General features: G+C 49.0%; 1 long non-coding RNA gene across 1 annotated transcript; it reads left to right on the forward strand.

Annotated features, from left to right (window-relative positions):
- The first annotated feature begins 31651 nt into the window (after positions 1 to 31651).
- LOC138420639 (uncharacterized) lies at positions 31652 to 56849 on the forward strand. Its single transcript, XR_011249260.1, has 2 exons — positions 31652 to 31733; positions 55414 to 56849. It is a non-coding gene; the product is annotated as an uncharacterized lncRNA (long non-coding RNA).
- Positions 56850 to 64049: the final 7200 nt, after the last annotated feature.

The raw sequence follows: 64049 nt of genomic DNA on the forward strand, positions 1-64049 counted from the left end.
ACTGTCAGTGAGATCCTCAGTGAAGTATGGTGGGGAGGGTCCTCTCCATATTCTTAGCTCCTTGAGTGTAAAGGGTTCTCCCATCCCTGAGTCCTGATATTTTAGGGCTTAGCTGTCTTTCCCATGGCATCAGCTGCAGCCACCTCTGGCCATTTCCCTTGCTTCCAAATTCTGTTGTTCCTCCCTATAGTCCTTCACTGAGTCTGACACAGGAAGCCTAAAGCCCACTTGGGAGCTGTCCCAAGAGTTTTCTCTCCTTCCAGACCCTCCAGGGTGGTGCCAAGTGGGAGGAGGTGGGGCACAACTCTTCGCCTTCCTGCAACTCAGCAAATTGAAATTTATGAGTTTCAACCCACATGAAAGAGCCCCCAACCAAGTCTCTCCGGATTCATTTGGAATGCTGAATTAATTTGGAAAATAAAGGGAAAAACAACTTGGTTTCAGCCCAGCAAGGGATCATGACATTTTACCAAGTCCTGTTACCCCCTTTAAATTTTCTTCACCTCCTACTCGAGTACCTCCTTCCAGTCTGACCACAGGTAAAGTGGGGATGGTGGCAAAAGTCTATCCTGTTGTGAGGGTCATGATTCACTCAAGACAGGGTGCACACTGAGGAGTCTGGACCATCACACATCTCTGCAGAGAGCAAGTGAGACTTCAGGGAAAGGACTCTCTCTAAGGGGAGTGTTCTCAGTGTTAGGTAAGCATGAGCCTTGAACTTTGAGGCTGAAAGACCAAGGTTCCAAATCTTCCTCTGCAGGAAATACATTTTTTGACTGTTGCCTTTCCAAATAGCCTTGAGGGGAGGGCTAGGGGGAGGACAACAGAAGGGACAACCTCCAAAGTCCATCCTGTATCAGCGCATTTCTCTCCTGCAGTGATCTCACCTGAATTCACTGTAATCTTGCTACTTTCCTGTTGCAGTTACCACTGGTCATCCACTCCCACTTTTGCTAACCCTTCTCCCCATCCCTCAAATCAGTTTTTCAGGCAGCAGCCAGAATAATCATTCGAAGACATAAATCAGATCACATCTCCTCTCTATAAGCCTTCCACTGCTTGTCATCACACTTGGATACAAACCAAACTTCTCACGGGACCTGAACTGAAGTGAACTGAAAGTCACTCTATCATGTCCGACTCTCTGTGGCCCCGTGGACTATACAGTCTGTGGAAATCTCCAGGCCAGAATATTGGAGTGGGTAGCCTTTCCCTTCTCCAGGGGATCTTCCCAACCAACCCAGGGATCAAACCCAGGTCTCCTGCATTGCAGGCAGATTCTTTACCAGTTGAGCCACAAGGAAGGCTCACCGGACCGACTAGGTAATAAAACCCGGCCCCTGTCTTCCCTTCTACCTCATTCCCGCTCCCTGTGCCCCACACTAACCAATCTCCTTCCTTCTTCACTGCTCCTCCAATCTCCAGGCTCATTTGCCATCGTCTGTTCCCTCTGCCTGCAACCTCTGCCCCCTCCACCCGTCTGGCTCCCTCTGGTCCTCCACATGCCCTCCAAATGCCCCTCTTAAGAGAGGCCCTCACTGAACCATCAGTGTAAAGAAGTGCCCCTGACCCCCTGTTTTATTTTCACGGTTATTACCAGTTGAAAAGCCATCCCCTCTGTTTTGTTGCTATTGTTTTGCTTATAGTCTGCCTTCCCCACAGAAATGTCAGGTCCATAATCATAAGAACCTTTCAGGTCTTGTATCCCCAGTGGCCAGAATGGTGTCTGGTCCATAGTGGCTGTTCAGTCAATATTTGTGGAATGAATGAATGGTCAGAGGAGTGCTGGCAGGCAATGAGACCTCCTTGTCATTATCTGTTACGTAATCTAGAACAGGGGGATAATAGTGCCGTGCTCATTAGGTTCTTTGAGGGTTAGATGAGTTCATAATGTAAAGTTCTTAGAACAGTGCCTGCGTGCGTGCTTAGTTGCTCAGTCATATCCGAGTCTTTGTGATCCCGTGGACGGTAGCCCCCCAGGCTCCTCTGTCCATGGGATTTCCCAGGCAAGAATACTGGAGGGGGTTGTCATTTCCTCTTCCAGGGGACCATCCTGACCCAGGGGTTGAACCCATGTCTGCTGCATCTTTGGGCATTGGCAGGTGACTTCTTTACCACTGAGCCACCTAGGAAGCCCCAGAACAGTACCTAGTGCAGAGCAGGCACCAGTAAGTGATAACTGCCCATTTTGTTATTTTAATATTATTACAATTAGGGTTATGGATGTATTTCCTGGCACTGTCTTTGAAGATTTAGTGTCTCACAGGGTGCCACAATATCCAGGGGCGCTCTTCTCTCTGAGGAATGTCCTCGAGGGCCCTTTGGTGGTGGGAGGCCCCATTGCATCTCCTGACCTTTGGGAGACCGTGGTAGAGGGTTGGGAAGAGTGTGAGCTGTAGTCAGATGGGGACAAGTACAGGTCCCAACTCTGTCGTTGAATCACCATTTGATTTTGAGCAACAAATAAGACCTCTCTGAGTCTCAGTCTCCTCAACAAGGAGATGCCAAGAATTCCTCATTTCTGGAAGGGTTAATGAAATGAGCAGGTCCTCAGTAAATTTCCAGGCCCACGGAGTCCAACTCTGCCCCTGCTGGAAAAAGCATTGATCGGAGGATGCTGGTCTCCCTGGGATGCGGGACACCTTGGCCCGCTGCCCCTCTGTGTCAGCTCCAGAACTTGCCATCTTGGAAGAAATCAAACATTCCAGGAAAAATGACTCTGGCCATGTTGTTAATGTTCGACTGCTGTCAGAATGCGGCAGGGCCTCCCCATCTCCTGACTGGAGCTGGTTTCCTTCCCATGTCTCTACCTCTCCCAGCCCTGGTACAGGCAGGAGAGGTGGGAATCACATAATAAAGGCTTGCAAATAGCTACTTGCCTGTGGTGAGAACTGGTTTATGCGTCACTGTGGACCACTGGGGCTTTCCTGGGGGCTCAGAGGGTCAAGAACCTTTCTGCAACAGAAGACCTGGGTTCAATCCCTGGGTCACGAAGATCCCCTGGAGAAGGGCGTGGCAACCCACTCCAGTATTCTTGCCTGCAGAATCCCATGGACAGAGGAACCTGGGGGGCTACAGTCCATGGGGTCGTCACCACTTGGTTGATATCAGTGGAGGGTGGAGAATAAATTCTCTGAGGCTGAGCCAGGTATCAGGTTCAGATCCTAACACTACCATGTAATTGCACAAGCTCAGAGGGCTCCAGTCACATCAAATTCTACATCAAAGGAATCTGTGAAGCAGTGGTAGCTCCGTTACTGAGGTGTTATATCCCTGGGCTTGTATGACCAAACTTTAGTTTCCTCGTCCGTAAAATCGGTGGAGAGATTAAAGCAGGCAACATGCAGAAGGAGCTGGGCATTATAGTGGCTCAATAAAGAGCAACCATGCTGATTAGTTCTGCTTCTTTCCCTCACTGGGTGTTCTTGGGATGTTTAGCTTGTGTGAGAGCCCCGAGGGCTCATTTGTGCCTGCCTAGAATCACTCGCGTCTGTCCCCACTTTGGGGCCCTGTTCTTGAGATCTTCATGAGTAAAAACCCACCAATATATCTTCCCAGGAGAAGATACTCAGGGAGGCTTCCAGATCTTTCTCTCTATCTTCTCTCCCTCAATTCCTCTGACCGTGAGGGGCAGAATGTCTCCAGTGGGGACCAATGGTTCTGAACGCCTGGGGACGTTTGTTGCCCAGGGAGTTGGGGCAGCAGGGCTCCACCGGGAGGCAGCAGTGGTTGTGCGGTGATGGGGTGGGCCTGATGGAGGCGGGAAGTGTGGTCCGTTTCCATTCCTTGACTCTGGCGACCCCCTCCCTTGCGCCTCTGTGAAAGGTGAAGGGTTGGGGTGAGGGGAGGGCATGACTTCCCTCCCTCTGTTTCTGGAAATGAATCCTTGGAAAATCTGGAGCCATTGGGACACCACAGCCCTCAGGCTGGGGACTGGCTGTGGGAACACCGCAGAGCTGACGGGATCAAACTGACTTTTTGACACATTTCTGTGGGAAGGCGTCACCGAGTGGGAAGCTAGCTCCCAGAGCCGAGGCGGAGCTTTCATGTGGCTCCAGGGCTGACACTGGCCCCCTTCACAGGAACAGCAGGCTCTGCCTGGGCCGAGAGGCAGAGGCCCGACATGAACACGGGGTGATCCAGGCTCAGGCCATGAGGAAAAGGCTCAATCCCAACTTCTTTCTATCCCCAGTCCCGCGGCATCTGCCTCATCGAAGGCTGGGGCAGCAGCCTGCCTCCTGGGTTCAAATCTCTTCTATTCACCAGCTTGTGTGACCTTGGAACAAGCTCTTTAACCTTCTGGGTTTTCATTTTCTCATCTGCAAATGAGTCAGAAATGAAGCCAACCAGTGGGAAAAAGTAGTGTGGGTTACTGATTATGGCAATGTTCCAGATACTTACAGGGGCTACTATTTCATTAAAATATATTATTTTATTGATATAGGTTACGTATATTTTTATTTCATTGAATCAGGACAATCCTGCAAGGGAGAGATTATTAAGCCCATTTTACAGATGAGGAAACTGAGGCGGGGGCTTAAGGAACAAACACTCGGATGGTGGGGGGCACCGCCCAGGTAGAAACCAGAGCTGTTGGCCTCCAAAGCCTGTGTTCTTTTTACTACATTCAGAAACCACTCTGCCTCATGCTATTAACAAAAATATAGTTTGCATTTTGTAAATGAAGCTGATCGTGACCACCTGGACCTGACAGCATCCTCATGGCCCTGTCCTTGGAGCCTCTGGGCATCCCATGTGGTGGAGACAAATGTCCTCCTTTCATGGGGTGGTGGGGACACTGAGGCTCGTAAGACCAGAGAAAAGACCCAGCAAGGGAAGTGTATGGGCAGCAGGCCTCCCATTGATGGTGAGATGTCCAGTCTACTCTTCTTCCCTTGGAGCCATGCCAAGCCTGGGAACCAAGGGGCCTTTGGAGAATGCCACCTGGAATTAGGGTGGCCAGGCAGGAGGGATCTGGCCCTTGGCCTTCCTGCAGCCTCCACACACAGGTGGGGGATGACTCACATCCTGTGGGGCACTTCTCTAATCGTCCACAGGTATGGAGGACCTTGCTGGTGAGCCTCCCAGGGACTTGATGGGGTCCAGGCCCAAATGCAAGGAGCTGGGAAGCCATGTGGCCCAGAGGAGGTCAGGGAGGGTGGCTGTCTTTGTGCCACTTGCCTGGGATCCCCAGGATTCTGTTCGTCTGGGCAGGGTTGGATCAGCTGAGGCTCAGGCCAGGCCAGTGTCCTGGGGGCACATGGTAGAATGCTGGGCTGGGGAGACAGAATCAACCTTGAATTCCAGTTCTGCCGCAAACCAGCTGGGAGATCTTGCCTAGCTGACTGTCCCTCACTGAACCTCAGCTGCTGCTCCTGAGAAAAGGGGCAATAATGGTACACCCTCCACAGGGGTGCCAGAGGACCCCAAATTGATACTGCTTATTTGACAGTAAAGAGGTTTCCACATGGATGCACTCAATATTTGTCAGCTATTATTATCACCCTTTGTCCAGTTTCCGGAACCTTCTGCCAGCTTAGAGCCACACAGAAGAGTGGTTCCCTGGGCTGCTTTGATGGACAGCCCCACGTAGGGGGCCCTGAGGGTCTCTTTCCACCAGCATCAGCTCTTATTTGGGGACCTGAAGGACTTCTGGTCTTCAGAGTATCCCTTGTGGAGACGTCAGAACCTGTGAAGGGGCTTTTCATCAGTGAAGTTTTCACTGGGTGATCAAGGGATGCAGTGATGGCCTTCTGGTGAGGTGGAGTGGGAATGCTAACTGGCAAGACTCCTTTCTTCTCTGAGGCCCTTCCTGCCAGCCAGAATCTGGATGGACTGAGGCCTCTACGTGGTGAGGTTTGGGGCCTGGGATTCAAATGACCCAAGCTGTGAGGTCCTCTCCCTGGTGGGTCCCTGGGGGGCCCCTCTCAGGACACGGCTGTCCTTGCTGCGGAGGTGGGGTACCCTCCACATTGGGGCTGATTCACAATGCAGCTTGGGCAAGATGAGGCCCCTCTCTAAGCTTCAGTGTTTTCCTCCGAGCAGCGGGTAGAGCCTCCTTGGCTTCCTCTGCCTTCCTGGGAGAAGCTGAGGATGCAGAAGCTGGAGACCATGCCGAGAGGGATCCAGGACAAGCTCCTGATTTGACTGGGAGACTTGATGGATCTTCAGGCTTCCCAGTGGGCAGGTTCACCTGCACAACTGAGGGTGGTCAGTGCACACTCCAGGCCTCTGCCTGAGCTCTGTGTTGCCGGTGGCAGCTCCTGCTCCCTGGGCAAGGAGTGAAGATTAATTAAAGTTGTCAGAGCTTAAGTAAAATCACTGATGTCAATTTCCTCCCTCTGGTTCTTGCTGTCAGAATAAATTGGATGGTCATTACCTAATACTTGGCCCTATTTTCCCAATACTTCATGGACACTGAAGTGCTGATGGGAAACAGGGAAGCTGAGGCCCTTCAGAACAGGGCAGAGAGCAGCTGCATGGGGCTGTGCTGTCTTGGCACAGGGTCCCATCTCAGGCCTCTCTCTGGGACTGTGGCCTCAGGAGTGGGCTCAGAGGACAGTCCCAGGGGCCAGGGATTGGGCTCTGTCCATAGCGGTCACTGTTCTGATCCAAATGAGACCCCTCTGTTTGCTGATCTGTAGAACGGGGATGCTGTGCTTTAGGTCTGCCTATCTCCCCAGAGTGTTCATGGGCTTCATTACACCAGGGCTTGGGGTCATTCGCCTCTAATCCCCAGGGCCTAGGACACCATGAAAAGCGGGGATTTACTATGTATTTTTTGAACTAACATATGCAATAAAATCAAGCATGGGGGGAGGGGTCCAGAAATAGCCAAAGTAATCCTGAGAAAGAAGAACAAATTTGGAAGACATACTCTTCCTGGTTTCAAAACCTGCTACAAAGCTACAGTAATCAAAACAGCTTGGTGTTGGCATAAAGACAAACATATAGACCAATGGAATAGAGCAAAGAACCTAGAAATAAAGGTTCAAACACACTGTTAAATTATTTTTGACAAGGGTATAAGACCATTCACTGGAGAAAGGACAGTCTTTTCAACAAATATGCTGGGAAAATGGAATATTCATCTGCAAAAATGAAGTTGGACTCTTACCTAACACCATATACAAAAATTAACTCAAAACAGATTAAGGACATAACTGTTAAATGTAAAACTCTTGGAAGAAACCATAGGACAAAAATCTTCATGACACTGGATTTGGCAATGATTTCTTGGATGTGACTCCAAAGGCATAGGCAACAATAGGAGAAAAATAGACAAATTTAACTTCGTGAGAACTTAAGTTTTTTGCACTAAATGTTACCATCCACAGAGCAAAAAGACAGCCCACGAAGTGGGAGAAAATATTTGCAAGTAGTATATTTGATAAGGGGTTAATATCCAGAATATATAGAGAACTCTTAAAATTCAGCAACAGCAAAACAAGCAGCTTGATTCAAAATGGGCAAAGAACTTGAACTGACAAGTTCAAGTTCTTATCTCCAAAGAGATAAACTTATCTCCAAAGAAGATAAACCAATGGCCAAGGAGCACATGTGAAAAGATGTCTTCTTTTCATCACTGATTATTTAATAATCTTTTTATCACTAATCATTAGGGAAATGCAAATCAAAACTACAATGAGAGTTTGTACAGCTACACCTCACATTAGGAGCTCATGTTAGAGACCACATCCATTAGGACGGCTACTGTATAAAAGGCAAATGAACAAACAGAAATCAAGTGTCGGAGAGGAGCAGAGAACTTGGAACACTTGTGCACCGTTGGTGAGAATGTAAGGTGGTACAGCTCTGCGGAAAACTGTGGCGATTCCTCAAAACCTTAAAAATGGAACTGCCATGACCCAGAAATTCCTTTTCTCAGTATATTCTCAGAAGAATTGAATGTAGAGTCTCAAAGAGATATCTGCACACCCGTGCTCATAGCAGCATTATTCACAACAGCTAAAACTGTGGAAGCAACCCAAGTGACCATCAGCTCATGACCGATTACCAAAATGTGGTCTATACCTACATCACTCAGCCCTAAAAAGGACAGAAATTCTGACACTGCATGGGTGAATATTGAGGACATTATGCTCTGTGAAATGTCAGTCACAAAAAGACAAACACTGTAAGATTCCACCTACAGGAGGTACTTGGGAGTGGTGGCGGTTTAGTTGCTAAATCTTTTGCGATCCCATGGACTGTGGCCCACCAGGCTCTTCTCTCCATGGGATTTCCCAGACAAGAATACTAGAATGGCTTGCCATTTCTTTCTTTAGGGGAACTTCGTCAAAATCAGAGACAGAAAGGATAATGGTGGTTGCCAAGGACTGAGGCAGGTGGAGGGGCATGGACGGGGAGTGTTAAATTGATGCAGAGTTTCAGATTTACAGGATGAAGAGTTCTAGGGATGGATGGTGGCAATGGCTGCAGAACAATGTATTTGTGCCACTGAACTGTACGCTTGACATGAATTTGAGCAAACTCTGGGAGATAGTGGAGGACCGGGAAGCCTGATGGCCTGCAGTGGGTGGCATAAAAAATGTCCAACACGACTTAGCAACTGACCAGCAGCAAAGCACACTTAAATGGTTAAGAAGGTAAACTTTATGCTACATGTATTTTAACACAATTTTTAAAAAGGAAAAAAAAAAATCAAGCATGGAAAGTGCTTTGTAAACTCTGAGACTAGGCCTATCTTGGACATTTCCTCCTGGGTTGGACCTTGAAGATAAATATTGGGACCAGCTCTCAGTTCGCGGTGTAGACCGTGGGGCAGGCACCTCCGAGGCAGCGCGAACATCTTAGGCAAAGATAAGAAGCAGGAAAGGGGAGGCCCTTCCCTCAGGCCCGCCGTGAGGGAAGTTTGTGTTTTTTCTTTCTAAACAGTTTGTGGCTCTAGAGCAGACACAGTGTCATCCTAGTTCCTGGGTCCAGCGGCACCACCCAGAGGGTCCCGCCTACGAGGGACAAGGACACGCCCCCTGGCTGCCTCTGGGAGGCCCAACTGGCTGCTCTCTCTGAAGTCCGAATCGTTCCCAGGGCTTCACAGTATTGCTTAATCCACCCCCCTCCCCAATACAAGCAGCTTTTAATTTACGGGGACTCAATCGTGGCCCTGGGGCCTGAGCTAGAAATCAAAGCAAACAGGCATCATTTACCATAAACAGGCCTTTCCCCAGCGGAGTGTGCAGCCTGGGGACAAGGAAACCCCGAGATCCTCGGGCACTCACAATAAAAGCCACCAGCACACAGGGCTGCCAGCCAAAGCTCTGATTGAGAGGTTCATCAGCTACTTCGAGAAGCCTCGGAGGAGCTGGGAGGGGCCGTGGACAATGGGGGGTGGAGCCCACCGACTGGCTGGAGAACAATGGGTCTTGATCCATTCTAGAGACTCCCCAGTTGTTCTAAGTACGCCCCTGGAGATGGGGGCGGGGAGGTGGAAGGGGTTTGGTGAGGGGGGGCCGGGGGGGGCGCGCGCGGGGTGGGGGGCACCTCTTCCCCATCCCCTCCTTCCCCCTGCAGCTGGTCAGCGTCCTGCGGGCCAGTGGCCCGCTTTCAAGCAGCTAGCAACCATTTCTGGAGGGGGTAACTCTGATTTGCAGTGTTTCCTGATTTCCATATTGTAAAGACTCCCTTTTGGTGGTATCGCAGATCACAGAACTGGGAGGAGGGGTGCAGACAGGGCATCACTGTATGGGGCTCCTGCCACGCCCTAAGCATAGATGTAAATAACCTCGTGGGCACTGATAATAGTACTACCAAAAAAGGTACTAAAGTGCTTTAGAAAATAAATGAGCTTTGAGTATTTATTACCTTTGTTTTTAGTATAATGTGTTTATTTAGCTAGGATCCTATTGTCTGGTAAGTCATGTCCCATTCTTTGTGACCCTATGGACTGTAGCTCACCAGGCTCCTCTGTCCATGGGATTTTCCAGGCAAGAATGCTGGAGTGGGTTGCCATTTCCTCCTCCAGGGCATCTTCCCAACTCAGGGTTTGAACCCAGGACACGTTCATTGCAGGTTGTCTCCTGCACTGCAGGCAGATTCTTTACCAACTGAGCATCACTAACTGCTTCAGAAAGCCCTGCTCTCAGAAGTCCCCACAACGTGACAGTGAGTCTCGTGAGCTGAAACAGCTTTGTATGAGTCAGTGTGGCTCCTGCGTATCGCCAAGGATGGGAGACCTGGGCCAGGCCTGTCCCAGCCTCCTCTCCAGCCTCGGCACAACACTGAGCAGCACCTGACCCTCCGGGAGGTGAGAGACTGCCCTTGGGTGAAGTCTGGACGCTGATGGGGGTGGGGAGGGGAGAAGCCAGAGTGGCCGCTGCTTGGGCTCCAGCCCTGACACCCCTTGGCCTGGGCAACCTGCTCCTTTTCCAGAGTCCTGCTAAGGTGGGGCTTTGCACAACCCCAGCCTCCTTTGAGGGGTTCAGCTCCCCCTGCAAGCCCCCCATTGGCAGCGGGGTATCCGACAGAGTTGACCACAAGCCCAGCCATTTGGCCGTGGGTAGTTCTGACAGAAGCATGATTCCACAGCTTCATCACAGTGGGAAACCTTTTTATTAAAAAACCCCACACATTTATTTATTTATTTGGTTGCACCAGGTCTTGGTTGTGGCATGCGGGGTCTTCAGCTGCAGCAAGTGAACCCTTAGTTGCAGCATGTGGGACCTAGTTCCCTGACCAGGGATCGAACATAGACCCCCTGCATTGGAAGCATGAAGTCTTAGCCACTGGACCACGGGGGATGTCCCGGAAAACTTTGGGCTCCGCGGGTTCTTCTGGTATCGCATTCTGCCCACACCACCACTTGCCTGCTTACTGCTAACAAAATAACTCAGTTATATTGATGTTTACTAAGCTCCGTGCTTTGGGCTACCACAATGCAGCCTTAGGCGGAAGAGGCCTCTCCTATCCCCGTTTTTGTAGAGGGACAGAATGGGGAAGCCTCTTCCCCAAGGGCACACAAAGACTATGCTAATACAAGCCGAAGTCTGTTGTTGAAAGCAATAACAGACAAATTCTACTTATGTTTCCTAAAAATGGTTAGTCGTCTTTTCGTGTGTTTGCATAATTGATCTTCCATTTGTCCATAGAAATCTTGGTTGGTGATAGAGTCCTGGGTTGGGGGACAGAGGAAAGCTCTGGGGATGGGCAGAGGGCCACGTATACCAGGAACAGAAATTAGCACGTTGACAAAAAAAAAAAAAAAAAAAAAACAAGGAAGGTATTTCGGTCTTTCTTCCTCTGCCTGCTCCCCACTCAGGACACCCTTTCCCACTGGGGAAATGGGAGTGTTTTCCAAGAGACCTCGACCAGTGCTAGGTTTGAGTCCTAGCTCCCCCCACTTCCCAGCTGTATACCCTTGAGCATGTCAGTTTTCCTGTCTGAGCCTCAGTTTCTTTATCTGTGGAAGGGGAGAGCTTAATTCCAGGCAGTGAGGGTGGTGATGAGAGTTAAAGCAATGCTCACTCAACACAGTGATGGCAGGCGCCTGTCCATCGCTTATTTATTAACATCAATAGTTCTAGGGTCCAGATGACCTGGGCTTTAGTCACTGTGGCCTGACTGCACCCCTACCCTGAGCCTCTAGTCTCTGTGGCCACCATTTCACTGGCACCACTAGCAGACTCTTTTTCTGGTCTTTTGACAGCAAGATTTAAAGCCCCATCTGGGTGCATTTGTTTAAACGATGAATGAAATTCTAGGGGAGCAGTGGCCCACCTCTCCCCTGCTCTGGAACTGCCTGGTATTGACGGAATAAATGCTCACGTTTCCTGTGCTCTCCGTGAGCTGTGGACTCTGTATCTGATCACTTTAAAAGGACCTGACGTAGACGATCCAGGTTCAGAGGCTGACAGGGGAAGGAACACAGAAGATCACGCACCAGGTGAGATTGTCCTGGGGCCCAACCAGGCCTTGGAGCAGGGCAAGCAACATACTGGCCTGGGGCATCTCGGCAGATGCAAACCAGGCCTGGAAATGGGTGAAGGCGGCCAGGAAGCCAGCCTGGTCAGGTGCCAAGGAGGCCTGGGGGCCCCTGGGGGCTGCCCCGGGTCTCTCTCCTCCACAGCTGCCACTCTGCCCTCTGGGTGTGAAGCCACACCCGTCACCCATGGGGCCGGAGCCGTGATGGGAACAGAAGCCATGAGCACAGTCTCTCCCCAAAACTGTGCCAAACAGACACCCTCACCGCAGATTTGCAACGTCAAAGGCTGAGCTCGAGTCACCCTCTCAGCCACCTTTGGGAGGTGCGTGAAAGGCCCACTTCACAGATGGAAAAGGAGAGGCCCAGAGAAGGCCACTGGCTGGGTGGGTGGCAGCTCAGCTGTGAACTGTAGTCTCTCCACGTGTTCCAGGCCTCTTGATTCACAGGCTAGTGCTCCTGCAGCCAGGCCGCCACGGTTCCCACGAAGGTGACTGGGTGTGTGGCACTGGGCAGAGGGTGAATAACTCTGTCCTGCAGTGGCTCTGACCACCCCAAGTCTGGCAGATTTACAAGAACAGGCTTGTAAACTCAGCAACACCCCATAATCCTTTTTATGGGGACTGCTGCGGTAATGGACATTCATCAGCTCTCCCAGGCTAAGCATGGTGGGCCTTGGAGGGTGAGGGGCAGAGGAGAGACATGCCGGCCCTCTACCACCCCCATCACTGGATCAATCATCCCGGGAAACCGCAGGACCAACAGGTTTCTGATCAATGCCAAGACCTTCAGCCAGGGGGCGCTGTGCAGCCAAGGTCGGAGAGAAAGCTACAGAGGTCAACACAGGGTGGAAAACACCTGGACGCCGGCACTGGCTTCATCTTTACGTCCCCCAGGAGCTCGGGTGGGCCAGGAAGAGGGGAAGTGCTGTCTAACGTGCCAATTCCCAGGCTTCTCTCCAAACCTCCTGAATCAAAATCTCCGACGGTGGCCCGAGGAACGTGCCTTTAATAAGAGCTCCCAATGTAGCTACCATCTCATATTCACAGGTTTAGAAGAGGCAGAGAATAATGGCAGAAAAGTGCGAGGTAGGTCAGATTTCTCATTTACTCGCTCAACAAACATTCTTCCAAACCTGGCCCTGGTCTCGGACGGGTGAGGCCGCCCTCTGCCTCCTCGTGTGTGGGATCTGCCTTCACCTTCACCTGTACAGTGAACTTGGACCCTGCCCTGCCCCCTCTGGCCACTGTGCCATCCTCCGTCAAATGGGAGGAGTGTCTGCGGTCCTTTTCAGCTCGGGCACTGTTAGATGGTTCAGTCGGGCTGTAAATAATTAACCAGGATGGCCTTGTTATCAGTTAGCATCTGGGCTATTTAGGGGACTGAGGACAGATCCTGGTAATATGCTGGGACTCCAGGCCGAGGGCCTTTCACATCCCTTTTCTGCCTGCCCACTCTCCCTGAGGGTGTGAGCTGTGCCCTTCAAGCCAGGGAAGAGCATGGTGGTGCCTCCCTCTGTCCATGTGAGCTCAGAAGGCCAAGCACTGGGGATCTGTAAGGCCTGAGGTAGACTTGACCATGTCTTGAGGCCCCCTAAACAGCAGTATTGCTTATTGGGTCTTAGACTGGGTTCTGTTTAGTTAGATTTGGGTTTTAACAGGTTGCTGAATGAGAAGTCATACCTGAGAACTGTCTGTATCATTATTTGCTTCATACCTTTCCTTGAATCCATTGATTTTCTTTTACTTAGGGAAATTTATTTAAAAGGGAAATGTTATGAATATTACTGTAAGTGTAAAAGTAAAATTAATTTTATGAAGAGAATAGAGCAATGAAAGTTAATACAAGGAAAGCAAAACAAGGTGATTAGAACCTAGGCAAATCTGGAGTGCAGTGGCAGCCACAGGATCTACACCTGACAGGGTGCCGCACAGCTCTGCACGGTGGTGGCCCAGGTGCTCGGTCATGTCCGGCTCTTGCGACCCCATGGACTGTAGGCTATCAGGCTGCTCTGTCCATGGGATTTCCCAGGCGAGAATACTGGAGCGGGCAGCCATTCCCTTCTCCAGGGGATCTTCCCAACCCAGGGATCCAACCTGGGTCTCCTGCATTGCAGGTAGATTTTTTTATCCTCTGAGCCACCAGGGAAGCCTGTACATTGTACCAATGTTGCTTTCCTGGGTTTGGCATTGTACTTTAGTTGCGTAAGCTGTAATCACTGGGGAGAACTGGGTGAAGGGTTCACAAGACCTCTCTCAATCATCTTTGCAACTTTTTCTGAATCTATAATTATTTAAAAATAAAAAGTAAAAACAAACAAACAAACTCTATAGATACTTTCTTTTAGCCTGAGGCTGGCTCTCTCTCCTTTTAAAGAGGGATGGGTAAGAATTGATGTCAGACATCTTAACTCCATACCAAGATTTTTCTCCTAGACTAACCAGAAGGTTCGAGAGAGCTTCTGAAAAGAAGCAACCTTTCTCACTGTGGGACTCAAGATCACTGAACACTAAACCATCTCACATGCTGAGTGGTGCGTGTATCTACTTTGGGAAACCCTGTCCCCAGTTTTGCCTCTGCTGGCCGACCTGGGATAAACAGCTCACAGCCTCGCTGCCTGGCTGAGAGAGAAGCTGCTTGTAGAGTATCACAGAGCTGCAGGCCCCAGCCTCACCCAGTGAGTATTTTTCACGTCCAGGAACCCAGAGACATGGGCCATGCTGTTGCCAGGTGCCTCCCATGAGCTGGCACAGAGCTTCCTGAGATCAGGATACCCGGGTCTCAGTAGCAGCTCTAATCAAAAAATTACTCTGTGGTCCTGGGCAAGCCCCTCTCCTTTCTGGATCGCTTTTTTTTTTGTATCTGTTATATGGGATCCGGGTTTCCCCAGCTAAGAATCTTGAGAGGGCACCAAACCTCTTCAAGTTATAAGGTAACTACTGTCTGTGCATCGTTCCAAGGGGATGGTCTAGGGTTACGCTATCCAATCTAAGGCAACCAACCATCCAGGTTTGCCAAGGACCCAGGGGTTTCCCAGGGCAAGGGACCATCACTGCTAAAATCAGGAGAATCCTGGGCAAACTGGGATAGTTGGTTACCATAAAAATAACGGCCAGTAGACACGTGTGACTACTGAGCACTTGAAATGTGGCTAGTCCAAATTAGATGAGCTCTAAGTGTAAAACACACAGCATATGTAGAAAAAGAATATAAAATATTTCAATAGTTTTTAATTGGTTATATGTTGAGATGATAGCATTTTGGATATATTTGGTTAAATAAAATATAATGCTAAAGTATTATTAAACTAAGTCTGTTTCTTTTGATTTTTTAAAAAATATGGCTACTTAGAGAATTCCCTGGTGGCCCAGTGGTTAGGACTCACGCTTCCATTGCAGGGTTCAATGCCTGGTCAGGGAACTAAGATCCCACAAGACACAGCATGATCAAAAAAAAATGTGGCCACTTAAAATTTTCACATTCTATATGGGTCTCACATCTATGTCTCACATTGCATTTCTATTGGACGTCACTGTTCTAGAGCCTTCTGGTTTGTGACTCTCAAAATGCTCCAGCCCTTCTTGATCGAAAATGTCAAGGTTCCTTCCAAGTTAGTGATGGCACTTTGTGCTTTTTTGAGTAGCTGCCAGGCCCTTTTCTCCTGGAAAGCCCTTGTGGGAAGGCACGCACTTGCACACACACACACACACACACACACGCGCGTGCGCACACCCATGGGCCACCACCCACCCCTCCCCTTTCCCGATGGCCCCCTTACCCTGGTCCTTTTGTTGAAAGGTGCTCCTCCTAGCTCAGGCTGCCTCTCCGCCCACTCCATGTGATTTTCATTTGTCTAATTAAAACTAATCTGATAAAGGCAGGAATGGCAGAGATGCGTAAAAGCTCCAGTGAGCACAGGTCATGGCCTGATCTAAAGAGGGGGTCTTTGTCTCCCCACCCCCAGGCAGCAGCCAGCTGGGCAGCGGGTTACCCGGGGGAGCCAGCAGAGGGGCCGAGACCAGGGAGGGGGCTCTTCTGGGACAAACTGCACTGACATCACTGGATTGACCATTTGCAAACACAACGAGAAAGAAGCTAAAAAAGGAGAAAAAGTCTTGTGAAAGAGGGGTGCTCAGGAGTTAACTGTGGGCTAGGACCCTGGCTTCTCACGCCTTCGTCTTTCCCACCTGGTCAGTGGCAGCATCTATGAGAGGGGAGGGCGGTTAGCCATTACTCTGGGCAAAAAGAGGAGAGTCTGGTATGGGTGACATGGGTCTGGTATCATATATCCAGGGACACCAAGCTTCCTCAGAGCCTTGAGATCTCGCCAGATCCACCCCTGGAGCCATCCTCCAAGGGCTCCCCTCAAAGACACTTCTTCCAGAGTTCGGACCTGGAGTAGCCCCTCTGACAACACAGGACATTGTGACACCCACCTACCCTCTCTCTCAGGTCATTGGGAATCCAGAGATGAACTAGATAGGGTCTGGAATATCTGAGATGTTCTGTGTTTGTTGTGGCGCTTCAGTTTAAAACTCTCTACTTCTTCTTTGGCTGGTGAAGGTAGTCCAGTAGGGGAAAACCAAAGATGCTGCTGATGAGTGAATTAACCAAGCTAGAAGCACTGATTGAACAGTTGGTGGGTAACCGGGCCTCTGATGGAAGTTTTTGATGGAGACAAGAGATGGAACAAGGAGGTCACACTTGCACTGGGGAGGCTGCCCTCATGTACAAGAATAACCAGGGAAGAAGACAGACCCACTCAATGGTCAGGATGAGCAGAGCCAAGCAGGGGTCTTGGGGGTGAGAGTGGGGAGACAGCCAAGGAACCTTGGGTGTCGGGTGGGCATGAGATGAGGAAAGAGGCCTGTGCTCTAGTTAGGCGTTCTTACACCAACCCTTTGAACCTGGGCAACCCAACCTACTCCCTGGACCTCACCTTCCCCATCTGTAAAATGGGGGTGATCCCCGGGTCTGTCTCTTTACTGAACATAAAATTGTAGGACTGGAAGCACCAGAGAGGATTGGGTGAGAATTCCAGGTGGGAAGAAGGGTTGGGGCGCTCCTGGTAGGACCGAGACAGCTGTCAGTAGGGAGGACCCGTGGTCAGCAATGCTGGGAGGAGCAGCTCTCCAACGCTGGGGGAAAGCGACCCAGCCCTCCTGCTCATTCCAGTCCATCTCAGGGCGAGGAAGGCCCATGGCCTCGCTGGGGTCTCAAACAAGCAGCTGTATTGTGTGTGCCCAGCTGGGGTGCGGGCCAGGGCGCGTGTCATGGGAATGGCCCCTCTGCTTCTGAAGAGAGGAGTGAGACGTGGCCTCAGAGGCCTTGCCCGGCGCCTCTGTTCTTTGCTGACAGACGCAAGGCCACTTCCCTAGAGCCCCCTTCCGGCCTTCTTTGTCATCTTCCCAAGGCGAGCAGAGCCCTGAGTCAGAGCTGACTGTGCGGGGAGGACTGGCAGGGAGGTCAGATCTGGGTTCTAGCAAAGCGTTAAAGATGACTTCTGCCATGTCTAGTTCTTCCTACTGGAGCTCAGTCATGCTATAGACCCTGTCACACCAGTGTGGATTCCACTAACGAAAATCAGGAAGTTCACCGATGCAAACAATGGTGGGCTTTACTCCTTGCCTTGTTCTTTCAACCGACCAATCTGTAAGTGGCTGTGAAAGGCTGTTGTGCACCCAGAATTGTGCCACAGTGTTTGCAGATGTGCATAGCTTGCTCTTCTAACGTTGGAAGATACTCTGTATGGACTGCACCCCAGATATGGGTCTTCTCTGCAAGGTGTCTGGGGTCAGGTGTCTCCCTCCCATTGCATGGCCTTGCTTTCTCTTCCTTACAGACTCACTGCTATCCAGCGCTATCTCACACATTGACTTGTGTATCTGTGTCTGTTACCCAAGCGCATGGCTTCATGAAGAGCAGCGCTGAGCTTGTCCTGTTTCCCTGCTGGATCCCTGACCCCTAGAAGAGGACAGTCACCCGGCAGGCAGTAAAGAGACATTTGGTGAATAAATGAATGTGGAGACAGGCGCACTGCTCTCTTGTGGGACATTCTAGAATGGTAGGAAGGCGCGATTAAGCAGAGCTATTATTTGGCCTGGCATCAGCCATCGGTCAGGGATCCGATGGGAAATAAGGGACAGACTTGGACAGGTTAGTTGAGGCCAGTTGACCCAAGGGCTGGTAAAAGACCCGGTCAGTGTCAAGGGCATGGAAAAGCGACTGAAACACAGGGATGAGAGAGAAAGGTGTGACCCCGGGGACACCAAGGGCAAGGCGGGATGGGTGCGGTTAGTAGAATCCCAGCAAGGGTAGCCTGGTGGGAGCTGTAGCCTTTGGTTGAGAGTTAAAGATGACCCTTGGTGACCTCGCAGGGTGGGAGTCAGGGAAGAAATGCCCAGCGTCCGCTCTTCCTGTTCTTCCTCCCACACCTGTGGGCTGAGCCCAATCAGAAGCCAGAAGCCAGCAGAGCCGTTCATACAGGAGATGGGGTCAGAGGGAGAGTCAGCCTCATGGGGCCCAGACAGGGTAAAGGGGATCTGGAGGGATAAACAGAGAATGTCCAGCTCAGCTGGTAGAGGGGACACGGCTGTGCCTGTGACTATTGCTACAGAACAAGTCTCCCCAAAACTCTGGCTGGAAACAACCACCATTAGGTTAGTATCTTTCGTGGTTTCTGTGGGGCAGGGATCCAGGAAATGCTTTGCAGGATGGTTTCAGCTTGCAGTGGGCGGTGTGGGTAGGGCAGGCAGGCCTCTCACAGTTACAGATGGACAATGACTGCAGCCAGGGTGGCGAGGGGCTAGAGCAACTGGGAGGGAGCAGCTATCTCGGATTCTTCTAGAAACCTGTGGCCTCTCTGTGTGGTCTGTCCGTGGGAGCTAGATTGGGCTTCCTTGCAGCATGGCAGCCTCTTTGTGGAGCAAGTCTGGCCCGGGACTCAGGGCTTCAGCTGGAGCCTGTTTAGTGAAGCCAGCATAAGCACCGTCACCTTCATGACCTGCCCCTGAGTCAGAAGGTGTCGTGTAGCCTGACTTCTGCCATAGTCTGGTGGTGACAAGTCTCTAAGACTGGCCCAAAAGCAAACAGGGGAGGCCATAGACCCCACTGCTCAGTGGGAGGAATATCGAAGTATTTGAAGAAATGTTTCCAAAGGTTAGAGAGTGTGAGGGCACTTGAGTTATAATTGAGTATCATTTGTTTGCCAAAGAAGGCTATGAAACAGTGCTTGGTGGAGACAGAGATGGGCGGAAAGTTCCAACATGGTTAGGAAGTTGGATCTGTTGAATTTCTCCTTTTCAGGTGCTAAAGGACAGGTGAAAGAGCATCCAATCTGGGGAGGCAGAACCCTTCCCTTAGTCTCTGGAGATTCTGGGCTCCCTGAAAAGGGAAGTTGGGTGGTATGGGCAGAACCGGCCCTTGTAGGTCTCTGGGGCTGCTCATCCAATGCTAGAGAACCAAAGCCCAGTTGCTTTTGGCTCATTTTCCTCCCACATTCCCCTCCCAGACACCAGTAGCCTCCCTCCCTGGAAGGAAGGGGGAGAGAAAGGCAATTTGGAGACTATCAAAGCGAGTAGCTTTCACTTTCAGGGAGCAGGCTGGGGAAGATTGCTTCCAGGTGCCTCTCGGGGCCCCTCCCAGCCCAGCGGGAGCCGACGGCGGGCCTGGAGGCAGGGGCAGCAGGCCTGGGGGCTGGGTGAGCTGCTCCCTGGCCTGGGTGTCTTTTTCCAGAGCTGTCAGGGCGGCCTGCTTCTTAACCAGGTCTCAGCTCAAAGGCCCCCTCCTCTTGGAGGCCTTCTCTCATCCCCTCAAATAAATCAGCACCTCTGCCTCCATGGCTTCCTAGAGGAGGGAGCAGCCCTCAAACCCAGTTCAGATGGCCCCGCTCGGGCCTGACTTCTGGGGTGAGGAGTCCATGGCCGAGGTGGTGTGCCTATCTGGAGAACACGCCTGCCCATCTGGACAACACTCAGCATCCTGGGAATTCCCCATCCAAACTTCCTGAGCCTGCTTCGCCGGGTCTGTCCTCCGAGGGCCAGCTCTCCTCCTTGTGTGGGCTACCTGTGGGGTAGCCCAGGGGTGGCCCTGTGGTGTGTATGGCGTGGGTGCTGGAGGGCAGGGACAGAGCTTTGACGGGTGCATACACACGCACATGAGGGCCCTCAGGATTTGGAGCAGAGACAGGGTAGGAGAGAGGGCGCATGGACGAGGACCTTCCTTTGTACTAGTGCTGGGCCCACAAATACCAGGGGTGCTCCTGGATTTCTGTCTCGTCACTCTGTTTCATTTATTCCTAGTGCCTTCCACTGTCTGACATCCATCACTCCTTGTCATTTTTTCTATTCCCTTCCCCAACTGGAATACATACCCAGCAGGAGCTGGGGCCTTAGGTTGCACGCCTGCTTGGGAACTGGGGTCCCTTCTTCTCCTTCGCATGAGGTAGGTGTTAGTCTATAAGAAGGTCCCAGCAGGAAGGAGTTCAGTTCAGTTCAGTTCAATCCAGTTCAGTCACTCAGTTGTGTCCGACTCTTTGCAACCCCATGGACTGCAGCCAGGCCTCCCTGTCCATCACTAACTCCTGGAGTTTACCCAAACTCATGTCCATTGAGTTGGTGATGCCATCCAACCATCTCATCCTCTGTCGTCCCCTTTTTCTCCCTCCTTCAATCTTTCCCAGCATCAGGGTCTTTTCAAATGAGTCAGCTCTTTGCATCAGGTGGCCAAAGTATTGGAGTTTCAGCTTCAACATCAGTCCTTCCAATGAACACTCAGGACTGATCACCTCTAGGATGGACTGGTTGGATCTCCTTGCAGTCCAGGGGATTCTCAATAGTCTTCTCCAACACCACAGTTCAAAAGCATCAGTGCTTCAGTGCTCAGCTTTCTTTATAGTCCAACTCTCACATCCATACATGACTACTGGAAAAACCATAGCCTTGACTAGACGGACCTTTGTTGGCAAAATAAAGTCTCTGCTTTTTAATATGCTGTCTGTTGGTCATAACTTTCCTGAATCTTAATTCCAAATCACCCAGTTTTACAGATGTGCGAACTGAGGCCCAGGGAGAAGAAAGGACTTGCTCAAGGTAACCTAAGTAGCACATACGTGCGCTTAGTCCCTCAGTCGTGTCTGACTCTCTGCAACCCCATGGACTGTACCCGCCAGGCTCCTCTGTCCATGGGATTCTCCAGACAAGAATACTGGAGTGAGTTGCCATGCCCTCCTTCAGGGGGATCTTCTGGACCCAGGTTGCCTGCATTGCAAGCAGATTCTTTACCGTCTGAGACACCAGAGAAGCCCTAAGTAGTATGTGGCATATCACAGGTGATGATGCCGACTCCTAAAAGCGTGATGTTTATTTTTCGGCCAATTGAATTAGTGGCCCCACCCAGATCCAACCAGTAACGGGGGCCACCTCTAGGCAGGCAGCTCCCAAAGGGGAATGTGTTAAAAAATACAGGTTCCCTGCCCCGTTTGTCTTGATGCAGGATGTCTGTCCTGGCACCAAGAAGTCTCTGCTCCCAGCATGTACCACAGTGAGAATGGGGGATGCCCAGTGTTGGGAGGGAGGGCAACCCTGGGCTTCACAGCTGTTGGTGGCGGAAAGTCCTTCCAGAATCCAGTCCCATACCTCACTCAGTCTTTTCAGGGAGGACATGATGCTATCAGATGAGGGTGCCTGTCCCTAAGTTCCAGGTCTCAGAAGGCCTGATGCCCCCAGGAGGGCAACAAATGGGCGCGGGGAGGCGGTGGCCGCTCTCGCGCCCCCTGCTCTGTCTATCTGAGCTGTTTTTATTTTTGTCATTATTGTGTCCTCTTCTGAACACTTTTTCCTCTTCTGGTCCGTACTTTCCATCTGATGCTGAGTCAAAATCGACACATTTACCTTTTTTCTGTGTGTAAGAGATGCCCACTTGATAAAAGCCCCATCTCTCTTTTTCCTTCTCCCCAGCTGCTGCCTCACACCCAGAGGAGGACCATGCTGTACAGAGAGGGCAGGGAACCTGAGTTTCTGACCCCAGCTCTGCCATGAGTGTGTCGCTACATTTTCTGCAACCTTAAAAGACAAATAGCAGCTTCTTCCCTCCCAATGATGGTGTGATGGGTGTGATCATGAAAGCAAAACTTCCTGGAGAACCGAAGATGCTGCCCATCACAGGGATGATGCTTCAGCTTAGCAATGACCCCCCTGAACAAACACATCCGACTCAGCTCCCCACTTTGAGTGGGCATCCCCGATGTGTGGAAAAAAATAAATACATGGATTTGACTCAGAATCGGATGAAGAATGTGGACCAGAAGAGGATGAAATAACGAAAATAAAAACAGCTCAGATGTACAGAGTGCTTACTCTGTGTCAGGCATGGTTACCAATGCTTTCCAATTCCATGAATCAGGTCCTATTAAACACCCATTTTACAGATAAGGAAGCTGAGGCACAAAGAGGCCACAGAACTAGTAGGTGACAGAGCCAGGATTTGTACCCAGGACAAGCCAGGCTGAGCAGGAGTAGCTGGGCAGGAGAGGTGGGGCCAGTGCCCTCTTCCCAATGGTGGGGCTCAGAGAGGCCCTTGGGGGATTTTGCTAAATGAGTGGGAAAAGGCAGCCCTTGTCTCAGCCCCTGAATAAAGATGAGATTTGATGAGGCTGATGGTGTCCTTCAGGGTGGAATCTGGCAAAGTGGAAGTGATACCCTGATTCCTCACGCTGGGCATAGCTGCCATGAGGGATTCCAGGATTCTCCAGGTCCCCTGTGTCACTAAACCTTGTCTTGTTGGAGGCTGGGACTGGCCTTTTGTCTTGACTCCCTTTTCCCTTAGTGTCCCGCCTGGTTTGACATACAGTAGGTGCTCATAGAATTCTCGCTGCCCTGGGAACAGGCTCTGTGGGTAAGGGGTGCCCTTAAACGGGCACAGGGCTCCTCTGGAATCTCAGTGCTGCCGGGAGACTGTCCTCTGTCCCAGCCGCCCTGGCCTCCTGCTGGCCAGCTTGCTGCCTTCTCCCCTCTCCAGCAAGGCCCTTCCGTTCCCCTACCAAGACGTCTCAACAAAGCATCCTCTCCTCTGAGTGAAAGTAGGGACCAGAGGTAGGCAGGATGGGAAAGGGACACCCAGACAAGAGACTGTTTCTTGGCCAGGTGGTGACCAGCTCATCCTTGCCTTTGAGCTTCCCCATTCCAGTGGCCTTACCAGGACTGCATCTCAGATGCTGCCTCCAAACGTCCCCAGTAGAGGCCACCTCCTCTTCTGTCCGACACCCACACGGCCTCACTCACTTCACTGGCCAGGGTAGGAAAACACTTATTTTTGTATGTTATTTTTTTTATTGTGATAAAGCATATATAAACATTTACATGTACATGCTACATATATGTAGCATTTGCCATTTTACGCTATCTTAAAATATGCAGTTCAGTGTTGTTGCTGTTATTATTTAGCCTCTAAGTCGTGTCCGACTCTTTACCACCCCATGGACTGTAGCCCACCAGGTTCCTCTGTCCGTGGGATTTCCCAAGCGAGAATACTGGAGCGGGTTGCTGTTTCCTTCTGCAGGGATCTTCCCCATCCAGGGATCGAACCCGGGTCTCCTGCATTGGCAGGTGGGTCCTTTACCACTGAGCCACCAGGGACACCGCGTACAGTTCAGTAGTAGCAGTCATGTCTACATTGTTGTGAAAGTGATCTCTAGAACTTCGTCATCTCACAAATCAGAAACTTTATATGAAACAACAACTCCTTTTGTCCTCCTCGCCTCAGGCCCTGGCAACCCCCATTGTATTTTCTGTCTCTTGAACTTGACTGTTCTAGATGCCTCGTATAAGCAGAATCATCCAGAATCTGTCTTCTTGTGACTGGTTTATTTCACTCACGTAGTGTCCTCAAGGCTCAGCCACGTTGTGGTAGGTGTCAGAGTTTCTTCCCTTTGGAGGCTGGATGGTACTGTGCTGTGTGTAACGCCACATCTGTTCATCGGTTCATCTGCCAGTGTGCCGCTGGGTCGATTTTGCCTTTGGACTGTTGGGAACGATGCTGCTGGGATTTTGTTGCCCAGGTACACAGCACTGTGCCAGTTACTCGCAGAGAACCAGGTTCTTTATGTATCTTTCTAAAAGACTATGTTTGCCTTTTACAGTGGAGGAACAGTCACTTGCAGGCTTAGAGACTAAACAACAGCAACCCTGAACTGTATATTTTAAGATAGTATAAAATGGTAAAAGTAGGTCATTCGCTCCAAAGCCCACAGCAAGTAAGCGGCAGAAGCTGGCTTTGAATTCATACTGATGCCAAACCTCACACGTCGCTCCTGGTTTCTGCCACCTCCTTTTCTCAAGGGCCTTTGGTTGCATCTCTTATCTGCTGGGGAGATGTCCAGGCTGCATGTGCCCACCTCTGAGGCTCGGGGCCAGTGCTTGTACGGGACAATATAGTACAGTTGTTAAGATCAAGGCTTGAATCCAGACTGTACAAGTTCAAAATTTGACTCCTAGCATTTCTTAGCTGTGTGACTTTCGCCAAATTACTTAACCTCTCTGTGCCATGGTTGATTAGTGATGCCTGCTGCAGACTCAGGATGGGGCCCATATGTCTCTCAGCTCCTTTGACAAAAGTAAAATCTCCCCTGAAACCTCACTTTGCACCAGGTTCTGTCCAGATTCTTAGTCTTGGAAGCAAAAAGGTTACCTACAGAACTGCAAGCAGAGAGACCCTGAATGAAGATGGGGCAGGACTTGCTCCAGAGGGATTTGGCTTCCCTCAGAGTGGGAGTGTTTCCCCTGGCTCCCAGTCTATTTATCCTGAGGCAGTGGGCTTGGCCCCCGGGCCTCGTGGCCAGCAGCTGGGGGAGATTAGACTGCATGGGGCTCCCCTCCCCAGCCTGTCCTTTGAACCCCCTGCATACATTACTGATCCCTGGGCTGTCACCGTGGCTGGGCCACATTTCTAATGTGTTTTCAAGGTTCCTCATGGTTCCTTCCTCCCCAGAGTTTCTGAGGCCTTCAGTTTACTCTGCTCTCTACCCGCCGCTGCCCCCCCTCGCCCCCCCGCAGCACATTGTCAAAGCCAGTCTTCATCTGAGATCCCGGGAGAGATGGCGTGAGAGCTTCAGCTTGGTGGTGTCCTGAACCACCTCTGCTGACCCCAGGCCTCTGAGTGGAAGGGGAGATGCGCCTGGAAGCTATGGGGCCAGTGTGTGTGGGTTTGGGCACAACTCTAGGGGGATGGGAAGAGCAATTAATAGGACATCTGTGGACTCCCCTGGCGGTCCAGGGGTTAAGAATCCGCCTGCCAGTGCAGGAGACATGGGTTCGATCCCCGGTCCGAGAAGATCCACATGCCTCAAGGCAACTAGGCTGTGGACAACCACTGAGCCTCCTTCCCCTCCTCGAGCTGGTGCTTGGCCACAGGGGCGTAGCTCCCACTCGCTGCAGCTGGAAAAAGCCCATGTGCAGCAACGAGGACCCCAGATAAATTAAATTTTAAAAAGTGGCATCTGTGAGTGCCGCCGTGGGCGACAAGGAGATGGCTGGAGGTTACAAGTGGGTGATGGCGTGAAGAAATGGAACCGCTGTGGTTAATGGTGAGGGGGGAGGCGTGACAGGCGACCCCATACATATCACCGTGAGTGATTGACAGAGCTGGCCCCATGGGAATTCGTGGGGTTGACCTTGCACCTGGGTGATGGTGGCAGCGACGTGGTGTTGGGAGACAAGGGAGCAGCTGAGAATGCGGGCTAGTGGCGGGTGGGGGACCTCAGAGGGTGTTGGGAGGGTGGCTGGGTGGCAGGCGCCCAGACTCCGGGCTGCCTGAAGCCATGGGTCGGGCGCCTCCGGCTTGTCTCTAGGGGACATTGTCCATGCCGGAAAGAGAAGAGCGAATGTGTTTTCTCTGCCTGTTAAAAGTGATTCTGAGCGAAGGGGCTCGCGTCCTGGCCGGCGTGAGCCTGACTCTGCCGTGTCAGAAGCTGATTTTTCACAGATGCTGAAAAGTTAGGAAGTGTAATTACGGGGAAATTGCACTCAGGCAAACGAGTACAAGCCAAGGGCTGCCAGGCCCCATTCCTCACCTGAGCCCCCTGATTGCGCCCGACAGCCCCACATCTGTATGTGCTTTGCAGCCGGGAGAGGAAAGAAAGCGGGAAGCAGAGAGGGTTTGGGGCGGAGAGGGGGGTTGTGGGGACCTTGGCTTACCCTGCCCGTCACTCCCCCCACCTTCCTCGGGGAGGAGCTGATGGAGGGCGAGGCTTGGGGGCACATTCCTGGGTTCCCAGGGCCTCCTGGGGTGCCCTAGACTCCTGGGGGTGATGGAAGGAGCTGGAGGAAGACAGGAGGCAGGCTGAGGCGCTTTCCTTCGAATGTCCTCATCTCATCGGCGGGGCAGCAGAGACGGGTCACACGGGGGGTGGTCAGCAGGATGCGACCCTCCACCTCCAGACCAGCCAGGGCTCCTGCCACACGCACACCCCCTCCCCAGCTGGGAGGCACAGGACTGACCGTGGGGCTGAGCCCACGTGTGGCAGGCAGCCCCTGCCCTCCGCCCAGCCTCTCCGCAGAGACACCCAGCCTCGGCATTCCTCAGATTCCTTTCTCTCATCTTCTCACTCGGTTCCTGCCCCTTGGCACCTCCCTGCTGAGGAAGCTGGGAAGCTCCCTGCCAAGGGGTGGTGATAGTGGGGGCCCCCCAGTTCCTCCCTTGCTGCAGAGACCACTGCTCCATCCCATGCCCCCCCCCCCTCACCGGCTCCTTGTGTTTTGCTTTCCAGCTCCTGGGATGGCCCCAGAGAGTGGGGCAACCCACCTTGTTCAATCCCTTTTGGGATGGCTCAAGGGCACCCGGATGCTCCCAGCTCCTTGCCCATCCCCCGATAGGGAACTATTCTTGCCATCAGGCACAGGGTTTGTTCCCCAGCTCCATCCTGGTAACCAGCGCCCTTCCCCTGAGCCTCCAAGGTGGGCACAGGCAGACCCTGATAGGACCAGTCACCCCACCGTCCTCCTGGCCCTAGCCACTGGGTCAGGGGGTGACCAGGGGAACCCCACAGGGGAGTCACTTTCAGCAGGAACTGGCTTCATTCCCGCTGGAGCTGAGAGGTTGGGAAGCTGTGCATTTGGGAATCTGAGGTTTTCCTTCTCCTGTACAGACGCCCATCTGCGGGGGACAGGGTGAGGGGGCGATGGAGGAGGGGAGGGGCGGGGTAGAAAATCAGCATTTTTGAACTCTGGATTCAGCCCTCTCCGCATCCCCACAGCTCCCGGTTATATTAGCCAATGATTCTCTTCTCTTTTGCTCTACTCTATGAGCTTCCTAAGTGGCGCCAGATAAAGAAACTGCCTGCCAATGCAGGAGATAAAAGAGATGCTGGTTCCAATCCCTGGGTCAGAAAGATCTCCTGGAGGAGGAAATGGCAAACCACTCCACTATTCTTGCCTGGAGAATTCCATGGACAGAGGAGCTTGGCGGGTTACAGCTCATGGGGTCACAAAGGGTAAGGAACATGACTGAAGCGACTTAGCACGCAGGCGCATTCTATTCTTTTCCATTCTGTTTGCTTTTAGTACATTCAACCGGATTTCTGTCACTTGCAATCAAGAGACCTGATTCATGTAGCTGCCTCAGAGCTGGAGCTTGGGTGTCCCGGGAGGTACTGATGGGGACATTGGCAGGACTGAGGTAGGATCTGTGCCAGAGAGCATGGTGGTCACCTGCTGGCTGGGAGGGCCTTGGTGGGGGCAGTGTGGCCTGGTAGAAATTTGCTAAGGAGTAAGTGGGCACAAAGGAATGATACAGCAGAACCCCAACAGAGAAGCAAACGGAGAGCTGAAGTCCAGCTGCAGCCCCTGGAGAAATGCTTATCTGGGCCAGAGAGAAATCCCCCAGTCCCCAGAGAGAAAGGACGCCTGAAGGGAGGGGCCTTCCGGGCCACGCTCAACCCAGAAGGTGCACATTTACTGCCCAGCTGAGTGGACGCTGGGATGCTCCTGCGGCAGCTGTACCGGGAAGGGAAGAGCCAAGAGCAGCCCAGAGAAGGTCTGAGCAGAAGGCAGCCCAGCGTCACAGTTCCCCAGCCTGGATCTAGGCGGAAGTGGACTGGTCTGCCCAAGCGTGAGAAACACCACGGAGGAGGACGTGACCTGGGGCTGAACCCCCCCTTCCCCTTGAGTCTGGGATCTGAGGAACTGCAGTCAGAGAAACGACAAATGATGTGAGATACCGGACGTGGGCCGGCAGGCCCTGAGCAGGACCTCATGGGTTTCTGGCAGCCCCGGCTAACCGTTGCCAAACCCCGAGTGAAGAGAGATTGAGACTAACCTCAGCTATGCAGCTCTTTACTCTCAAGGAGGCTGTTGAGAATCCTTCATGTCATTTGTCAGGGAAAGTTCCATTACCCAGAGGCAGCATGGTATGGAAGGAAGAATCAGCGTTTAGAGACAAACATTAATTGACTTGGAGTCCTGGCTCTGCTTTCAAGCTCAGAGACCTTGAGCAAGTCACTTGACCCCTCTGAACCTCAATTTTCTCATCGATGAAATGGGAATAATAGTATCTTCCCCATGCGGGATTAAATATCACAGATCTAAGGTGAATTAAATGAAGGCAGCGTATATCAATTCCAGGCACTCCCCAAACACTCTCCTTTCCTTTTGTTTGCTGTGGTTGAAGCAAAACCCTTGAGTTATAAAAACCACCTAGGGAATTGTTAATCCAAGGTACCGAACTAGAAAAATGTTTACATCACTCCTCAGCACTCAGCTTCAGCTGATCGAGCAAGTAGCTCCCCGCCGCTCCCCAGCCCTTACCAGCCAGTGTTCAAGGCAGAATTCTCCTTGGGAAAGCCAAGTTTACCAAAATGGCACAAGACACAGCATCTTGAATAAAGTAAGATGACCTCGCTTAATTTGGAGCTCTCCAGGGTCAATTATTAGCAGCATCAGCAAGCTGTGCGGTGGGGAATTTTGTGGTGGTGAGAACCCACCCTACCTTACTTCTCGTTGCTCCAGTTCCTCCAATACACCTCAGCCCCAAGCATGCCACACTCTTGCTCTGCAACCTTCTATGGCTCCCTCTTCCTTTGGAAATAAGTACAATTTTTTTTTTTTTAAACCTGGTATTTTATGGTACCCAATGTCTGACCTCAGCCTACCTTCGAGCCTTATCTCCTGCTACTCTGCTTCTTACCCCTTATCCCCTAGTCCAGCTGAACTTCTCTTTTCCAGTCACACCCTGTGCTTTCCAGCCTCTATGGCTTTGCTCAGCTTATGCCTGCTGCCGGGTTTGCCCTTTTCCCCTCAGCCTTTGGAAATACGATTCCTTCTTCACAGCATCCAGCGAATTCCATCTCCTTTCTGAAGTTCCTCTTTTACCCAGAATCAGATGTGATCCTTTCCACCTCCTTTACACACTGCATCTCATCTTGTGAAACTCAGCTTCCATAGTATGGAAACATTCCTGCCCCAAGAAGGACTGATCTCTTCCACTCGGGGTCTGCAACAGCTGTTCTCAGTAAGTGGCTAGGATGAATTGTTCAAGTGCCTGCATCCTCTGTCAGGCCACAGAGAGGAGGACACCTGGCCTTGCCCGTACACCTCTGCACTCTTGCTTATGGATTCCAACATGCTCAACCACAGGACACTGGCTAGTCCCATTCTCTGCATATATCTAACATGCCCGGAAATAACAACCTGACATTTGCTCTAAGCATAAAGTCAAGTCCACCCCTCTGCTCCCGGCAGCCAGGGGCCTTCATGTTCTGTTTCCCCTTCGTGCTGTCAAAACTCCTCTGCCACCAAGCAGTTAGACCCTGGGTAAGTCACCTCCCCATCTGAGCCTTGATTTCCTCCACAGGAAGATGGAGTTTGGCCAGAATCATCCTTAACATCGCGCTCAGGCTAACAATTCTCCTGGCAGACTCTTGTGGAGGGAAAGCAAAGCACATGACAGATATATAGTTAATAATATTATAGTTAAAATATTTGATAATACTTGAAAGTCGTTAAGAGAGTAGATTATAAATATCCTCTCCACAGAAAAGAAATGGCAGTTGTGTGATGGAATGGAGGTGTTGGTTAAGGCTATGGCAGTCATCACTTTGCAATATGTTGGTGTATCAAATCAACACAATATCCACCTTACGCTTACACCATGTTGGGACTTCCCCGGTGGCCCAGTGGCTAAGACTTCGCGCTCCCAATGCCAGGGGCCGGGGTTTGATCCCTGGATGGGGAACTAGATCCCATATGCTGCAGCTGTGGGTTCACATGTCTCAACTAAAGAGCCCGCGTGCTGCCACTAAGACCTAGTGCAGCTAAATAAATAAATGCTTTTAAAATTATACAATGTTATAAGGGTTTCCCAGGTGGCACCAGTGGTGAAGAGTCCACTTGCCAACGCAGGAGACACAAGAGACACAGGTTCGATCCGTGGGTTGGGAAGATGCCCTGGAGGAGGGCATGGCTGCCCACTCCAGTGTGCTTGCCTGGAAAATTCCATGGACAGAGGAACCTCGCGGGCTATAGCCCATGGGGTCGCAAAGAGTCAGACACGAGTGAAGCGACTTAGCACGCACACATGCATACAATGTTATATGTCAATCATATCCCAAGAAATCTAGGAAAAACAATGTTGGATAAATGCCTCGATGGTGGAGTTCTAAGCGCCCCAACAGACATTTGAAGCAGACAAGGGTAACCAGGTTGGTGAAGGTATGGACAATGTTGGTAAGATTTATCTTTATCATTTATCGGGTATTACTGTGTGCGAGGCACTTCATGTAAGCCATCTTGAATCCTTCCAGTAAATCTTTGAGGGAATATTAAAACTCACTTTATAGATGAGGAAACTGAGGTTCAGAGAGGTGATGTGACCTTCTCATTATTCCACCAGCAAGCGGCCAAGGCAGAACTTGGAGCCAGGCCCACTGGGCTCCCTCCCAGACTCCTCTGGCACATTTCAGGCAGGCCCAAGTGGCCAGAGCAGGCCCTGCCTGCCTCCCCTCCTGCCCTCTGCGGCTGTTTCGTATCCTGCCGGATTCCTGACGTGTCAGGCCTCATTAGGGCCTGTGGCCCCAGCAAGCGCGGAGAGGCAGTTGACAGGTATACAGTCTGACTGCGGCTCTCTTCAAATTATCAAGCTGTCTTCAGGCAGGAACGTGCCGGGAAGCTGGGCAGAGGCCCCTGGCTTGGCTGAATAATCTGATGCACATTAAAAACATCTTTTGGACGCCTTTTCCCTGCTCATTCTCACTCTCCCAGCTTCTCTTTTCCTCCATCCAACAAAAGCTGATGGAGTGAGCTGCCAGTGCAAGCTCTCCAGCCCAAGCACGGTCTTGTTGATTGGATGGCCACCCAGGAACAGCTGACATTCTTGGGGTTTGGCTGGCATCTGGGTGAGAGTGCCTGTGTCATCTGGCCACACCCAAGCGACTTATGACAGGGAACAGAAGCGCTGCCTCCTTCTCCAGTTGCCGGGAAGGGTTGCAATTTTACCACAGGCTTCAGTAAAAAGCCCAGACTAATACTAATCATGAGTGGCATTGGATGAGTGCTTGATTTGGCGGCCAAACCTCTTTTTGAGTTCGGGGTGTTCCCCACCCCATGAGTCAGGGCTGGAGGAGGACGGCCCGCCTTCTACCTAGACCCTGAGAAAGCCAGAGCCTTGCTTTCCCAGGGGCCCTTGCCACCAGGAAGTGGGCACGTGACCAGAGCCAGCCAATCTGATGCTCCTGCCCAGCACTAATTCAGCCCAGGAGCAGAGGAGGGCCTGCTGCACTGTTCTGGGGCGGCCGGGCAAGCTTCACTGGGTGAGTTCCATACTCTAGTTTGGACTGTGGTTCTGCCTGCTAGTTCTGCCCTGTTTTGGCATTTTCTGACCCTAGATTTCCAGCCCTCCAGATGACTCTTCTGCTTAAAGCGGCACCAGGGCAACTTCTGTTGTTTTCATTAAGGTTCTCTGGATAGAACTCGCATGATGGCTGGTTTAATTCTTACAACAACCCTTGAGATAGCTCTACTTATTTAGTCCCATTTTAAACATGAGGAAAGTGAGTGAGGCACAGAGTGACTCAGTAACACGGGCCAGACCCTGAGAAAAAGCAGGCTGTGGACTCAAACCCAGGCATGAGAGCCTGGGCTGTCAGACTTGGGGAAAGAGCCTATAGTAGGCCAAATGATGGTACCCAAAGTGTTGGATATAATTAGGTTAAGGATCTTGATGTGAGGGGATTATCCTGGATTATCTGAATGGGCCTATTGTAATTACATGAGTCCTATAAGAGAGAAGTCACTCAGTTGTGTCTGACTCTTTTCAACCCCATGGACTGTAGCCTTCCTAGCTCCTCTGTCCATGGAATTCTCCAGGCAAGAATACTGGAGTGGCTAGCCACTCTCTTCTCCAGGGCATCTTCCTGACCTAGGGATCGAACCTGGGTCTCCTGCAGGAGATTCTTTACCATCTGTAAACAGATTCTTTACATTCTGAGCCAAAAAGAACCAAGGACAGAGCAAAGGTCAGAGAGGAGAGAAGCTGCCACATGGCTGGTCTGAGGATGGAGGGAGGGGCCACGACCTCAGGCATGCAGGCATCCTCCAGAAACTGGCAAAGCCAAGGATACAGATTTCTCCCCAGAAGGAACCCACCCTCCCAACAACTTCTTTCTAACCTAGTGAGACTAATTTTGGACTTTTGACCTCCAAAACTGTATACAGATTTATGTTGTTTTAAGACACTAAATTTGTGGTAATTTGTTATGGTAGCAGTAGGAAGCTCCCCGGAGCTATAAAAATGTTTACACCATTTGTAATTTCTGTTGAAGGTAGGCTATTGAGAAGATGCAGCTCTGAGAGAAGTGACCCCGGAACCCCAGGGCCCAGCAGAGTACCTGGTTCAGGGCTGCGGTTCAGGTTATCTAAACAGTGGAACTATGGTTCCTGCTTGAACTTGCTTGTAAAGTTCCTCATTCAGGCCCTCTGTGCAAGAGACAGACTTGAGAAATCTGTGCCTTGGCCAAATTTTTGTTTCTTCTTATATTATTTCCATGAAAGTGAAAGAGGAGAGTGAAAAAGTTGGCTTGAAACTCAACATTCAGAAAACTAAGATCATGGCACCCGGTCCCATCACTTCATGGCAAATAGATGGGGAAGCAGTGGAAACAGTGTCAGACTTTATTTTGGGGGCTCCAAAATCACTGCAGATGGTAGCAGTAGCCATGAAATTAAAACATACTTGCTCCTTGGAAGAAAAGTTACGACAAACCTAGACAGCATATTAAAAAGCAGAGACATTACTTTGCTAACAAAGTTCTGTCTAGTCAAAGCTATGGTTTTTCCAGTAGTCATGTATGGATGTGAGAGTTGGACTATAAAGAAAGCTGAGTACCAAAAAATTGATGCTTCTGAACTGTGGTGTTGGAGAAGACTCTTGAGAGTCCCTTGAGCTGCAAAGAGATCCAACCAGTCCATCCTAAAGGAAATCAGTCCTGAATACTCATTGGAAAGACTGATGTTGAAGCGGAAACTCCAATAATTTGTCCACCTGATGCGAAGAGTCAATTCATTTGAAAAGACCCTGATGCTGGGAAAGATTGAAGGCAGGAGGAGAAGGCAAGGGCAGAGAATGAAATGGTTGGTTAGCATCACTGTCTCGATGGACATGAGTTTGAGTAGGCTGCGGGAGTTGGTGAGGGACAGGGAACCCTGGTGTGTTGTAGTCCCTGGGGCCACAAAGAGTTGGATATGACTGAGTGACTGAACTGAACTGATATTGTTCCCATGAGGTCATGGTTGGTGGGAGTGTGTCCTGGAATAGCTAACGCAGTGAATGCCTTTCATGGATTCATTCCCTTTGTCTTATTTCTGGGAAATAGCATGGGCTTCAGGCAAATGTTACAAAATCCAGGAGGTTCTCCCATCCCTGTCATGCTCAGAAGCTCCAGTGCTTAGAGCTGTGCCCTGACAAACTCCTGTTCATCCTTCAAAACTGAGCTGACTAAATGCCACATGATATCCTGGATTGGATGCTGGACTGAAAAAGCTGCTGAAATTCCAACAGAGATTGTACTTTCAGTTCAGTTCAGTCGCTCAGTCGTGTCCGACTCTTTGCAACCCCATGAATCGCAGCATGCCAGGCCTCCCTGTTCATCACCATCTCCCGGAGTTCACTCAGACTCACGTCCATCGAGTCAGTGATGCCATCCAGCCATCTCATCCTTGATCGTCCCCTTCTCCTCCTGCCCCCAATCCTCCCAGCATCAGAGTCTTTTCCGATGAGTCAACTCTTTGCATGAGGTGGCCAAAGTACTGGAGTTTCAGCTTTAGCATCATTCCTTCCAAAGAACACCCAGGGCTGATCTCCTTCAGAATGGACTGGTTGGATCTCCTGGCAGTCCAAGGGACTCTCAAGAGTCTTCTCCAGCACCACAGTTCAAAAGCATCAATTCTTCGGCGCTCAGCCTTCTTCACAGTCCAACTCTCACATCCATACATGACCACAGGAAAAACCATAGCCTTGACTAGATGGACCTTAGTCGGCAAAGTAATGTCTCTGCTTTTATACTATCTAGGTTGGTCATAACTTTTCTTCCAAGGAGTAAGCGTCTTTTAATTTCATGGTTGCAGTCACCACCTGAAGTGATTCTGGAGCCCCAAAAAATAAAGTCTGACACTGTTTCCACTGTTTCCCCTGTTTCCCCATCTATTTCCCATGAAGTGATGGGACCGGATGCCATGATCTTCATTTTCTGAATGTTGAGCTTTAGGCCAACATTTTTTTTTTTTAACTTTATTTTACTTTACAATACTATATTGGTTTTGCCATACATTGACATGAATCCACCATGGGTGTACATGTGTTCCCAAACATGAACCCCCCTCCCACCTCCCTCCGCATAACATCTCTCTGGGTCATCACCGTGCACCAGCCCCAAGCATGCTGTATCCTGCGTCAGACATAGACTGGCGATTCGATTCTTACATGGTAGTATACATGTTACAATGCCATTCTCCCAAATCATCCCACCCTCTCCCTCTCCCTCTGAGTCCAAAAGTCCGTTATACACATCTGTGTCTTTTTTGCTGTCTTGCATACAGGGTCGTCATAGGCCAACATTTTTGCTCTCCTCTTTCACTTTCATCAAGAGGCTTTTTAGCTTCTCTTCACTTTCTGTCATAAGGGTGGTGTCATTAGTTAATAGTTAGTTGCTCAGTCGGGTCCGACTTTTTGCAGCCCCATGGACTGTGGCCCTCCAGGCTTCTCTGTCCATGGGATTCTCTGGGAAAGAATACTGGAGTGGGTTGTTATTTCCTTCTCCGGGGATCTTCCTGACACAGGGATTGAACCCGGGTCTCCCGCATTGCAGGCGGATTTTTTTTTTTTTTTTAACCACCTGAACCACCAGTTTCACAGAATGGTACCAATATTCATCTCTTAGTTTTGACACAAGCAGCTTGGTTATATAAGATGTTAACCTTAGGGAAAGCTGGGGGTAGAATATATGGGAACTTTCTCTACTACCTTTGCAAGTTTTCTATAAATTTAAAATTATTCTGTAATAAAACATTTATTTAAAAAGAAAACTATCTTGGTCCAGGCATGGCCAAGAGTAGAAGGCCACGGAGAACAGACTTCCAGACATGGTGAGGGGGAAGCGGGGAGAAGGAGAGGGTGGGATGAGCGGAGAGAGTAACATGGAAGCGCATACTCTCAGTTCAGTTCAGTTCAGTTCAGTTGCTCAGTCGTGTCTGACTCTTTTGAAATAGATAGCCAGTGGGAATTTGCTGTATGACTCAGCAAGCTCCCACTGGGGCTGTGTGACCGCCTAGGGCAGTGGGATGGGGTGGGAGGTGGAGGGAGGTTCAAGAGGGAGGGGACATAGGTATAACTATGGCTGATTCGTGCTGATATTTAGCAGAAATCAACACAATATTGTAAAGCAATTATCTTTCAATTAAAATATAAATATTAAAAAAAGAAACAAACAAAAACAGAATGGAAGCCTCTGCGGCCAGGAAGAATCCCTGCCACGTACACCTACATGCCCTGTTCTCGTCCCTGTTGCGGCCGAGACATGTTGATCTTTCTCCTGGAAGCTCGTGAGGGCAGGCGCTGTGTCTTACTGCGCCTTCTGTGACCATCACAGAGCATTTACAGCGTGCCTGCCACTGTACTAAGTGTTCTACGAACTTTCCATGTATTAACTCCTTTAGCCCTTACCGCAGGCTTGGAGGCAGGTACTATTGCTATCCTCATGTGATGGGGATACAGATGGACATACTGAGGCATAGAGAGGTCAAATAACCAAAGTCCCACAGCTGGCAAGCAGCAGGGCCAGGACCAGGATTTGAAGCTCCCATAGGACGCTTCCAAAATCCACATCGTGCACCCTCTGCCATGGAAAGCCGTATAGTTTCAGGGCTGAGCAGACCTTTTGCCTCAGGTTAGCATCCCAGCTCAACACTCACCAGCTGTGTGACCCTAGACAAGTGGCTCAACCTCTGAGTTCAGTTCCCTCATCTGTGAAATGATGAGAAGATAAAAACGGCCTCCCAAGGAATACATGAGTCGTGCAGAGCGCTTTGCCTGGTGCCAGACACATAGCAGCTGTGATGATGATGGTAAACGGTAACCATAGGCACGATGATAAAGGTGGTAAAGGTAACCATGGAGACGACAGGATGAGTATGGTGATGATAGTGAGGATGATTTCATGCTTGCTGATTGAGCGAACATTGCAGGAGCAAAAGGGGGACTATTCTCAGCTTCTGGAAAAGTCAAGACACAATAGACTGGGTGTCGGAGGAAGAGTAGATGCCGGCAACGACTATCAATCCAGAGGCCAGAGCAGAGAGAGTGAGGGGGGAGGTCAATTGCCGGGGAGCAGCCAGTGGAGAGCAAAGGACGAGAACACAGTCCCAACCCTGGACCAGGCGCACGCACCTCTGGCTCTGCCAGCGGGCGAATGTGTGCACCACGACCTCCTGGGCTGCTCCAGCCTGAGAAAAAGCAAGGAGACCAGGCCTCGTGCCCGGGCAGCCTTGCTGCTCCCCTTGTGAAAAGGGGCTCGGTCTGTTGTTCGCTCCACAACCAGAAGCGGGCTCTCGTCCCTGCCTGAGCAGGAAGCTTCTCTTGGCGGGAGGAGGAAGTGCCAAGGGACCCTGGAGAGGAACCTCTGAGACTGCATGCTCCGGGGTCCTGCTCCAGCGCCTGCCAGAGCCCAGGTGGGCGTGGGGTCTAAGAAAGCCCTCGTCACCCAGAGAGCAGGGCTCAGAAGACCGGCACCCGCTGGAGAGGTGGCGGCGGTCAGCACCGAGGAGAAGAGCATTCCAGGGCACAAGGATAGGCTGACCGCGAGGCAGGGAGGCGCTGTCTCTGTAACCTCGCCTTCCTTCCTGGAACAGAAGAGGCCACATGTTGGGAGGCCCCAAGGTTTCCTGGAACTGTGAGGTGCAGGGACTGCTTTCCAGGTGGGCCAGTTTCCCCCGAGGATTCCCAGAGCCCTGGGCACAGGGTGGGCACCCTCACGGAAAGGGTCCCATCTGTGCTCGCCCCTGTTCTGTAAGGACACCCTCCCCCACAGCTGATGTCCTAATGAGAGGGCGCCCCTCCTGCCATCACCGGGCAGAAGGTGGTCCATGCTCTTATTGTTTGTGTGAGACCCTCCATGAGACAGTGTTGGCAGAGCCTGGATCCCACCACGAGCACAGAAAGCGTATGCAGACTTTAGCCTACCCCTGCTCACGCACCCTTGTGCGTTTAATTGTTTGCCTCTTAAACAGCGGTTGAGTGCCTTTGTGCCAGGCCCTGTTCGAGGAGCAGGGGCGTTGGGGAGGGGTGGAATGGCAAACAAGTCCCTGTTCTGGGCCTAGCGCCAGGGCAGGACATGACTACAAAGGAGGAAAGGGATAGTGAACCGCAGATTCTTTTGGATGCAAAGACCCCGAGTGTGGCTAGGAGATGCAGATGTCCGGATCTGGGTGCATCGAGCAGCTGCTTCAGTCTGGCAGTCAGGGAGGCTTCTCAGAGGAGGTGACCTTGGAGTGGGTCCCTCGGAGGTAAGAAGCAACCAACCATGCAAAGATCCGGGTGGAGAGGATTTTGAGTAGGAAACGAAGCAACACATCAAGCTGCAAAAAACCCACCTAAGGAAGGGGAAGAGTGGTTGAAACAGAGCAGGAGCAGGGGGGAGCTGGGGGGAGAGTGGAGGCTGGGTGTGCAGACGCGGGGCCGTATAAATCAGGGGAAGACAACTGGGCTGAATTCTAAGGGAAATGGGAAGCCATCGGAGAGCTGTAGACAGAGGTGTGGTGTTGATCTGGCTGTTGTCAAAGCCTGCTCTAGCAGGGTGAGGAAAGTGGATGGTAGAGGTGCAGAGGGAGGAAGCGGGGAGACCTAGCAGGTCTGTATCAGTTGCAGCCAGACAGGGTGATGGCTCAGACTAGGGGAGGGAGGGCAGTGGACAGAATGAGGCTCTACAGTGTTCTGGAAGTTTGAGCTGATGGGAACTGATGATGGAGTAGATGAGCAGTGATAGAAAGCAGAGGATTAAGATTAGACAGGAAGCTTCTGTCGGCTGGAGGAAAAAGAGCCAAGGGACACTGAGGAGGAGCCCCCAATACCACATGCTCCGAGTTCCTCCTCCAGCACCTGCCAGAGGCCAGGTGGGCGTGGGGCTTGAGGCTTGAGTTGGTGCTTGAATTGATGGCTGGGTGACAAAGGCCATTTGCTGTGCGGAGGTTATGGGGTGGGGGGTGGGTGTCGGGTCAAGAGAGCAGCACTTTGCACAGGAAGCTGAACTTCCAGGGGTCTGGGCTGAACTCGGGTTTTTATGGGGTGTTTGGGAAAGCGGTTCAGGTCTATGGAGCTGCCACAGTGTGTGGGAGATTGTGGGAGCAATCAGATCTCAATGAAAACACAGCAACTCCCGTTTAATCTATTTTCTAGATTAAAAATTTTTACAGATTCAGGAAAAAAAAACACCCCTTCATTATAGCATTGTTCATAGTAGCCAATAGGTAGAAATAATTTAAGTGCCCATCAATAACAGATGAATGGAAAAACAGAATGTGGCGTGTACATACAGTGGAATATTTTTTCAGCCATAAAAAGGAATGAAACTATGACACATATCACAACATAGATGGACCACGGAAATGTTATACTAAGTAAATACCCCAGATACAGAAGGACAAATATTGTATGATTCCATTTATATGAAGTACCTAGAACAGGCAAACTCATAGAGACACAAAATAGAATAGACGTTACCAGGTACTGGAAAGAGGTAAGAAGAGGGAATTTTTGTTTAATGGGTCCAGAGTTTGAGCAAACTCAGGGACATAGTGATAGACAGAGAAGCTTGGCGTGCTGCAGTTCATGGGGTCACTAAGCTGGGCATGACTGAGAGACTGAACCAAGTTTTTGTTTAAGATAAAAACGATTTGGAAACGGGTAATGGTGATGGCTACACTTGATCCTCTGTGTACCTGGGTCCTGTACTGTGCTTAGTCACTCAGTCACGTCCAGCTCTTTGTGTCCTTATGAACTGTAGCCCACCAGGCTCCTCTGCCCATGGGGATTCTCCAGGCAAGAATACAGGAGTGGGTTGCCATGCCCTTCTCCGGGGGATTTTCCCAATCCAGGGATCAAACCCAGGTCTCCCACACTGCAGGCAGATTCTTTACTATCTGAGCTACCTGGACCCAGGTCCTGGCAGATTTGCATTCCAGGAAGGGTGCCCTTAGGTGGAGATTCACCCAAATTTACCTGTCTCCACCCACCTGCAGGATGTCTTCATCTGATGCTCCAGGTTGCCTTATCTCAGTCTGCTCAGGATGCCATAACAGAGCATCACAGTCTGGGTGGTTTGAACAACAGACACTTATTTCTTACAGTGCTGGAAGCCGAGAAGACCAAGATCAAGGTACTGGTCAGTTTGGTTCTTGATAAGAGCTCTGTTTTTGGCTTGCAGACCTTCTTACCGTGTCTTCACATAGGGGAAACGGGTGCTGGCAGAAAGGGAACACTCTAGTCTCCTCCTGTAAGGACACTAATCCCATTGAATCAGGGCTCCACCCTTGGAACCTCATTTAACCTTAATTACTTCCTTACTCCAAACATAGACTCCCTGGGAGTTAAGCCTTCAACATATGAGTGAACTATTGGGGTGAAGGGATCACAAGTCAGTCCATAGCAGGCTTTAACCTAAGTGTGGCCTGATCCAGTCTACACTCCTGCCCCCAAATTAGCATCTCCTCCTCACTTCTCCTCTCCACTGGTGGCAGCTCTGTGCTCCGAGTCATTCAGTGGCCCATCCTCTTTCTCCCCGCCCATGACCCATCTGTCATCTGCTGTCACAGAGGTCTTTCCAAAACACCAAAGGGGCTATACCATCCCTTCTCTAGCCCCATCATTTATGCTCAAACACCCACAGTGGCTCTCCACTGCCAATTAGATAACAGGTAAACCATTGAACTGGTATTCAAGTTCATCCTACGGGACTGTCCAAACTTGTCCTTCCCTGTTCTCTAGTCTAACTGTTATTCTTTTCCACTCTTAACGGGGGAATTGGGCCTCCCTGGTGGCTCAGATGGTAAAGAATCTGCCTATAATGCAGGAGACCGAGGTTCAATCCCTGGGTCAGGAAGATCCCCTAGAGAAGGGAATAGCCACCCACTGCAGTTTTCTTGCCTGGAGAATTCCACAGACAGAGGAGCCTGGTGGGCTACAGTCCACAGGGTCACAAAGAGTCAGACACAGCTGAGTGACTACCACTTTCAGTTAAGGGGGAATTAATCAGCCTGTATATCTGGAAAGTCTAGGCTTGGAGAAGATTTCAGAAATAAAAATATCAGGACTCGGTTGCTTTTCGCCACTCAACCCTTCAGGTCTCTAGGGCTTCCTTTACTCCTTCCTATTACAGACGGAGTCCTTCCATGCAGTGGGGCAAGAAAGAGAACCTGGTCACGGGCAGCTGCAGGCTCCCACCATCCCAGCGCAATGGCCCCGTGGGAGTGAGAGCATCTGCCTACCAGCCTAGGGAACGATTCTGATTGGCCAGGTTTGGACCATGTGCCATCCCGGGTCAGTCACTGAGACCAGAAGAATAGGGCGTGAGATTGGCCAGGCAAGGATCACATCACCACGTGGTGGGCCGGAAACATGGGCTGTCATGATTGGCACCTTGCCGGTGATGGAGCAGGGGAAAGGCAGCTTCCCAGAAAGGTGCGTGGCAGACAAAAATGATAGCCCACCATACCACTTCCCCTTATTACAGAACTGTTTGTATTTGATTCCCTTTGCCTGTGTCTATGTGCATCTCACATGCCACATTTAAACTCCCTGGGGACAAGGGTATGGGGCTTTTTTTTCTTCCTAAAGCTCCACACCTGGCATAGGGTTTGACCCATAAATTTTCAATAAATGCTACTAGCTGTGCAAAGTGGAGAAGGCAATGGCAATCCATGCCAGTACTCTTGCCTGGAAAATCCCATGGACAGAGGAGCCCGGTAGGCTGCAGTCCATGGGGTCGCTAAGAGTCAGATACGACTAAGCGTCTTCACTTTCACTTTTCACTTTCATGCATTGGAGGAGATGGTAACCCATTCCAGTGTTCTTGCCTGGAGAATCCCAGGGATGGGGGAGCCTTGTGGGCTGCCATCTATGGGGTCGAACAGAGTCGGACACGACTGAAGCAATTTAGCAGCAGCAGCTGTGCAGAGTGTCCTCTTCCCCCTATGCTGACCTTTCAAATGGTCTTCAGTGAGGGAGAGGAGATGAGCAGACTGTACCCTTCAAATGGGATCGCCTGGTTCCCTAGGGGTTCTGGACGCCTCCCCAGGGACCCCACTGGGAAGAACAGTGCATCATCAGGCTTCTATATCGTCCCACCCCTGGTTTTCTCTCTTCCGTATAAATTGAGATTTCTTATAGAAAATTTTGTCGTGCAGTTGCTCAGTCATGTCCAACTCTTCCCATGAGCTGCAGCATGCCAGGCTTCCCTGTTTTATTAAACTTTTTTTAAAAAAAAGTTTGAAAACCACTGTTTCTGGAGAAGGAGACAGATAGGCTATTGGTTCTTTGAGCTGCCCCTCCTTGAAGGATTCTGTGGTCAAATGAACATGGGAAACTTAATTCACTTTAGCCCCTTCCTGGGGAAAAAATAATGCACATTAACTTATTAAACATGCTGAGAAGTCCTGCTAGAAAGAATGTGTTTTTGGATTCGTTTGACTGGTTAATCTTCAAGATGACTCGAGCATAAATTATACTGTCTGCTAGCACCATTAACACCCTGCAGAACCAGTGTCCCATAGAATACAAACTGGAAACTCCTGGCCTGGGGATCTCTAAGGTCGCTTCTGAGCCTGCTGTTCTTGAATCCCTGTGAGAAGTGGCTGATAGACCTGAGGCAAAGAGACTGAATCTTTTCTGAGAGATCTGTCACTGGACGAGGTAGCTATTTTGCATGATGGATCCCCCACGGGAAGCCTGCCTTAAACACTGAGCTCTCTTAACTTACTGGTGAAGGTATCACATGGATCAGATTTTTTTTTTTAAACATCATTTTAGAAACAAGTGTCCAAAGTTTTAAAAAGACATACCTCCTTTGCGCCAGTAATTCTATTCTTCAAACTATCTGAAGGAAACAGTAGCACAGATGCACAGAGATGTAAGTATGGACAGGGACATTCACCAGTTACTGCTTATTATCTTGAAAGCTAAAGACGATTTGGAGATCCAGCTTTAAGGTCTGGTAAGAAAACTTCAGGGCATCCATGGAAGCCAGCAGCCACTAAACACGGTATGATAAAGTAAGGGAGGCACAGTATGAACATGAGGTGGGATATGAACCCGTTTAAATAAAAATATCTGTATTAGTGCTTCTCAAAGTAGCCATGCTGAAGGACTGCTTTGCAATTTTCAAACTGCTGCAAGTCAATAGTTTGTAAAACACAATATATAAAAACGCAGTGTCCGTGTCAAATTGCTCTGGGAGTTTTCTAAATGCTTACTCTTGTTTTCCACACTCATCTCTTTAGGCACCAAGAACAAACAGTTCCCAGGCTACACTTTAAATCGCCCTGTTTTATATCTTATATAAAAGTCTGAGAGGAAAGGCAACACTAGGTCAAGAGTGATTTTTTTTCTCTAAACAGTTGAGTTTGGAGTGGTCATTCTTTTTCTTTCTTTCTTTTTTTTTTTTTTTTTTAGAAATTGGTATTTTGGCTGTGCTACAAGGAAAAGCTCATTTCTTGAGTAATAAAGAAGTGTCCAAGGTGGGGGTGAGCATTAAGAAGGAGGCTGTACAGGCTGTCTGGCGTGGGGTGGGCAGCCGGGAGGGGATGGCCATGGGGCCTTTCAGAACCCAGATGAGACCTGTGGCTGCCTTTGAAGCAGGAAAACGTTTGTGAGTCAGCAGCTTCCTTCAGGCAGAGTTGGGAAGCAGCAGGGGAATTCAGTCCTCTTCTGAGTCTGGAACATCGTCCCTGTTCCTCTTCTGGGCTGTGCCCAGCACTCCATCCGCCCTGGACACTGAACTCTCCGGCCGTCCTGCCAACCTCTCCCCAGCCTCGCCAGTGGGAATACAGAGCATCGGGGACCTCACCTGCCCAGCGCAGCCCCGCCCCGCCCGCGCTGAGCCACCAGACATCGCGTCAGGGCGTCCCAACCGGGAGGCTGAGCCGCATGGAGCCCAGGCCCCTGCCAAGGCCCCGGGGCTAAGTCTGCTGGCTCCTGGGCTCCTCCGGGGAGTTTTCCCAGGGACCTCCACCCTGCCAGCCAGCCCGCCAGCGGCGGAGGGAGGGTGGGCAGGAGCCCCGCAGTGTGGTTAGCCTGGCAGGGGGAGGGGGTGGAAAGAGCCTTCTCCGCTCGCTGCCATTCCTGCGGGATGGAGGCAGCGCTGTCCCCCAGGACAGGAGTCTGGCTTTGTTGTTGCTGTTCCTCAAGAGAAGAAAGGGCAGAGATGAGCTTCCAGACGCCAAGAATGGGGAAGAATGTGAACCCCTGCTGGGATGACAGGCCCCCCGCCTCCGTGGTACCAAGACCCAGTGGATGCCTGAGGGCGGCGGGACCAACCGCAACAATCGCAGCTGGCTCCCCAGAGCCACCACTCGCTCTGGACTCCAGAGGGAGGGTGGGGTGACTTGGGGTGACTGCAGATGTCTTGTGCCTCCCCAAGGGCAAATCATGCTGGTCAGGGGACAGATCTAAGGATTCAGACTGTTCCAGAGTTTCCCCCGACCCAATGAGACAGGTGTTAGTGTTATCCAGTGTTAGAAATGAGGCAACCGAGGCTCAAAGCCATAAAGTGGCTGAACTGCCTAAAGCCACAGAGTTGGGAAGTGGCAGAACTTGGACTCGAGCCAGGTTAACTCTAAGGCATCTGCCCAGGCATTCTGTCTCCTAAGATGGTTAAAAAAAAAAAATGTGGTCTAATTCTGGCTTGTACCCTCTCCTCCCTCCAGACAACCTCACTGCATCTAGAGCTCCTAAGGCATGGTGTGTAGATTCTGCTTCTTAGTAGCCTCCATCCCCGTTGGAAGGTGCCGAGAAGCCAGTCACTGTCAATTTGCTCACTGCAATGACTCAGGAAGCTTTCATCCCAGAAAGATAAATATTTTCAGAGTAGACTCTGGGAAATCCAAATCAAGGCCCAAAGGAATGAATGTCTAATGGTGGAATTTCAAACACTGTGGCGCATCTTTGACTGTGGAGTCCTTCCTGGGGCTCTTCAAGTTCTCCTCTACCCTGTGTATAGCCAGCCATGCCCCACATGCTATTGCAGAAGACCTAGATTCTCACCTGAGTTCTGACCCCCATTAACTGTGTGACACTGGAAAATCACCTACCCTCTCTGAGCCTTAAGAAACTGAGGAGGGTGGAGCAGAAAGTGACTCAGGGCCCACTTGTATCAGACTCACTCGTGAATGATGTGATAATTGTAGGTTCTTACGCATGTCCCCCTCCCCCAGCCCTAACGGATGAGCCCTTCTGGAGGGTAGAACCAGGAATCTGCCTTTTGCATAGATTTCCCAGGTGATTCTGACAGGCAGTAGAGTTGGACAAGCACTGACACAGAAGATGTCTAAGGTCAGTTACAGGCTCTATATGTGATCCTAAGGTTGATGAACAGTATCTTTCTCTCTGCCTCCCTGCTCCCACTCCCACCCAGATATTCTATGCCAAGGAGAAGCTTCTGGGGATGACCTGACATGCATGCTGCTGGAGCTTAACCTGCAGCTGCAGCCAAACAGCCATGGGTGAGGGGCTGAGGCCTGGGTAGAGCCAGAGCTCTGTCCTGGGGACTGCAGGCTGGATCTTCACTCCAGGGCCGGCCTGGCCCGGCCCCAAGTCCAGAAGTCCACGTGGGCTGGAGCCTGGGTGTGGCCATTGCTTCAGCCCACATTGTCCTGGGCTGCTCCAGATCCCCACCCTCATGCCACAGCTCTCTGGTCAGGGACTCCTGCCATTCCAGGCTCTGGAGCACTTGCCAGGGGCCTGGATCTGTCTGCCCACATTAAAGCCCTGCTGAGTCAACCTAGATAACATATTCAAAAGCAGAGACATTACTTTGCCAACAAAGGTCCATCTAGTCAAGGCTATGGTTTTTCCTGTGGTCATGTATGGATGTGAGAGTTGGACTGTGAAGAAAGCTGAGGGCCGTAGAATTGATGCTTTTGAACTGTGGTGTTGGAGAAGACTCTTGAGAGTCCCTTGGACTGCAAGGAGATCCAACCAGTCCATTCTGAAGGAGATCAGCCCTGGGTGTTCTTTGGAAGGAATGATGCTAAAGCTGAAACTCCAGTACTTTGGCCACATCATGCGAAGAGTTGACTCTTTGGAGAAGACTCTGATGCTGGGAGAGATTGGGGGCAGGAGGAGAAGGGGGCGACAGAGGATGAGATGGCTGGATGGCATCACTGACTTGATGGACATGAGTTTGTGTGAACTCCAGGAGATGGTGATGGACAGGGAGGCCTGGCGTGCTGAGATTCATGCGGTCGCAAAGAGTCAGACATGACTGAGCGACTGAACTGAACTGAGTCAACCTGGTCCTCCTTCAGAGGTGCTTCTGGATGATGTCAGAGTCAAGGACCAGGTGTGGGGTTGGGAGCCAGTTCAGGGCGAGATGCTGTGCTGGGTCATCCCATCTGACCCAAACTTGGGAAAATGAGTAGAATTCGACAATGCTGGCTGAGTTACTAAAATAACAAAGAATTCAGATCAAATCCTTTGAAAGATCATCAACAACAGTCAAGTGAAAAAAAAATTTTAATAGGATTGGTAGAACTATCACATCTTTGCAAATACATGTACTTTAATGAGTGTTTATGTGTGAATCTATGTCTATTTCCGTATGGACCCAGAGATGGGCCAAACTTTACAGATTCAGAACATGGTCTTCCACAAACTGTCCTCTCATCAGCCGCCGGGGCTACCTGCACTTCAAAACAGCTGGCTCGGAGATCCCCATGGACTCCCTCAGGTTTGACAGTTCACTAGAAAGACTTACAGAACTCAGAAAAAACACTGTAATTATGATTACTACTAAAAGGACACAAGTTAAAAGATACACATGGAGCTAAGTCTGGGAGGGTTCCAAATACAATGCTTGCATCACCCTCAGGACCGTGTTACCCTCCTGGCATCCACATATGACAAAGAATACTCCAGCCAAGAACCTCACCAGGACTTCAGTGTCCAGAGTTTTTAATGGGGCTTCATTGCATAGGGATGATTGACTGAACTCAATCGTCAGCACCTTCCCTTCCACAAATGTTGGGCTGATACCACATGACTCAAAGCCTTGATCCTCTAATCACAGGACTGCCCTTTCAGGCATGGCCAGCTCCTGTCCTGAGCCATCCTGTTAGGAGTGGCCCAGGGGTCCACCAGGAGCAATAATGCACTCCCGTTACCCAGAAAATTCCAATGACTTAGAGACTGCCTCCCAGGAACTGGAGACAAAGACCCAGTCAAATGCTTTATTATACAAAATGTTCACAAAATTAAAAAAGATTGGAAGGAGCTCCCTCAAAATGTGAATATTGGTTCTGTCAGCATGCTGAAGGTTGGATTATGGCAGACATTGTGGTATATTCACCAGAACCCACTTCTCTGCTTCCTGACACACAGTTAGACTACATTCCCCAGCATCCCTTGCAGTCAGATGTGCCCATGTGACTGAATTCTGGCCAATGAAATGTGAGCGGAAATAATGCTTGCCATTTCCAAGCCTAACACATAAACTCTTTACCTTTTTTCTTTTTTCCCTACCTACTGGATAGAGACAAAGAATTCAGGGCCTTAGAGGATGATGGAACCATAGCATGTGAAGGTTCTGGGTCCCTGAATCATCCAGAGAAAGGTCATGGATCAAACACTGTCATTGGACTTTTGCATGAGCAAAAACAGTCTATTATTTAAAGCAACTGAGATTTGAAAGTTGTTTATGAACATCAGGTACCCACCTTAATTAATGTACAGGCAAATTTCCTTTCCTTCCCACTTATGTTAATTTTCTTAACATGCTGTAATAAATGTTATGCTGAAAAAAGCAAACACCAAGGTTATATTTTTAATGATAACATACAAAAAATTAGGTAGTTAGAGTGGAGAGTGCCTGAATGATTTTAAAATGTTTTTGAAGAAAAAAATTGAAAGAAACATTTGATAGCACAGGAAGGAAAATCTTTATTCTTCTTGAAACCCTTAACCCTGAGGATCCTCTCCTTTCTCAGTAACCCACCCAGCAGGCCTTGAAGTGGCCTTTTTTCTTGAGTACCCTCAGAGTTAAAATCATGTTTCCCCCAGAGGACTTCTTCCCAGCCTATTTGGGTTGCCTCCCGGGAGCTGCTTCTGGTCCTACTCTGTCCCCTCAGCTTAGGGATGTGGCCCCAGGGATGTGGAAGAGAACTCAGGCTATGACCCTAGTTTTCTCTCCATCCACAAGTTTTCTCCCTTATAAGGTGGGTGCTTCTTTATAGAGAACAATCTGGGCTCCATAAGGATATCTCATCAACCTTACTACCTTGATGTTTCATCAGAAGGAGGTTTCTTTTTTTTTCTTTTTCCCCTTCTGCTGAATCTGCTGTGGTTTCAGAGAGTAACCAGACCCAGGTGTGGGGCCTGTCCCCAGTGCCCACCCCTATGATGTCTTAGAGCTTTCCCATGGTCTGGGGCTCCAAGGATGTGCTTCCTGGGAATACACTTCCAGTTCAAATCTAGAGAATTTCCCTTTTCTCACTTTTCATCCATGAGGTGGTTGGTGCTGCGTGGGTGTGCTTTTCATTATCAATAAATACAGGATTTATATTGGGATTCTCCAGAGAAATAGAACCAATAGAATGTGTGTGTCTACATAGAATGTGTGTGTATACGTATAATGTGTGTGTATATTATCTATATGTGTATATATATATATATATACATATATATGTGTATGTATAAACATTTTTAGAGAGTGAGGTTTATCTTGAAGAACTGGCTCATGTGATTACAGAGGCTGACAAATTCAGAATCTACAGGGTTTCTCAGCAGGCTTGAGACCCAAAGACTAGTCCTTATTGCAGTTCAAATCCAAAGGCCCTCTTCTGGCAGGATTTCCTGTTGCTTGGGGAATTCAGTCTTTTGGTCTATTCAGTACTTTGACTGTTTGGATGAGGCCCACCCATATTTAGGTACTTCCCTGGTGGCTCAGACAGTAAAGTGTTTGCCTGCAATGCAGGAGACCTGGGTTCAATCCCTGGGTTGGGAAGATCCCCTGGAGAAGGAAATGGCAACCTACTCCAGTACTCTTGCCTGGAAAATTCCATGGATGGAGGGGCCCGGTGGGCTATAGTCCATGGGGTTGCAAAGAGTCGAACTTGACTGAGCAACTTCACTTTACTTCACCCATATTTATGATGGGCAATCTGCTTTACTCCAAGTCCACTGATTTAACTGTTAATTTCATCTCAAAAATCCTCACATAAACATCGAGGGTAATATCTAGCCAAATATCTAGGCACCATGGCTGGGTCAAGTTGGCACATACAATTAAGCATCACAGTTTCCTTGAAAACCCAGTCTTCAGGTCAGTTTTCCTTGAGATCTAAGACTTCATATTCCAGGAGATTTTCAGCTCATGGAAATTATGAGAAACAGCTACCTGCTGGATGCTATGGACTCCTCGCCATCCCCATCACCATCACTACCGTCATTGTTGTTATCATTATTCCCACTTTACCAAGCAGGTACCCAAAGCTCAGAGAGGCTCAATGACTCATCCAAGATTTCATAGCTGGGAAAGAGAGGAAATGGGTTTGAACTCAGATATTCAAACCAAGGCTGCGGTCCATGTGATCAGATTGGTTAGTTTTCTGTGATTTTGGTTTTCAGTCTGTCTGCCCTCTGATGGAGAAGGATAGGAGGTTTATGGAAGCTTCCTGATGGGAGAGACTGACTGAGGGGGAAACTGAGTCTTGTTCTAATGGGTGGGGCCATGCTCAGCAAATCTTTAATCCAATTTTTTGTTGAAGGGCGGGGCTGTGTTCCCTCCCTATTATTTGATCTGAGGCCAAATTATGGTGGAGGTAATGGAGATAAGGGAGATAGTGGAGATAATGGAGGTAATGGAGACCTCCTTCAAAAGGTTGGTCCCACGCGTGCACTGCTTCTCTCAGTGTCCCCAACCTTGCAGCAGGCCACCACCGACCCACGCCTCCACCAGAGACCCCTGGACACTCACGGAATCAGAACATGAGCTCCTTATTGCCAAATTCAGACTTAAATTGAAGAAAGTAGAGAAAACCACTAGACCATTCAGGTATGACCTAAATCAAATCCTTTAGGATTATACAGTGGAAATGACAAATAGACTCAAGGGATTAGATCTGATAGAGTGCTTAAAGAACTGTGGTTCCTGACATGGTACAGGAGGCAGGGATCAAGACCATCCCCAAGAAAAAGAAAGGCAAAAAGGCAAAATGGTTGTCTGAGGAGGCCTTACCAATAGCTATGAAAAGAAGAGAAATGAAAGGCAAAGGAGAAAAGGAAAGATATACCCATTTGAATGCATAGTTCTAAAGAATAGCAAGGAGAGATAAGAAAGTCTCCCTCAGTGATCAATACAAAAAAATAGAGGAAAAACAATAGAATGGGAAAGACTGGAGATCTCTTAAAGAAAACTAGAGATACCAAAGGAACATTTCATGCAAAGTGGGCTCAATAAAGGACAAGAATGGTATGGACCTAACAGAAGCAGGAGATACTAAGAAGAGATGGCAAGTATATACAGAAGAACTATACAAAAAGATCTTAGTGACCCAGATAATAACGATGGTGTGATCGCTCACCTAAAGCCAGACATCCTGGAATGCAAAGTCAGGTGGGCCTTAGGGAGCATCACTATGAACAAACCTAATGGAGGTGATGGAATTCCAGCTGAGCTATTTTAAATCCTAAAAGATGATGCTGTGAAAGTGCTGCACTCAATATGCCAGCAAATTTGAAAAACTCAGCAGTGGCCACAGGACTGGAAAAGGTCAGTTTTCATTCCAATCTCAAAGAAAGGCAATGTCAAAGAATGCTCAAACTACCGCACAACTGCGCTCATCTCACACACTAGCAAAGTAATGCTCAAAATTCTCCAGGCTTCAGCAGTACGTGAACCAAGAACTTCCAGATGTTCAAGCTGGATTTAGAAAAGACAGAGGAACCAGAGATCAAATTGCCAACATCCATCGAAAAAGCAAGACGTTTCCAGAAAAACATCTATTTCTGCTTTGTTGACTATGCCAAAGTCTTTGACTGTGTGGATCACAATAAACTGTGGAACATTCTTTAAGAGATGGGAATACCAGACCACCTGACCTGCCTGCTGAGAGATCTGTATGTAGGTCAAGAAGCAACAATTAGAACTGAACATGGAACAACAGACTGGTTCCAAATTGGGAAAGGAGTACGTCAAGGTTGTATAATTGTCACCCTGCTTATTTAACTTATATATACAGAGTACATCATGAGAAATGCTGGACTGGATGAAGCACAAGCTGGAATCCAGATTGCCAGGAGAAATAACAATCACCTCAGATATGCAGATGATACCACCCTTATGGCAGAGAGCGAGGAAGAACTAAAGATCCTCTTGCTGAAAGCGGAAGAGAAGAGGGAAAAAGTTGGCTTAAAACTCAATATTCAGAAAACTAAGATCATGGCATCTGGTCTCATCACTTCATGGCAAATAGATGGGGAAACAGTGACAGACTATTTTGGGGGGCTCCAAAATCACTGCAGATGGTGATTGCAGCCATGAAATTATAAAATGCTTGCTCCTTGGAAGAAAAGTTTTGACCAACCTAGAGAGCATATTAAAAAGTAGAGACATTACTTTGCCAACAAAGATCCATCTAGTCAAAGCTATTGTTTCTCCAGTAGTCATAAATGGATGTGAGAGTTGGACTATAAAGAAAGCTGAGCACCGAAGAACTGATACTTTTGAACTGTGGTGTTGGAGAAGACTTTTGAGAGTCCCTTGGACAGCAAGGAGATCCAACCAGTCCATTCTAAAGGAGATCAGGCCTGAACATTCATTGGAAGGACTGATGCTGAAGCTGAAACTCCAATACTTTGGCCACCTGATGCGAAGAGCTGAGTCATTTGAAAAGACTCTGATATTGGGAAAGATTGAAGTGGGAGGAGAAGGGGATGACAGAGGATGAGATGGCTGGATGGCATCATCAACTCAATGGACATGAGTTTGAGTAAGCTCCTGGTGTTGGTGGTAAGCAGGGAGGCCTGGCGTGCTGCAGTCCATGGGCTTGCAGAAAGTCAGTCATGACTGAGGGACTGAACTGATTGACTGACTGATTCAAACCAAACCTAGCACTTTTCATTATGCCACACTGTCTCTCTTCGAGCAAATACAAAAGCATTTGCAGCAGGGCCTGGCTCCACTCTGGGCACTGATAGTATTCTTGTGCTTAGTCGCTCAGTCGTGTCCGACTCTTGGCGACCCCATGGACTGTAGCCCACCAGGCTCCTCTGTCCATGGGGACTCTCCAGGCAAGGACACTGGAGTGGGTGGCCATCCCCTCCTCCCGGGGAACTTTCCAACCAAGGGATCGAACCCAGGTCTCCCTCATTGCAGGCGGATTATTTACCGTCTGAGCCAACAGGGAAGCCTGCTAGTATACTTACCCATCAAATTTCTACAATAGCCCTATGACATCAGCACCTCTAATAACCCCATTTGGCAAATGAGAAAAAGCAAAGTACAGAGGTGGGCTGACCAGCACCACAGCAGAGCTGAGATTTGATCCAGGCAGTCTGAGCCTGGAGCCCACAGCTAACCACAACCTCTCTCTGGTGTCCTTCTTTCCTTTCCACCCCTCAGTTACTTATATTTTTGAAGAAATTTTATAGAAAAGAAGAATCTAAAAACCATTAGGTTCCTGCTCTTTGCAACCCTCCTAACTGAGCCTTTTGGGAGACAAGGACTGGGTCCCATGCTGTACCTGTCCTTAGACGTGCTGGCTACCCAGATATGCGTGAGAGGCAGGTCCTGCTCTTCTCTGGTTCACTGTCCAGCCAGGCAGCATAACCATATCCTCTCCAACATGCAACTGACTTCCCAGGACCCCACGTTGCAACCCCTGGCCAGCCTCCACCTTACAAGTCAGCTTCCCAGCCTCCAGCCTGCCGCCCAGTGCCAAGGCCTGGCCTCCCAGACGAGGTGGCATCTGGTTCTGCTTTGCTTGGGAAGACAGCTCCATTTACAAATATTTGGGCCATGTAGCTCGTCTCCCCAGTCAGCCTCAGCGTGGGCCTCAATATGAAGCCTTCCTGTAAGGGACCCGAGACAGGTTTACTGCCTGGGAAAGGGGAGGTCTTTGCTGAAGTCATCATTTTCTCTAATGGAATCTGCACTGCCAACCTCCTCCCCTGCCAAAAGGGCAGGGCTGCTGGTGGCCTGGAGGCCCTGGATGGGCAGTATTTCCAGATGATGGGGTTGGGGTGGTGGGGCTCACTGCCCACCTGCCACACTGAGACACTGGACCCCTCCCTGTGACCCCTCAACAAAAGGCCTTCTAGTCCCATTTCCCATTCCGTCCCTCTCAGGGTTTCCCTCCTGCCTTCTCAGATCCAGCAGCAAGGTTGGCCCCCCAACCCCAGCACTGCAGCACAGTGGCCTGCAAAGCTGGTGCCCTTGGGAGCAAGGGTCTGGCCCTCTAGAGACCAGGGAGGTTTTTCCGGGGGGTGGTGGGTGGCGGGTAGTGCTGTGATAGAGCTGCGTTTCAGCCAGGAGTCTCCCCTGAGGACTCACAGGCAAGAGACAGCGCTGTTCAGAATTGCCAAGAGACATGAGTCATTCATTCACCGATTACTGAGTTCCCACTCAATGCCAGCTCCAAGCTAAGACCTGGGTGGGGAGCAAAAGCAGACACAGCCTCTTCCTTCCTAGGAGGTAGGAGGTAGTGAGAAATAGTGATGAATGAGAACTAAACTAATGGAAGGTGCTGAGGAAAAGAGGAGACTGATTCTTTGAGGCCTGATACAAAGAACCAGATGGGAGTCTGGGAAGACTTCCTAGAGGAGATGAGGCTTCACTTTTGCGCTGTCATATCAGTAGGATTTAACTGAGGGATGGAGCAAGAGTGAGGATCCCAGGTTTGGATGAGCAGCCAGTTTTGAGGAAGTATACAGAAATCCTGGTTGGCAGGAGGACAGAGATGAGGGGAAGGTCACAGGGGATGGGCTGAAATGCCTTGGGCGAGAGATGGAGGAGGAGGCGGACCAGGCATGGTCTTGAAGGGTGTATTAGGGATCTGGATCCCCATCCCTCATCCCCTAAGGGGCAATCCGCATCTTTACCTGGGTCTGTGTACCTGTTGGGCAACTTGCCCAATGACCAGAGTGTTTAATGTCCATCACTCGCTGGAGGATTTTGATATCTATACACACTTGTTATTATTTATTTCTTTTTAAAGAAATGCTAAATAATTTATCCAAGTGATGAAAAATTGTTAAAACATTAAAAAATGTTACCATAACAATGTTTAAAAATCCTATTACAGTATCCACAGGAGACTGGTTCCAGGAGCCCCTTCATACACCAAAATCCATGGATCTTCAGATCCCTTATACAAAATGGCCTATTAGAATGAATATAATGGTCCCTCCATGTCCATGGATCTGAAACCTGCCAATATGGAGGACTGACTATATATTTATTGAAAAAGACCCGAGTATAAGTGGACCTGTGAAGTTTACACTCATGTTGTTCAAGGGTCAACTGTGTTTATAAAAGTTTAATTATTGAACTGGAATCGAGATTGCCGGGAGAAATATCAATAACCTCAGATATGCGGATGATACCATCCTTATGGCAGAAAGTGAAGAGGAGCTAAAGAGCCTCTTGATGAAAGTGAAAAAGGAGAGTGAAAAAACTGGCTTAAAGCTCAGCATTCAAAACACTAAGATCTTGGCATCCAGTCCACGTCTATCTCCCATGACATGATGGGACCAATAAGGTTACTGTTGAGTCTAACAATTAAGAGCAGGCACATGTGTACTTGTGCCCTCTTTTCTCATTTGGAAAATGGGAAATTATTTAGTTACCAGTAATATTGGCTAGTTAAGGAACAAGTATAAGCACATGGCAGGTACTTTGTGTTTGATTCAGTTCAGTTCAGTTCAGTCCAGTCGCTCAGTTGTGTCCGACTCTTTGCGACCCCATGAATTGCAGCACGCCAGGCCTTCCTGTCCATCACCAACTCCTGGAGTTTACTCAAACTCATGTCCATCGAGTCGGTGATGCCATCCAGCCATCTCATCCTCTCGTCCCCTTCTCCTCCCACCCCCAATCCTTCCCAGCATCAAGGTCTTTTCCAGTGAGTCAACTCTTTGCATGAGGTGGCCAAAGTATTGAAGTTTCAGCTTTAGCATCAGTCCTTCCAATGAACACCCAGGACTGGTCTCCTTTAGAATGGACTGGTTGGATCTCCTTGCAGTCCAAGGGACTCTCAAGAGTCTTCTCCAACACCACAGTTCAAAAGCATCAATTCTTCGGTGCTCAGCTTTCTTCACAGTCCAACTCTCACATCCATACATGACCACTGGAAAAACCATAGCCTTCACTAGACGGACCTTTGTTGGCAAAGTAATGTCTTTGCTTTTCAACATGCTATCTAGGTTGGTCATAACTTTTCTTTCAAAGTGTAAGTGTCTTTTAATTTCATGGCTGCAGTCACCATCTGCAGTGATTTTGGAGCCCAAATATATAAAGTCTGACACTGTTTCCACTGTTTGCACATCTATTTCCCATGAAGTGATGGGACCGGATGCCATGATCTTCGTTTTCTGAATGTTGAGCTTTAAGCCAACATTTTCACTCTCCTCTTTCACTTTCATCAAGAGGCGTTTTAGTTCCTCTTCATTTTCTGCCATAAGGGTGGTGTCATCTGCGTATCTGTGGTTATTGATATTTCTCCTGGCAATCTTGATTCCAGCTTGTGCTTCTTCCAGCCCAGCGTTTCTCATGATGATATGAAACAGAAGATATTCAGAAGAGGTGGCAAGAATACACAGAAGAAAAAAGAGCTTCAAGGCCAAGATAATCACGATGGTGTGATCACTCACCTAGAGCCAGACATCCTGGAATGTGAAGTCAAGTGGGCCTTAGAAAGCATCATGACGAGCAAAGCTAGTGGAGGTGATGGAATTCCAGTCCAATTCAAATCCTAAAAGATGATGCTGTGAAAGTGCTGCACTCAATATGCTAGCAAATTTGGAAAACTCAGCAATGGCCACAGAATTGGAAAAGGTCAGTTTTCATTTCAATCCCAAAGAAAGGCAATGTCAAAGAATGCTCAAACTACTGCACAATTGCACTCATCTCACACGCTAGTAAAGGAATGCTCAAAATTCTCCAAGCCAGGCTTTAGCAATACGTGAACCATGAATTTCCAGATGTTCAAGCTGGTTTTAGAAAAGACAGAGGAACCAGAGATCAAATTGCTAACATCTGCTGGATCATGGAAAAAGCAAGAGTTCCAGAAAAACATCTATTTCTGCTCTATTGACTATGCCAAAGCCTTTGACTGTGTGGATCACAATAAACTGTGGAAAATTCTGAAAGAGATGGGAATACCAGACCACCTGACCTGCCTCTTGAGAAATCTGTATGCAGGTCAGGAAGCAACAGTTAGAAATGAACATGGAACAACGGACTGGTTCCAAATAGGAAAAGGAGAGCGTCAAGGCTGTATACTGTCACCCTGCTTATTTAACTTCTATGCAGAGTCCATCATCGTCATCATCATCATCCTGTGTTCAATTAGCTATAGTTATTATTGTTATTCGTAAACTTTAAATTTTCTCCCACCAAAAACCTATTCCATTCTCACCAGGATATAGTACTGTTCAAGCATCAAATCCAGGAGCCACCTTTGTAGCTTACACTTTCTTTACCCTCAAAAGCTGACCTGTCTGCAAATGGCGCCACTTCCTGAATCTGCCCATGTCGGCCACCTCTCCGTGTCTCCCCCGCTCTCTCCTTCCAATTCTGCATTGCAATCCTCCTGCTCACTGTACTGTTTCCCAAGTGGTCTCCCACTTGCCCGTGCCCCACCCCACCCCACAGTCCATTCTCCACACAGTGGCCAGAGTGACCCTCAGGTCCCTGTAGCTCTGAATCCTTCTTAACATTCAGGTTTAGGGTTAATTTCAGCTCCTTACAGAGGCATCTCCTGAGCACCTGTCTTAAGTCATTCCTCCCCACCCCTCACTTTCTATCCCTTTATCTTATCTACAACACTTCCACTGATTTGAAATTATTTATTTGTTTATTTGTTAGTGCCTAAGTTCTCAGAGGGCAAGGACCTCTCAGTCTGGTCTATCACTCTATCCCCAATACACAATACAAGCTTGGTAAATATTTGTCAAATGTAGTGATTACTGATAATGATATGGTTCCTACAAAATTAATTTGGCAGAGCCTCAAATGTCACCTCCTCTCTGAAGCCATCTCTGATTTCTGGAGCATTTTTGTGTCTATGTCCATTAGCCAGCTGACCCAGAGTTGAGCTGGTTTAAGGCAAGGTGTTCCAGGGCTGCTGAGAATTGTTGCAGGGTTTTTCTGAAACAATAGCTCAGCCTTGTTGCCTTGGAGGCCTGGAACCCTCACAAAGGAACTGGCTAGCACAGGCCTTCATTCCCATCATGCAACTGATGGGCTGGAGAAGAAGAGATTAGGACCAAAAACTAGAAGCAATTTTCAAAAGATGGAGAAAACTTCAACCATTGACCGCAACATAATGAAATGAGAGAGCTCCCCAGAGAAAATTTGAATTTTAAAAACAGATCTTCCTGGGCCCAGTCATATCAATTTAGCATCTGGGATTTGCCCTATAACTCATCTCTCCCCACATTTCAGTTCAGTTCAGTTCAGTTCAGTCACTCAGTCGTGTCCGACTCCTTGCAACCCCATGAATTGCAGCACACCAGGCCTCCTTGTCCATCACCAACTCCCGGAGTTCACTCAGACTCACATCCATCGAGTCACTGATGCCATCCGGCCATCTCATCCTCTGTCGTCCCCTTTTCCTCCTGCCCCCAATCCCTCCCAGAGTCAGAGCCTTTTCCAATGGGTCAACTCTTTGCATGAGGTGCCCAGAGTAGTGGATTTCAACTTTAGCATCAGTCCTTCCAAAGAACACCCAGGGCTGATCTCCTTCAGAATGGACTGGTTGGATCTCCTTGCAGTCCAAGGGACTCTCAAGAGTCTTCTCCAACACCACAGTTCAAAAGCATCAGTTCTTTGGCTCTCAGCTTTCTTCACAGTCCAACTCTCACATCCACACTGGAAAAACCATAGCCTTGACTAGACGGACCTTTGTTGGCAAAGTAATGTCTCTGCTTTTCAATATGCTATCTAGGTTGGGAGATAGGTGGGGAAACAGTGGAAACAGTGTCAGACTTTGTGTTTTGGGTCTCCAAAATCACTGCAGATCGTGACTGCAGCCATGAAATTAAAAGACACTTGCTCCTTGGAAGGAAAGTTATGACCAACCCCACAGTTAAGCTTCCCCAAATATCTGTTTTTTTGATAACCTGGGGCTTCCTGGAAAGCTAGGAGTCCCTGACTTCCTCAGGGTGGCTGAATCAAAGAAGACGCAAAAGAGAGAAGGCAAGTTCTGTGGTTAATCTGGATTTGGGTTTCAGAGGTTATTCTGGAGCTTGGAATAAAGAGGAGGTTTCTACTGGGTTCACTCATGCTACTGTAGAGACTATTGGACAATGAACTCCAGAATTACTGGATTCAAATCTTGGCTCTACAGACTGTAAGCCAAATGACCATAGAAAATTCATCAGCCTTTCTGGGTCTCAGTTTTCATCGGTAAAATGGGTACCCACTTCAAAGGGAGATTAAATGAGACAATTTATATAAGTGCTAAGGAGAGTATTTAGCATACAGCTAGTCCTGCTTTGGTGTTTACGTTTATAATTATCCTTTATCTACACAGATTGACTTCCTATAATATGACAAAATTACAATTCAAAAATTCAAGATTTATTTTACCTCGTCACCAATTCAATGGGGAGTAATTCTGGATTCTTGTCTACTAACCTTGAAGTTTTCAGTCCAAGTGTAGATTAGAAGAAAGAAAACATATTTAATGTGATGAACCATTTTGGGCTAAGAGCTCACTCTGAACCTCCAACTTCTCCCACCCCAGTCTTTCCTAGAGAGTAATCTTCCTGAATCATAGATTTGGAGACAAGAAGAATATCTTCATCTCTCTGTAAAGGCCAAGATAATTAATGGAAAACTATGATAAACAGTAAAAAAGCTTGGGATAATGTAAAGTTAAAAAATAAATATACAAAAATCAGTAGCTTTCTTATAAAACAGTAACCAGCACAGTGAAAATAAAGAACAACAATAATACCAACAACAAATAAAATACCAAGAATAGATTTGGCAAGAATCAGCAAGTTCACATGAAAAATCAATCTATCTATCTATCTATCTATATATATATATATGTAAAATAAATATATAACCCCCAGAAGTACAGAGAGGAGAACCTGAGTAAATAGATACGTATCTTGTTCTTGTCTAGACGGTCTCAAAATTATATAAACGTCAATTCTCCTAAAACATATTGAAAAATCCAGTCCCATGTCAACCCAAACTCCAGTGTGGTTATTTTTGGAGTTTGACAGCATGGGAGAATAAATAGGGGAAAATAGATATCTGGGGTAAAAGTGAGAAAAGAGGGGAAAGTTTCACTTTCAGCAGATATTGAAACACACTTTAAAAATAGGATACTATAGATGCTTTGATATGGGATCTAAAACAAGAATGTCAACAGAGTCAAGTAGGAAGTGCAACTGAATATGAGGACTTAGTACTCTAGAAGAGACGCTTCTACTCAGAGGGGAGAGAGGTATTATTTAATACATGATGTGGGCCACTGGCTGGCCATTTGGAAAAAAAATAAAGACAGATTCATACTTCTTTCACCAGAATACATTCCAGATGGAATAATATTTAAATGTAAAAATCCAAACCATAAAAATATTAGAAAAAAGCAATGGAAGAATATTTTATAAGGAAAAAGTTTTATAAGTAGCAAATGAGACCCAGAATCTATAATGGAAAAAGATAGGCAGTTTGAGGTTTTACAGATTTTACAGTAAAATACACTGCAAATAAAGTTGAAAGACAAGCTTTGCCTGGGGGGGAAAATATGACAGAGATGCATTTAGTATCCATAAGACAAAAAGAGTTTCTACAAATCAATGAGCAAAAAAAAAGCAAAGGACCAGAAAAACATTCAAAAAGATGATCAACCTCTCTAATAATAAAAGAAATAAAAATTAGAATAATGAAATGTATTCTCCCCCCACAACATAGACAGTTTTCAAAGATCAAATACTCCAAGCTGACTAGGAGGTAGGGAAATGGGCCTCTTTGCTCATTGCTGGTAGAAGTATAAATTGGTTCAAGATTTCTGAAGAGAAATTTGGCCATATCAATCAACATTTTAACCGTGCAAAATATGGAGAATATATTTTTGTCCTTTTTTGGGCTCTTACATATCTTTTCATGTGAGAAGCATGGTGATGTGGACATCACAGTGGTGTGTTGCCCAGATGCTCCTGCTGCTGCTGAGAGGGTGGACAGCTGAGAGCTCACAGCTGAGAATCACCCCCACTCCAACCACCCCCTGGACTGGATTGCAGATTGTGCACGCCAAGTCGCTTCTGTCACCTCTATCCATGAGATTCTCCAGGCAAGAATACTGGAGTGGATTTCCATGGCCTCCTCCAGGGGATCTTCCAGACCCGAGGTATCCTAGAAGACTCAGGAGCCACAGTAGTGAAGTTTGTGGTCCAGTCTAGTTTGTCCTGGCCTGCAGCATACCAGGACGTTCCCTCTAAAGTAAAGGGCAAGTGGCTGCCTCTCACACCTCTCACCGCTAAGGCAAAACTACAGTGCCTGGTAGATGTCTGAGGGTTCTAGAAGTAGCATATTTTTACACGTGTTCCATCCATGTATTGAAATATATGGGAAGCAGCCAGTTTCAGTGGAGATCAGAGCAGGGTTTGTCTACAACAGATCCAGACTGCAGTGTAAGAAGCCCAGCTGCTTGGGTCATATGGCTCAACAGACTAGATGGTACGGGAGCTCTCCAAGGTGGGAGAAAACACTATGTAGATTCTGTGGCAAGCCCCAGTAGGAGACTCTCAGTGTAGACCTCTGAAGTCCTGGAGCAAGTTCTTGCCACCTGCAGTGGAAAATATATACATCTTTCAAAAACAGTTCTTGGAATGATTCTGTGCAAAGATGTGGATAGAGTACCCAACCACGGACAGCAAGTTTCCAATAGCCAGGGCTGTGCCTCATTAGCTGAGTTCAGACAGCACTGCAAAGATAGAAGTTTGGCCCAACAAGACCAGAGGATACAAATAGGCTGACAGGCCATAAGCCAGATCTCCTCACTACCCACCACTGTTCCCCTCATCCCATGCCCGTCTCTAGAGTCCTTATAAATAACTGAGACAGGAGGGGACAAATTCACAGATGACATTTAGAATGGATAAACCATAAGGTCCTGCTGTATAGCACAAGGAGCTATATCCAATCTCCTGGGATAAACCACAATGGAAAAGATTATTTTAAAAAGTGTATGTATGTATATAACTGAGTCACTTTGCCATACAGCAGAGATTGGCACACCATTATAAACCAGCTGTGCTTCAATTGAAAAATAAAAAACACAACACTTAAAAAAAAAGTTCACAGATGGGTTAACTTGATGTGTGGATGCAAGCAGCAAATGGACCCTAACACCGCCCCATTCAGGGTTTGTCCTGGAAAACAGTAGTGGGGGGAGATCCTGGCCTTGGGTGGAGTTTTGGGCAGTGATCTGGCCATCTACTCAGTGCAGAAAGAGAATTGGCCAGAGGTTAGAATACGGGTGGATTCATAGGCAGAGGTGAATGGCTAGACTGGCTACTTAGGAAAACGAAAGAGAAAATTTGGAAGAAATGGGTGGAAGGATTTAAGGGAACAGGCGTAAAGTGTGAAGATTTTTTTTTTCCATTGCATGTTAATGCCTGCAAGGGAGTGTCCACCTCAGAAGAGTCAGTAACCAACCAGCCAGACAGAATGACTCAGCCAGATGATGTCAGCTGGTGATATCAACCACCCCAGTGCCTGTACAACTGGCACAGAATGGAGGAGGCCTGGTGGCCAGGGTGGAGGCTATGCTTGGGAGGGGTCCCAGTTCTTAAACTGCCGCTGCTGAACAGCCAACCTGCCAGGCATGGGACCAGCTCTGAGCTCCCTATATGACACTTGACCTCAAGGAGACCAAACAGTCACTTGGTGACAGGTAACTGTTTTGGATGCCTTCCACCCAGGAAGGAACAGATTTATCTTGACTGAAAGTTACACATACTCCATATGAGTCTGTCCTTTCTGTCCAGAGGGCTTTGGCCAATACCTACTCCTATTCCAGGTCCAGCCATGTGTTCATCCACCCAGCCAGGTCTGTGCATAATATTACATAGGATCAAGGATTTTAGAGCAAAGAAGGCATAGCCCCTCCCTCCATCTTCAAAGTGCGTCGTTTTAATCTCTGCTTCCAATGTCACATCTCCTCTCTGAGCCTCTCGTCTTCCTCTTGTAAGGATGCTTGCGATTATACTGAGCCCAGCTTGAAAACCCAGGTTCAACTCCCTATCTCAAAACCCATAAGTTAAGTGCATCGTCAAATTTCTGTTTGCAGTGTAAAATGACATAGTCACAGGTTCCAAGGGATTAAGATGTAGATAACTTTGGGGGAGAGGCAGCATACTGTCCACCACAAGTGATAACCCCAGCAGCCGCACTATTTATAAGACAGCCAAGATGAAACCCTAACTATAGTTCTTTCATCCACTACGGCTTGAAGTCGAGTGAGCTTGTTTACCTGATTTTAGCTGGGACAGAGAGCAGAGCAAGGCGTTTTAAGTTTGAGTCCTAGAAAGGCTAATGGCTTGGTGAGAGCTAAGGGTTGGTGATGGCAATGATGCTGGACAGGGAGATTAGCCCAGGGTCTCTGCACACGCGGGTGATGGAAGGGCTGCAATGCAGAGCCTGAGAGGATTGCAGTGCTGTGTTGGCAAGACAGTGCCAACAGTCAATCTTCAAGCCAGAGTCCAGAAATGGGACCCCAGCCACCTTGCCAGCTCCATTAGAACACAGACGAAACTGCTGCTTCTGAGAGGCAAGGCTACAGCAAGGGGTCGTTGCTCAGGGCCTCATTCCTCAGCTAGAAGATGAGGGCAACAATAAGGATCCTCTCTGGTAGTGCTGCCATAATGGTGGGCATAAAGGGTATCACATGGGACCAGGCACATAGCCAGGGAGTGCTAGCCATTGAGACAGTGCTGGTCCCCAGTGCTGCCCCCAGTGCTCAGTCCAGGGGGCAGAGTCATTGCTGGCAAAAGCAGTCAAGATGAGAACTGCATTTCCCAGCCCCCTCATCTGTGTGTGCTCACATGACTGGTTCTGGCCGATGGAATGTAGGCAAGCGGTGAGTTCCTTCAGACTGGACACGGAAGGCCTCCTGGTGTCCCCTCTTCCTGTCTCTTGTGTCTGCCTGAACATTGATGTCCCCTGTGACCTCTGAATCTAGGAGATGAAAATGGCAAAGCCTCCATCAGCCTATGTCCCTGGGTATGTGGGGAACACCTCCCTGGTATTCCACTGCCATTTAAATTTTATGTGAATAAGAAATACAGTTCTATTATGTTAAACCAATGAGATCTTGAGATTTACTCTTTTTTTTTTTTTTTTTTCGGTTGTGCCACAAAGCATGCAGGATCTTAATTCTTTGACCAGGGATCGAACCCATGCCCCCTGTAATGGAAACACAGAATCCCCCAACCACTGGACTGCCAAGAAATTCCCAGGACTTACTCTATCTTTAATCTTAACTTTACCTTAACTGATCCAGTTGTCAGTGATGACTTAGCCATCTGATTATCCTGAAGATCTAATTCAAGATATAAAACTGACATGAAGTCCAGAGAAGAGCTTCCATAAATTCAGAAATAGGAGGAAAGGGCAGTGTGTCAGCACCCCTTAGGTCCCAGGACTGACCCTGTTGGGACAGTGTGGGGCATACAGGCTCATTGTTGTGCCTGGGCTAATGAACACATTTATCATGGCAGATCCAAGTCATCGAGCACTTCCTGTGCACTGACTCCTCCTTTGCTTTCTCTTCCTTGTTGTCCAGTCATTCAGTCACGTCCCACTCTGCAACCCCATAGACTGCAGCAGGCAGGCTTCCTTTCACCGTCTCCCGGAGCCTGCTCAAACTCATGTCCGTTGAGTCAGTGATGCCATCCAACCATCTCGTCTTCTGTCGTCCCCTTCTCCTCCTGCCCTCAATCTTTTCCAGCATCAGGGTCTTTTCCAGTAAATCAGCTCTTTGCATCAGGTGGCCAAAGTATTGGAGCTTCAGCTTCAGCATCAGTCCTTCTAATGAATATTCAGGACTGACTTCCTTTAGAATGGACTGGTTTGATCTCCTCACAAGTACAAGGGTCTCTCAAGAGTCTTCTCCAGCACCACAGTTTGAAAGTA

Source organism: Ovis canadensis, chromosome 15 (genome assembly GCF_042477335.2).
Source record: "Ovis canadensis isolate MfBH-ARS-UI-01 breed Bighorn chromosome 15, ARS-UI_OviCan_v2, whole genome shotgun sequence".
Lineage (NCBI taxonomy): Eukaryota > Metazoa > Chordata > Mammalia > Artiodactyla > Bovidae > Ovis > Ovis canadensis.